This window comes from Panicum virgatum, chromosome 8K, assembly GCF_016808335.1.
Source record: "Panicum virgatum strain AP13 chromosome 8K, P.virgatum_v5, whole genome shotgun sequence".
NCBI classification, from domain to species: Eukaryota; Viridiplantae; Streptophyta; class Magnoliopsida; order Poales; family Poaceae; genus Panicum; species Panicum virgatum.
In genome coordinates, this window is record NC_053143.1 from 38,905,167 (window position 1) to 38,977,255 (window position 72,089).

The following is a 72,089-nucleotide window of genomic DNA, read 5'->3' on the forward strand; positions in this document are numbered from 1 at the left end:
ACTCCGCTTATATTCTTTTTCTTCAACAAATCTATCTCCCCGAGGAGATAGTTCACCTGATCTACATTCCCTCCCCTGGAATTCCAACTATCCCTCAGAACAGGCGCTCCGGAAGACCTAGGGGGGAGAACTGGTGCTTGGTTCTCAATGTAGAACCAAAGCTCCTTCTAGTCGATCACTTTGGAAGTCATATTATAAGAGATGTACTTCGCACCTACACCTTGCCCCAATTGCAAGCCCGCACCACCAACTACATCTATTTCAGTGGAATTGGGCTGGGTTTTCAAATTGAAAAGATGCTGAAAAAAGTTGAAGTGGGGCTCGATCCCCAGATAGGCTTCACAAAGATGGACAAAAATCGAAATGTGAAGGATGGAATTCGGGGTCAAGTGATGCACTTGAATCTCCCAATGATGCAAGAGGCCTTGGAAGAAATCTGAGGTAGGGATTCTAAGGCCGCGCAAAATATGAGAATGGAAAACAATGATCTCATTCGTCCCTTCATGAGGAAGCACATCTCCTACAGCTTTCTGCCAGTGAACTAACTCACGCGGCTGTAGAAGGTTTTCCTCCACAAGACCTAGAAGGTGGAAGTCGGAGCACTTACTTGCCCTCCACCCATCTTTCTCCACTGGTTGCGTGGCTCCGCTTGCCTTCCCCTTGCTCAAGATCTTCTTGGGGGGCATCTGAGCTTGTGGAAGAATTCCCTCTCGCTTCACTCTCGGGGGCTAGTGGTGACTAGTTTCTCATAGCAAAGGAAGCGAGAGAGGAAGCAAAAGGCGGCGGCGGATTGAACTAAGTGAGTTCGAGAGCGTGCTAAACCTAGGTTTTACCGAAAGCTTAAATAACCTAAGCGGTGGAAATTTCGTGAATACCTAAAAACTGAAAGGCACGCGCCAGCTTTTCCAGGCGCTAATTCAGGGATTTTGTGAAAACCCAATAAAACATCCCCTCTGAGAATTTAGGACTTTCTTATTAGCATTTTTTCTGGGATTACATTCCAAAAAAAAGCAAATACACAGATCTAAGTGCCTAAACTACTCGATTTTTTACCGAGATAGATTACATAGGATACATCAGCCATTGGCTGTTAAAAAACTTCAAATCTTGTTATTCCCAGATGTGAATAAACATAATACATCCAGGAAGAGGAGATTTTCAAAGCTAGAAAGACATGCAATAGTAAGAACATCGCAAGTCCTCTTCTTGCATCTTGAAAAGGAATTTCTTCTCTCCCCTGGACACTTTTGTAATAAAAAATACTACCATGACCGGAGGTGCCATTTCTTGGGAAATCTCGCAAAGAATACCCAAGAGTATGACACCACCAGTCCGCCGCAACCTCTGAAACTCCTCCTACCCTTAGCCACTCAGGGACAAGATGCCTAGGATGGATAAGGTGGATGAAGCAAGGGTGGCGGCTTAACTGGCAGCAAGTATCCTTGTTGCTCGCAAGTACTCTTCTAGCACCAGTCGCCGGATAAAAACTACTTCTATCAGGAGGTTGAGAGCCTTCCAGAGAGGAACTCCATCTCAGAGTCATGATCTCTATGGTGGGATGCCTCTGTAACAAGCTCCAACCCTTCATTTATAGAGGGAGCATCCCACTCAAAAACCCAACCCGTGACACTACAAGGAGTTCACAGGTGGAGCTGGACAGATCCCTTCTACAGTTCACGACACGTGAGTACACAGGACAGTGATAACATCCTCTACTTTTTCTGAAGGACATGTTCAGATATTTTCGGCGCAAAGATAAAATAGATGCCACGACTTTGGATCCTTAACTCCAAATCATGGGATTTCGATTCAAGGCTCGGGGGCTACTAGATATGTGTCATAAATGGGCATATTTTTTCAAGAAAGATTTGAATTTCAACTGAAGATTAGGAAATTCTTTTGAAGACTGATTTGACCCTCAGTCTGATTCTGTGATTCAACCTAAGGCTTGGGGGCTACTCCATATGGAGCATGAGTTCATTGCACACCATATAAAAGAAGAAGATTCGGGGCTTGAGCGTCTCATAGCCTCGATGCAGCCAAAAAAGTACTCGAAAGACTACTCGAAGCACTCGATGGACTTCAGGACTGGATGATGAACTCCAAAAGCAGTCGAAGCACTCGAAAACGCCTTCAGAAGTACTCGATGCCTGCAGGACTCACTACGAAGAGCTCGGGGGCTTGTTAGACTCGGGGCAGCGGGACTGCTCACAGGCGTGGAATATTCTAGAGTAAAGGGTACCGCATGGATACATCTTACCTCTCTTGTAACTAATTGTATAGTAGTAGGACTAGTTGATGTACAAGAAAACTACCCGACCTCATTGGAGTAGGACTCTAATAGTACTCGGCTAGGACTCTCCATGTAACCCTGTCTCCCCGGATTATATAAGGGCGGGCAGGGACCCCTCCAAAAAATATCTTGACACCTAACTAAGGCAATACAAATCACCACACAGGACGTAGGGTAGTACGCTCCGGCGGCCTGAACCTGTCTAAATCTTTGTGTTCCTTGCACCATCGCGTTCTGATCTTGGCGAGTCCCTGTCTACAATCAATCTCCTCGGGGTATACCTCGGAGAGCTTGGCGGTTAAACACGGCTCCTGGATTTGCATCGCTAGTGGCTCACGTGGTTTTGATAGCCACCTGAGCAACCCCAGGGAGTCGGAGGCCCTTTCAGCGAAGAACAGCGGCATTGTCAACGATGACGCTGACACCTCCATCGAGATGCTACTGCTTGATCTCGCCAGGGAGATCGAGGAAAAACTCATTTTTGACGCGAATTCAACTCGCTCTCTATCCAATCTTATATCGAAATCAATTCGGTCCAAGATTCTGTGCACCCAACCTACGTTTGGGTTGCGCAACGCGACTTCCATCTACCAGGAGGCCATCAAGTCTAACCTCCCTTCCCTATAGAAGGAAAGTTCAGATCATCTACTCTCCTTCAAAGGCAAGGATGCCACCGCACGTTGGGAGGCGCCTGTTTTCGGCAGATACTCAGTCTCAGATGAAGAAATTGATGACTAGGAAAAAAACATCTGGATCTGGCGATAACTTCTACACCATAAGGCCAGATCGTGTCCTGGAGAGGCTTTCAGCCCACAAAACCACTCGATGTCGAGAGAGAGAGAGAGAGAGAGAGAGAGAGAGAGAGAGAGAGAGAGAGAGAGAGAGAGAGAGAGAAAGAGAGAGAGAGAGAGAAGACCAGCCAAACTTTCTCATGCATCCTCTTCTCCGAATCTCGCTCGCTCGCTTCGCCGACCTCACTCGGTCCATGCAGAATCATCTTGATCCAATGGTTGGTGAAGCTCCACTACTTGCTTGTAGTCTAGTAGCTCCGTAGCACGCTGCGTGCCCGAGCAGGCACGGATCAATGGTGATCAAGTGATCTTCTTCCGTCTTTAGGGATTCGCCGCCGACTGGCCGACATCCACGGCGTGGATGGCACCGTTGCGGCGGCCGGAGTCGATCCTATGACCGGTTTGGTCACCGCCGCCCGCACACACTCGTCTTGTTGATCCATGCCTGATAGTAGACGGCTCCATGCCCGTGGCAGTGAACTGTTGACCAAATAAACTTACCGTGCTCGTTGGTCCAAGACTCGAATAGTGTTCTGTGAGAGGGAATAAAAAATAGAGAAGCCGAACAGAGTGGAAGAGAATTCCTTTCCGGGTTGGTGGTGAACGAAAGATTGAATCAACCATGTTTTTGGGTGATTCAAATCGTTGAGTATTCTTGCAATATATAAATACTGGTTCTGTCTCTTTTCCCTAATACTTCTTAATTATAGCCACTACAAGTAATGTGACACAAAACAGAGGGTTGGACTATGACTAATACTAGGTGAATTCCCCGCGCGTTGCTGTGGGATATTTTGTGTTATTTATAATTACTATTATTGGATGAAGTTGGGGGAAAGTTTAGGTTTGATTCATTTGTTTACACAAAGTTGAATTATTGTGTAAATTTGATTCAGTTTTATTGAATAGAGAGGTGCCGATGATACATTTGGAGATGGTAACAAAATAAAGCAATTTGTCAAAACTGCCAGAATGAGGACAAAATAAAGCAATTGCCAAAACTACCAGAATGAGAACAATTGGAGATTTAGGAATAAAAACAAAGATGGATCATAGTTGTTACCTAAATTTGTCAAGAAGGCCAATGTTGCTGCTACATCTAGAAGTGAAAGAAATTTATGCTAACCTATAGGGAGAAATTCCAGATTAGTTTATGCAAGAGTTCACAAGAGGAAATAGGTCGAACAGATTATGTGCATCAAACCATGGGCAAGGTTACTCACTTTTTGCTTTGATCAGGAAGCCGTCCCCTCCCTCTATACGAACTCCATGAATTTGGTGCAACAGCAGCAGGGAGATCTAAGCCAAAGCAACAATGAAGTGCCAACCAATTGAGGAAAGAAAAAGACAAAAAAACCAACCTTTGGACCTTCGCGATATAGGATTGGGGATGCAGGCAGCCGTAAGTAGTACTGGCTAATGGGGGTGGAGCTTACCTGAATGCTGCAAATGAATGCTAAGAACGGCTCCACCATGGCAAGAATAGCTGACGACATAGCATTCATTGGCAAAGGCAGCCGAGGAGGCATCCAATGAGGTGCCAAGGTGCGGTGGTTGAGTGGGCCCGTCGAGCAGCATGATTTGCGGGAGGCTCTACGTCGGCAAGCGTGGTGGGACGGGAGCAGCGGACGTTGGCGGGAGACAGAGCGGCGGGCGTGGCGGGAGGCGCTTGGCCGAGGTGCGGTGATTCAACGCTCTGGCTGGGCGGCAAGACTGCATGGATGCGAGGTTGCAAGGCGAACAGGGGAGTAGCATGGCTAGTACGCGAAGCTGGCCTTGCACGCGTGGGCCGGCAAGTGTACTTGGCCAGCCCACCAGCGAGCCTTTGTGGGCAGAGGTCCACGGGAGTTTCTTAAAAAAAAAAGGGGTCCACGGGAGGCTGCCTGGCCAGGCGGACGGATGTGTGCTGGGAAGGACCGGAGGAACAGAGATGTGCTGGGAGATACTGTGCCGTTGGATCACAGATCGGTTAGTCAAAAATTATTAAGATGATGTGGCTGCATCACATGCTAGAGAAATAGCAATTAATGAGTTGTAGTGGGGAGTTTTTTTTATAAAAGTTATAGATGTGCAGAGTACAGTTCCCCTACTTTGACCCAATGTCTAGTGTTGTCCGGAACCATCACTATAGTCATGCAAACCAACAGGATGCCGAAAAGCTTCTACATCAATGCTTTCTCCATGATGAATCCACCAAGTATAAGTACTGTCCATGCCATTCATCAAGATGTGCTTCTTCACAATAGGCTGACAAAGGTACTTCTGATTAAGGCATCTACCACAAGGCCACAAAATTTCAACATTCTCGCTGAATTTTTCTTCAATGAAGCTCATGAATTGTTTGACACCATCAACGTGTTCAGTGGAAAACAATCTGCCATGAACCCAATTACGATCCATCTGATCAAGCATTGTAGACAAACCCAAATGAATAAGTCTATACCAACTCCAAGCCATACATCTGTTGATGTTTCGTAGCGTCATGAGTCAAAATCCGCAAGCGCACGGATATCGTTGTAGGTTTTCACCCAAGAGTATTCCAGGGTATCGTATCCATAGGGGAATGTGAGTATACTATCTAAGGCTCTAACTCGTCCAAGGACACCACACTACTAAAAAGATAAGGGGTTGAGAGGATTTCCTAAGGCTCAGAACCCAGCATAAGACAAGATCTAGAGTCGTCGTTTACTTCGGGCTACTGAGTTCCCCTAGCTAAAAGCCAGACGCTCCAGTAATTGCGCACTATTTTCTGTAACCGAACGTGGAGGATTACTGGGCAACGGACAGGGCTGTCACCATCTGTCGGCTACCTCTACAAACCGTGGGTATACTAAACAATCAAGTGGTAAAAGCTAGCCTAGACACCACGTCTATGCTACCTCATACTAACTCTAGAGGCGATCAGGATTATCCGTCTCTATCAGGAGTCCAACTCTAGAGTCATTCACTATTCACTAGTGAACACTCGATCCAGTAAACGATAGAAACTAGTACTTGAACTTAAACTCTATTTCTAAGGAACATAAGGATCCGTCGAGGTACAAACGAAGAAAGGTGCCGACAGACCCGGCACCTCCCTAACTCTTCCTCACTCTTATAGAGGTACAAATTGGAGAAGAGTGCTGTGACCGGCGCCCCTCCTGAGTACCTCTACCCCTATTCTCCTACACTCCTAGGCTACCTAAAGCACCTAGGATGAGCTCTCAAGCTCCAAAAGTGAGAAGAGAGTTGATGTGTGAGATGTGTTGTGTGTTCCATTTCTCACCCCCTCCTCTACTATTTATAGGAGGGAGCCACTGGTTTGTATGGGTGCCTTTTGCAGTTAAGCCTCCTTAAAACGACGTTTCGGACCAATCACAGAATGCCACGTCAAAGGGGGAGAGACGGTGGTGCCTAACCATGGTCGGCCGACCATGGGTCAGGCCCAACCGGCCTCCGCTTTGGTGGTTGGGTTGCCCTGATATCCCACGCGTCATATCTTGGTGATAAGCCCTGTCCTAAGTCGGTTTCTTGTTGCATGTGGGCCCATGGATCCTCACGTTTGCGTCTGATTGGTTAAGAGGAGATTGTCTTGGATTGATGACGTGTCATGCGCATGGGCTGCGTCTCCTTCTCTTGTGTGGCTGCCAAGTGGGCCCTTTTTGCCCTTGTGCTTGCTTGTGCTTGGCCAGGACTTTATGCTTTGGATAATACTTGATAGTGTTATGCATTTTTGGCCCAAATTCTACTTCACACATTTTTAGACCAGCATCTGTGGAATTCGTTAAATAATCATCCTATGCTAACATTTATTCCTTTTGATGCTCAACTTTTGCGCGATAGTTGACGGTCAAAATGGGTCATAATAGACCGTCAACAAGATCCCCCACACTTAGACCATCCTATATTTTCCTTTCTTTTTTATATTATTCATCCATGAGTTTTATTTTTTCTATTTTCTGATTCTTCTCTTTCTTTTCTTTTCTTTTCTTTTCTAACCGGGTTTTAGTTTTTTCTGATTAAATTCATTTCATTATTCACAACTACCAGCACTTGATAGTCTTTATCAAGATTTGTAATTAATCTTTTTTTCATAATTTATATCATCCATCTTTATTTTTTATAATTAAAACTTAACAAATCTATATACTTGATTCATCGCCATATTACTAATCTGTTCGTATTGTAGACTCAATAGTTGCTGATGTAAATTTTTTAATCTACTTTCCACATCAATAGGTTTTGCTGTTCCTATTACAAACTTGTACCCTTTTCATTACTTCATTATAACTATAGAAATGATTGCTCATTTCTGTATTTGTTTGGGTCATCACATTCCAGAACATTTGAGATTTCCTAAATTATAGAAATAATGTGTACATTTGTGACGTGCCTTATGCTTATGCATTTGTTTAGGTCACATATGAAAGGTCCAAATTGGCTTTTTTTTGGGGGGGGGGGGGGGGAGGGGCGTGGCGGGGCGTGAATAGCCTATTAAAAAAATGTTGCTCTAGCTCTACTTGTTAGGCAAGCTACCTATCACAATTCTAGACGAGTATGATCACTATAGCACAATTCTATCTAGGTTGCTCTACCTCTACTGTAGTGAGCTAGCAAGAACTAGTTTAACAACTACAACTACTTGCTGTGTGTGATGGTCTCTCGGCACCTCATGGCGCCTTCTAGTTCTAGTTCACTGTGGTTACGTAACTGTACAGATTGCATAGCTGTCAGAAGAAACGCAAACAGACGTGAACATACAAGATTTGTACAGCTCCCTAGATTTGCCCACAAAGTGACACACTGTCGTGAATTATTGGACAAAAAAACCATGAGTGAAGAATGGCATCAATAATCATGCAATCGAATCTGATGAAAATTCATGCGTATATTGCACAGGCCATTACACTTTGTACATGAAAGATAAGGCATGATGGTTGTCAGTCCATGGTGATCCTGCCCGGACCTCCCTTGAGTGAGCTGTACAGCGGCCTCGATCGTTTGAAGCCGGATATGTCTGTAATTCTGTACATTTTGGGCGGATCGGCTTTGTTAATCGCCTTCTTGAACTCTGCCGAATGGTTGCCACCGAAGACTTGCACGCTTAATGTCCTCCTTTGAGGCGTGCCCACTTTTATGTACTGATCAAAGAACTCGATGAATTCTTCTTTCTTGAGCTCCCTTAGTGCAGCCACCTGTTACATTTGTTAGTGAAGGTTAACATCTTGACAATTACTGGCACAATCTTCTTATTTCTGTTTCCTCTGAATATAATAATATAAAGTGGTGACAATTATAAATTTCGTGAAAATTTTCTAATGTTACAGTATTATCTGTTTACTCGAAAGGCTACAGCCAGCCTGTTAGCTTTATACTGATAATACAATTTCCTTTACACGCATTGTTGCTGAAAGGAGAACACTTACCTCAGACGTGGCCCTATTAAACTTCAGAGTTCCTGCCTTAATCTCTCCCCAGTAGAAATAAGATAGATCCCATAAGTTGTTACACTTCTCCAGTTTAGAATCAATTAGTGATCTCACATTTCTCTGAAATAGCAAAGCCAATGTCAATGCTTCAAGCGCAAAAAGATCTAGTCCAGTGATATGAAGTAATGTCCTTTGGTTATGAGCATACAAATAGTCCAATGTGCAGTAAAATAAAAAAAATGAGGATAAACTTAGACTATCAAGTCATATTTCTGATCTGTTAACCCATAGTTTCACATCCTTATCTTGTTCCATGTTCTCACCAATAGTGAGTCCTGTGTGAATGTGGCTTCTTTCTATCCAATGGTGGAGATGTTAAAGAGCGTTGCAAGGTGCACTTACAAAAGTTACAGCAATTTGACATTGCAAAGCACATGGTTTACTAGAAAGATACATTAAGTGTGAATGGAAAACCAAAGGTACTAACCTTGAAATCCTGGTCAGAGAGTTCATAGATTTTGCTTTCAAACATCTTAAAGAATTCATCAACTCTAACATCAAGGCATGAAGGATCCTAGGCATCCAACAAAATATCAGCATTAGCAACTACTGTAGGTTGTTTTTTTTTAAAAAAACTGGAAATAGGCACACGTGTACCTTTACTGTGGACTGGATAACAACCTGCAGTGCGAAGACGCCATAGACATTTATGTAGAATGTGGCAATCACTGTGAGCTAAAATCTAACTGATATGTTTCAATTTTCAAATGTGAACTAAACTTCATGTTATTCCTAAAAGGAGAAATTGACAAGCAGTAAATGTAAAAAAACCTGAAGCATGTACCTCAGATAAAGACTTGTCCAATACCCAAGTTGTTCAACAGTTCGCAGCTGGTGGAAGGCTGGCAGGCTCGCTATTAGAGCGAACAACTGAAGTTTGATATTCAAAATGGCATCATCCTGATGCACCTGAATATATTAAAGATACTTAGTATCATGGAATGCTTACAGTTAGTTTGAATGTCCCCTAGTAAGGTTCATTCCATATATAATAAGAAAATCAGATATACCGAACCAGGGTGTGTTTAATTTTTATATTGACTATGGGTCAAAGAAGACTCCTTTTAAGTCATTCTGACTTATCAATAAGGAAAAAGTCTACTTTCCCTCCCCCAACTATCGCAAAAGTCTGATTTTCCTCCCTCAACTCCAAAATCGGGTATCCAGCCTCCCCCAACTATCAAAACCGTTTGATTTACCTCCCTCAGTGGTTTTACAAGCAGTTTTTACATTTTTTTTTATAGATTTTTCCTTCTTTCTCTCTTTTTTCACTCAATTGAGGTAGCAAATGTGGGTAAAAAATATAAAAATTGGCATAGTGGTAGAGGAGAGTATAAAGAACCCAATTTTGCAACTTTTTGAACTTAAAACTCAAACAAAATTGAAATTTAAAATTTTGAAGAGAAACAGAATTCAAACTTCATTGAATTTTTAAAGCACCAAGATAAGCTCCATCTTTGACAAAATTTTGAATTTGTGTGATATATATTAGATGTGTATCATTAGGAATATTTTTGAGTATAGGTTCTATAACAAAATTTTAAGTTTCTTAGAAAGAGTCAAATTTGATCTAAATTTGATCCTTTTTATTTATTTTCATAGAATTTAAAATCTACTCAATCATTTGCATATCTAATTTATACATATGAAATTCTTGGGTATATTTAAGTTATGTGAAAATAAATAAAAAAGGATCAATTTCAATAAATTTTGAATTCTTTCTTTCTTTAAATTCTAAATTTCAAAATTTTTTAGGTTTAAACTTTGCAAAATTGATTTTTTTGTACTCTCCTCTACCATTATGCCAATTTTCATGATTATTGAACCACATTTACTGCCTTGATTGAGTGAAAAAGAGATAAGGGTGGAAAAATCTATGAAAAAAAATGTAAAACCGCTTGTAAAACTGTTGAGGGAGGTAAATCAAACGGTTTTGATAGTTGGGGGAGGTTGGATACCCGGTTTTGGAGTTGAGGGAGGAAAATCAGACTTTTGCGATAGTTGAGGTAGGGAAAGTAGACTTTTTCCAATAAATAAATTCTTGTTGAGTTTGAGTATTTGATAATAGTTTGCATGTAAGAAGAATATTGTATCACAGAGCTTTAAAAATGTTTAAATAAATGGGGTAAAACTTGCTTAAGGTACACAACTCAGTGATAACCAGTGCACCACCAATAATCCTCTCCACAATATTTGAAGGTACAAAGTACAAACCACCAATCACTTGTTTTGGTTAATTCTCCCTCTGTTTTTAAATATATGACTCTTAGGAGAAGCTATTTAGTTTATATTTTAACTAAATAGTATAGTTTGTCCATAAACATCATATATTTAAAAATGGAGATATGATTGCACTTTGGGGCTGTTTTGTTGGGAACCTGGCTGGGCAGCACCAACTAGGCAGCTTCATCCAGCCCCAGGCAGGTTCAGTCCACAAAGCAAACAGCCCTTACAGCATGAAAGGACATAAGATACCTAAATATATTGGATAACTGATGAATTCTCATTCTTCTAGTTTAATCCCTCAGTTTGGTAGTAGCATTTCAACTCATTTTCAAGCATGATGACCCTTTTAGTCAGATATTCGGATGGTGACATGGATTTGAACAAAGAATTGGGGGCATTAAATATAGTGTTTTCGATCTCTTGTATAACAGATTTTGCTTCACTTGGTTCAATGTTCCCTACAAGGAGAAATGTAAACGTGCAATTAGAAATATTTTCCACTCAAGACTCACATAAATAAAACTAACACTATAATTGGTACAAATGCCAAACCTTGAACATAACATTCCAAAAATGTTTTCGACAGTATGTGTGGTACAAACTTTGCAAAAAAATCCGATTCAAGCCTAGAAAGAGCTTCAAGTTTCTCAGCTGCAGCCCATTCTTTATCTTTCAATATCAAAGAGACATAGTATGAAGCTTGAGAATAAGGTTGTTAGAAATTGAAATTCTGGTAGTCCTTGACAGAAGTTTCCTGAGATTTAAGATATTGGTCAGTAATTACTCATACATACAAGCTATTAGTATTTTCCTAGTATAGGGCCACATTTTGTGTTTCGCACCAGGTATGGGCTTGATTAATAGGATATATTTTTTTCCTGCACAAATTGTTGTGTCTTTTTGTTAGCTAGTCCCTCTGTCATAAATTATAAATTATAGGTTGTTTTGCCTTGTCTAGATGCATAGCTTTTGCTATGCGCTTAGATATACTGTCTAGAATCTAGATACATAGTAAAAATTATAGATCTAGAAAAGCCAAAACAACCTATAATTTGGAAAGGTCTCATTTGTTGGCATCTCTAATAGGTATTGGCTAAGACTGTAATACAGGATGGTTAGGTTCATTAGACACCAAAATAAAGACAATTTTTTTCTAGAAGAAATATTTTAGATCGCTTCATTTGTATAAACTAAATTTAAGTACAAAAAACCTGTTATTTAGCTAGATGATTATTGGAAGCCTGTAATAACTTCCATATAACTTGTAAGCCCAAAAAATATATTTCAATCATGAATAAGAATAACACAAATGCACAGCACAAGGTCTATGGAACCTTGGGTACGTTTCTCAGGACTTCAAAATATCATGTTACCCAAATTAAATCAGCTGTAAGGTTAAATGTGGCTTAGAAATATTATGAAAGGGAACAATAACTAAAGTAATAAGATCCACGTATTACCTTCAGCGCAGAAAATCTGTTTGGCTTAACTTCAAAATTCGCAATTTGCAATAGTATGGCATTTAAGAGAACTCTCATCTTGTCATTGTAACCACCTAAAGAAATCTTTAATAGACATTTAAAGTTAAATGGGAGAGTTCTAACAAAATTAGCATAATAACAGTAACTTCTCATTGCATCAGAATTGCAACAGTCAGCATGATAATTATAAATGTGCAGCGTATAGCTGGAATCATCGTAACTAAAAATACCTGGAATCCAGCCGAAGTAACATATATTGAATAGAATAAACCAGCAATTTGAGCATCATAAGCTGCAAAAAATGCATATAGTATACATTTGAACTTAAAGTTGGCAGTACTCTCTAAATTGATTGTTATGCATGTGAAAAATAAAAAAGTACACCAAATTTGTAGATTTGTGCTTACCATACGGATTCAAATAATCTACTAACAAATCAACAAAAAGTTCAGTAGCAACGACTGCTTCAGGGGAGTGACTGGATAATGGACAGTGGAAATCAATGATAATGTGAACCTTTGGTGTGGAGAACAACATATCAGGCTTATACCATAACTGTGAAAGTGGGCTCTTCCTTAACACAGTTGGAAAAGTAACCTGTTAAAGCATTAAAGCATTGTCCTATTCGTTAGAGTTATTTACTACGCAAGGTCCCAACAATTGATATGAATATGATTACGCAGATAATTCTCCTGCATGTTCGAGTAAAAAAAGAACAATGATGTTAGCATTGAGCTACTGCAAAACTGACCTTTTCATGCACTTCTTTAAGAGATAAATCCTTTGGTATGAATATATTAGGTTTTGGGAGATGGAGTTTCCCAGTAGGAGCTTTTTTAGTCCATTGCTGTCGAGTAGAGAAAATCAACAGGTTAGGTGAAATAAGATGGAATACAAGAAAATGGGACTTTTGAAAAGGTGGACCTGTATCACAGGAGTGACATTTTCAACTGAATATGGTGTGTTATACCAGGGCTCAGCAGAACTCATAGATCCTTCAAATTTTTTGGACCTCCAGAATATTCTAAATAAACAGAAAGAAGTATTTATTGCATAAAAGAAAGAACAAATGCATATGGCACAATGGGCAAAGTACATGGAAAATGAATTCGATTATGAAAGTGAAGCGGAAATAATCAGCTACTGGGTGTTAACATTTTAACTACCACCTTGAAAGAGTTACCCAAATTGTCGTTTTGGACTATAAGAGTCAGTTGACTGAGGTGTCCTCCTCGAGGCAAAGGTCAAGGCCTCGTTGAGGCAAATTTGAGTGCCCTATTTTCTTAAAGCCACCAAATTATTCCTTGATCGTCTTTTTTTGGGGTGGATATGGACTATAAGATAGCTAGGCCAAACATGTGCTTACATTAAGCATGTGGAACATCCCAGATCATGATTTTTCCAAAATTAAACAAGGTGCATCCAGCCACAGTTCCATCAACTCCCAACACTTCCAATACATATGCATATGTGAATGGACAAAATCATAAACCTAGATTATCAAAGAGCAGCTATATTTGAGAAGAGCGAATAGGCTTTTGTATTTGCCTCCCAGTGACAGGAAGGGATATTTCACAAGATTAGCCAGAGTTACTATTGTCACTTCTACTGCTACCTGAACTATAAGATTGAAGGTACACTAGTTGACAAGGTTTATTACAGCTTTGCTGCTCTTGTCTTTTGATCTGCATACTCATCAGTAACTGAAGTGGCAAAAGGGACGACAATTTTGATTCTATTGTTTGATTTACAAACTCTCCCCATTTTATATCTTAGATAGAAAAGAACATTTCATGTATGTGTTTACAAGGATAATGATATAGATGGCAGATTGCAGAGCGTACCTTACTGTTTCAGGTGATAGTTGATCAAGTATCATATTTATTCTTGAGAAAATTCTCTGCAAGGCCCTGAAACAAATCACACTTCCTTCTATGGCCCTGAAAAGTTCAAACTCCCTTCTTTGACCCTGTTTTTATCTTGCATCCTCTGTATGGGCTTGCCGTGACCTCCGTGAGCTCTGCTAGCTTGCTCCGTTAGGCAGCTGGCCAACACCGTCCTTCCAGCGCGCCTACAGGGCTCTCGGAGCCCACTTGGCAGGTGGGGCCCGCCCTCCCCAACCTCCCGCCAGGGGAGCCCCGGCCCCGTGCCACGCGCCGGCCCCGGCGTTGTCCCGGCGAGCTCGCTCCCGCTCCCGCTTGGCTCGCGCGCGCCTGCGCCCTCAGCCCTGCGCACGCCGTGGCCGGCGCCGAGCCCCGCCCTTGCCAATCTTTGCTGCCGTAGCGGCTATCGAGGAGCTCGACTCGCGTGGCGGGTGGGTGGCACGGCGAGCCGGAGAAGGGAGGGCAGCACGGCGAGCCGGAGGAGCGCAAGTTGCGCGGCGGGCGGGCGGCGCGCTGGGGAGGAGCTGAGGAGGGTGGGCGGCGCCATCCCCTTTCCCCTTCTCGGCTGAGGCCCGGATCCGCTGTGCGTGGCGCGGACCGGCCCCTCACGTGGCTCCTCCCGGCGGCGAGCTCCCCTGGGGTGAATCCGCCCTGGCAGCTCCTTCCCAGCACGGCACGCGACAGCTCCTTCCCTGCGGCATGCAGCAGCTCCTTCCCGGCGCACCTCGACACTGGCGACGCAGCCGCTGCGTGCTCCCGCGACGCTCGACCTGCCTTCCGCGCCGCCGGCATCCACTGTGAGAAGCCACAGTTGCCGGTGCGATCACAGGGTCCGCCGTCCGCTCGCCCATGGGCTGCCCCTTCCCCCTCTCCTCCACGGCTCCACCTCCTGCTTCATCGCTTTGCTTCCCCTCCCGCCATGGCTCCGTCTACTACCTCGTGCTATGTGCTCGCCACGCCGCCGGTCTGATTCATGGAGGGGGAGGTGGAAGAACAAGAGGGTGGCGGCGGCGTGGATGCTCCTGCTGGGCGAGCCAAGCGGGAGTGGGAATGAGCTCGCCGGGACGACACCGGCGCGCAGCATGGCTCCCTTGGCGGGAGGTTGGGGAAAGGGCGGACCCCACCTGCCAGGTGGGCGCCGAGAGCCCTGTAGGCGCGCTGGAAGGACGACGTTGGCCTGCCGCCTAACAGAGTAGGCTAGCAGAGCTCATGGAGGTCATGGCAAGGCCATAGGATGCAAGATAAAAACAGGATCAAAGAAGAGAGTTTGAACTTTTCAGGGCCATAGAAGGAAGTGTGATTTGTTCCAGGGCCTTGCAGGGAATTTTCTCTTTATTCTTTGTGGTGTATACTTTGATGGTAATGCTGCTCCAACCAGCCATTCTTCTGGTGGGAACAACTGCAATACATCTTACAAGTATTTGGAACTGAAGTCTAAGGAAAAATAATGAACAGATGAAGTTACAGTTCAACAGATTTCTGACACTATAAAAAAATTGTAGAATGTTTGCTGATTAGTGTTAGTGTGGTAAATGAAACAGAATATCACAAGGCAATATATTACATATAAAGATAGACTTATATTAGAAAAATAACTGCAAAAGCTGTACCATGTTATAGGTTGTAGCGAAGTATACCCGCATAGTTGAGACAGTATCAATCACATAGCTGATTGGTTTGACTTTGTCTTTATAATGGAACTCCATTTCTTTTATCGCCACAAGCTAGAAAATGACAGTATAGCAATTTAGCATTTAGTTTTTGTGTAACTGAATGTAAATCATTTCATTTGTTCCACAAGATGCTAACCACATGCAGAAGAGTTGATATTATGACTTATCAACCCGTATTGGCAACAAATAGCCTCTAAATATTTTGTGAAACGAGAATAAAAAATAAGTAATTCATTGAATATAATATTACTAAATATATAAGCCATGAACCTCTCATTACCTCATTAAATATCCACTCATGGACTCCGTCTTCTTTTAACAGATGAAGATAATTAAAGATCAACCCAACAATATCCTCCATGTGTTCTACAAATGTACAATCATTGCAGCATAAAAGGCTTAAGTAATATCATAGTGCTTCAAATTAAAATAGTTATGCTAGTCCAAGTAAGCAAATATGGATGAAAACTGACCATGACCTGCATCAGTGAGACTGATGCCTACTGAGAAAAAGGAATAAGCATTACTGTCACTGTCAGTGGTCTCTCCAGCTTCTAAGTCCATGGCCCATCCTAAAGTAGCCAGATTAGATATGTTACAGGTTGACAGGTAAAGGATGACATGACTATATCTCAGTAGATAAGGTCAGCAAAAGTATAAGTACAACAACCAACTGTGGAAGTAAACTTACCTAGTTCCTTAATATTATGGAAGATGGACCCCTCGCCTTCATGCTCAATGAGGTGACTCAGATAATGGTTAGGACCTTCTTTGTAAAACTGGATGCTGGGTGTAATTGGCCATGAAATTCGTAGATGGTCGCCTTCTTCTATTGGCACTGTTTTGACAAGAATCTGTATAACAAGTATATGAGAAATCACCCACATTTGCCATCATTAAACCAATATTCTCTAACAAATAGAACTGTCAAATGCGCTGACAGATAGAACTGTCAAGCATTCCATCTTCTACCTGCAAATGTTCCTCTGAAAAAGGATGACTTGGACATTTGAAGCTTCTCTGATCAGTGTTTTTTATGTCACTAAACATACGCTCAACCAAGCCCTGAATGCAATCGAGGCTCTCTACAAAATCTTTTTATCAGTAACAAATAGGCTTATGTACTCCAATGTTCTAATTTGCAATACTTACCCTTTCCATAAACAACAAGGTGCATAAGGTTTGCTGAATAATTCTCGTAAAATTTTAGAAGTTCAAGCCTGATGTCCAGACCCCTTGCTTTTGGTTTAGTTTCTAGTGTTTCCAAACTTCCTGATATAAATGGAAAATCCAAAAAATCAAAATGACAAATCCAAAACTTATATTACATATTTGCAATTAAAAATTCCAATGCATACACAATATTTTATCTCAAATACGCAGGAGAGCGGCGTATCATTGCACTAAGAAAGAACAAAGGCTAAAATAGCCGTACAAGCGCGCACACACACAACCCACACACTGGGTTCAAAAAACATGCACCCGTGACAAACATGAGACAACCACAGCTACCACCACACGCTGCTAACCACCAGGTCGAGCAGCGACCAGACCAGACAAACCTTTGGCGCCTGCTAGCATCCAGAGATCGGCCTCATTCTGTGCCAGAAGAAGTGCCTGATCAATCCTCAGCGAGGTGCCATTAAACACTACTCCCTCCGTCCCAAAATACTAGTCATTCTGGGATTCAAAATTTGTCCCAAAACCAAGTTACCCTGCTCTATTTAGAAAGTCCATGTGCATGCAAGAATCAATTAGTGCCAAATATGAATAATATATAGGGGCAAATATGGTCATTTTACCTTGTTAATTTGTCTTAGAATTCCTAGGATGACTAGTATTTTGGGACGGAGGGAGTATATCATTCTTCAGCTTCCAAAGGACCCAAGTTCCTAGAATGACCAATGAATTAAAACCTCATCGGGTTTCTTTGTTGAGAGTGCCTCCGGATTGCTGCAACCACTCAAACAGACTAACCCAGACTGACTAGCGTGCCAGGTCAGGAAAGACGAACCGGCGCAGCAGTTGTTGCCAAAACTGCCTGGAGAAAACACAGCTACACAACAAATCGTGGATCGTCTCCTCCTGATCGCAAAAAGGGCAGCGGTCAGGATGAGGAAGGCCGCGGTCAGGGAGCTTGTCCGCAGTCCAGCAGCAGTTATGCGCGACCAGCCAGAGAAAGAATTTGCAGTTCCTGGGGGGCCCAAGACATCCAAATCAGCTTGCTCGGTTCAAAGGTGCATGGCCAGAAGATATCCCTGGATTGCTAGTTTGAACCGAGTTCTAACAGTCTGATATCTATGCTTCTATTAATGCAATAACGCGCAGCTCTGTGCGTGCTAGAGAGATAAAAAAAAGGTACTGACAGAAAGTTGGTTACCGTAGCTATGTTGTTTACTAAAGCAGCCAGATTTAAATGCCTATATAAGGAGGGTACTATAACTCCATGTATGAGTAACCTTTGTAAGAGATTGATAAGACTACTAGCTCCTTTGGCTCTTCTCCTTTGCAAAATTTTGCTTCCCTCACGAGTACTTGAGCTGCTAAGTACACTAGGGCGGTTCAGCTTGGATTGTAATTCCTCTCAACCCCCTAGGGCACTTTACAAGTGCGTCGTTGTAACCACAAACTTCTTCTACCTTAAATGCAAAGATGTGCAAACCTTTTGCTCATTCAAGAAAAAAAATTCTTGCTTCCCAAACAAGTTGGTTCCAAAAACTAACATGGTTCCAAAAACTAACAAACATAATAAATAAGCTGCCAAAATGAGCACTGACTGCAACTATCTGGACATAGAGCATTCTTACCTGTACTGAATTTGTGGCAAGGGTGATCCTTTGAAGACAAATGCTTATTAAGCTGTGAGAGGGGAAAAAAAGAAGGAAACTGAGGCCACAATGTAGCATGGCTATTGGATCAAAACTTAAAAGTGAAATGGTAAGTTTGAAAAGTGGAAGATATTTTGAGGATAAGCAAGACCTAGATTATGCAAAGTATGGTTAATTCTTGTTCCAAAGTGAGTATGATCGCTACAAAAATTTACAATGGTGTTCCTATAATAAGGAAGCATAACTTGTAAAATTAAAATTTGATAAACTAGGATATTTAAGAGAACCAAAACTTTGATAATGCAATAACACAATTATGACTGTCTTAAAGATTTAAACTTATTATAATATATTAAAGCACACCTTGCAAATAAGAAAATTGTGTACTCAAAATGCCTTTATGCACTACTGACTGCTGTTTCTGATAGAGAGATGACACAGAATGCAGAATGCAAAATGCAAAATTATTATCTGATGTATCTTTAACTGACAATGCTAAACTTCCAAGTACCTGATATATTCTGCTGCCATCAGACAACAAATTTTTCTTGTGTTCTGTAAGGTCAATAAAATAGAAAATTAGACAGGATGTGGATCTCTTATCTCTTAACTTTAAAACATTTGCAAATTACAGAGTTATTATGGTTGTTAGCTCAGACTAGGTAAAAAATAATCAGCCATCAAAAGCTATAAGGTTATTTTAATTTTGCACTATGTCAAACTTAACTTTGAGCAAGTTAATAGAAAAATACACCAACATCTGAAACAACAAATTAGTTTTGTTAAATCCACCATGGAATTTGGTTATTATGGTTATTTTAATTTTTAGCAAGTTAACTATCAGGATGAGGGCTGATCATATTTGGTTACAAATTAAATACAAAAATGTAAACTTAATATGCAACATTCACAACCTATACTTTTAATCGAGCCATAGCTGCCACTGGCAACAAAGAAATTGATTATACTGCTACAGTTTTAAGGAAGAACCTAATGGACAGAATTCACCGGTAAACATTGAATAATATCATGACTAAGCCATCCATATTTATCATGGAGAAAAAATATGTTACCATAAGCATGGCATCTCAATCTCATAAATCATCAATCATCAACTACTAAAAAGAGGCTAAGGGCGACGTTTTCTTCGTCTACAGTCTTGGTGCGACCCTTGGTCACCCCGTTTAGTTAAGCCTCTGACGGTCGCAGATCGCCCGTTCGACGGGCGTCCTTGTCCGATCTCGATTGGCCCGACTATCCTCTGTCTGCCGATCGGATCCTAGAAACCCTCGCCTCCCATCCCGCATGCCTGCCGCCGCCCTCCCCCTCGCCCCTTCCTCGCGCCGCCGCAGCTCACGAGCTGGTCTGCCGCGGCCGCCCTCCCCTTGCAATGCCGCAGTCCACAAGCCGGTCCGCGACGCCGCCATCGCGTCGTCCAGCAATCCCCACCCTGCCGCGCCGTCGTCCCGCCGCCGTGAGGTGCCCTTTTTGCCGTCGCATCGACCCGTCGTGGGAAGGGGGAAGAGAACAGCGTCGCGCAACCTCGCGGCATACAGATGACAGATCCGCCAAGGGTGCCCGGGACGCTCGAGGGTCTGGGCCTACGCCTCACCCAGGCCTTCTTCGCAGTGGCTGCGCTCGCCGTCATGACTCATGGCGTCCAACAACGAGTTCCCATCAGTCTTCGTGTTCAGGTCTGTCAGTCTCAAGGATCCCATTTGCTCTCAAATCTGAATCAACTTCGTTGAATTGTTTGAAGCGCTGGATGGGAAAGGGTAGTAATCATTACTAGCATGTTTCTCGGCTTGGAGATTTCTCAAGGCTTGCTATTCAACTTTGGCATATTAGTCATTTGTTTTTTTTGCAGCATGTTAAATATGTCTTTTTTAGTATAATAAAACCAAATAGGAATGTCACCGGGGCTTCATGGAGATAATTGTTTAGTATAATACAACCAATGCAGATTGATTTGAATGATTACAATTTTTCATTCTGACATATAGGACGTGTGCATGCGCGTGTGAACTGTAAGGAGTGTCAAGGGAGAAGTAAGGTTGCTCCATGATACAAGATTATTTCTAGGAATTAAAGGGATCCTAGAATTGATGGGATTTGGCAGTAAAAGGTTTGACCTCTCCTTATGTTTTCCCTATGCACTGAATGTCTAAATATTTTTGTCAATTGATGACAAGCAAAGAATTATGTCAATGCCTGACAAATGATTGCCTTCCCGACTTCAGCCATTATCATGCTCTGAAGACCTGAAGCTGTCATCCTTGTATACCTATCAGTCATGATCTCAGAGGAGAGATAAATTGTACTGACATATAAAGATAAAACATGCTGGCCACATGGTGAATATCTGACTGCATTATTCTAGACATCAAAATAAAATTGTTGTAATTGCAGTCCTAGAGTTATGGATCACTTGGACAGTACTAAATTCTTACAGCCAATAATTCAGAAGGTGATGCAAAATAAATTCTTACTTGCTAGCCTTTTTATCCATGCATTGCGAATTTCTACAATGGAAATTATGCAAACTTCGCTGGATATCCCTCCAGAACCCAAATTATCTTTTTGTCATTACCTCCTTGACCACAACCCACAAATTGAGTATGGATGATTTTCCTATTTAGTAGATGGAGATTTTTCCTTTAGCAGTGATCCAAACCCCGCTGATTGAGCTCGAGGACGAGCTATCATCTAAGCATGGAGGGGAGGAATTATCATTTTGCTGCTAAAGTGAGTGATATATTTTTGTTTTAGAAAGTCTAAAGAGCTAGAAAAAATAAAAAAGAGAGAAAATGAGAAAAGAATAAAAAAAGAAAAGGCCAAGTCGGCCAAATAAAGAATGAAAAAAAGGAAGAAAAAGAAAAATGAGAAAAATAAAGAAATAAATAAATAAACTCTCCATAAAAGCTCCTTAGTTCTTTCTAGTTATTTCATTTTGGTCCAAGATGCATAGAAATCCATACTCAATTTTTCCAACCATGTGCAGTCCAATAACGAGGACTTCATTTGTGCCTCGGGATCACCGCTTGCCATTTGCAGATGTCCACTTTCTAAAGGTGTGAGTTCATTTTCTCCCCCACCATATGACATTTTATTTCCATGGTCTTTTTGACTAGTCCTCGGTAAATCCATTAGAACTTTTTATTGTTTTGGTAATATCTTAATTATAATTTCTTCGCTAGGATTTTTACCTTTCCTATTAAGCTCCAGATAAAGCCTTACACACATATATACAAATTTTGAAGGGAAAGGATGAGAGTTTTTAGTAGTAGGTTTTGAGAGACAAGATGAGTTGAGAGCTTTTCCATGAGTAAGGTGCAATGATGTTTAAATTCTGATCTTGGCTAGAACTTTATTGAAAAATTTCTGAAGTCCATTTGAGATTGAGAGCATATGAACAAATTGTATAGTGGGGTTATCTTAATTCATATCTACCCTCCATATTAGAAAGAGCTGATTACAACTTGAACTTTAATTGATAAATCTTTTGAGAGCACTTTGTTTTCTTGTGTGTGATCAAGTGTATAAGTTAGATAATAAAGGGCAATGCCGATTTCTATTTTAATTCTAAATAATGCTTACTCGAGGACGAGCAAGGTTTAAGCATGGGGGATTGTTGGCGCTCATTATTGCACCACTTTTAGTACCATTTACATTCATAATTTGGATTTATATTGATACTAATGGCCAACATGATTTCCACACATATGTCTATTTTTGGGAGATGTGCGTTTATGTAGGATTTTGGGCCTTAATTGGACCTATTTTGGAGCGAGCTACAAGCCCGTCCATGAAGAGCATTGAAGCCCATGGGCTTAAGAGGAGTCTTGGGCCTGTCCAATATGGAAGAAATAGAGTCCCAAGGGAGTCCCATCCACGTCCATACAAGAAAAGGCAGGAATATCAAGAAAGCAGGGCAGCCAGGCAAAGATTGGAAAGTGTTCAGATGAGGCGCCCCCAAAAACCGTCATTCCACGAGGTTCCAGAAGCACCAGAGGACTTGGGAAGACTCGGGAGAGGCGAAGCGGAGGCCAAGAAGCGGAGGAGCTCGGGAGAAGCCAGCGGCGGAGCCAGTGGAGGAGCGAGTTGTCTAGGCTTCGGCCTAGCCAATGTGGGAGTCCTGCGAGGAAGACCACGTCGGAGTCGTCTAGATTAAAGTATGGCATCGGTTGTGATCTAGCGGTTGTATTACATTCTTGGTGATGCAATCATGTTTCCGATTGTTCTAGCGATCAGAGTACCTCCTTTTATGATCTTGTTCTCGTTGGTTTTACTTCATTCTTAATCTATGAGTGCTATAGATTATATAGGGTGTTCTTGTAGTCATGGTGATTAGAAGTAGTTCATACCCGACCTATCAACGTTTGCAACACGTTCCTTGTGGGCGTGCCCTTAGACTTCCCGGACTGAAGGAGAGTGCCGTGACAGGGCGTGATCTCTGTGTAAGACGGTGGTTTTCGGGGGTTAGACCGGAGGTGACGATTTAAAGATGCTTTACAATGAGATTCATAATGTTTGCTTCATCGATTCATGCTTAGAACTACAACAATATGTTTAATTGTTCATGCTCTGCTAAGTTATCTCAATGCTCGATAACTGTTGTCTTGTGCCATGTTTAGAATAGGCTAAGGTAATCAAATTAGACAATTAAACCAAGTTAAACCCATCCTTTTGCTCTATGCCTTGTTAGATTAGATCTTAATTATCTAGTTCCACGGATTGATAAACCTTGGGGGAGTACTTCTAAGGGAAAGGCTACAAAATAGCTCGTGCGCTTGCGATTAAATTGGTGTACTTAAGAGTCGTCAACAAACACCCAAATTCCATCACTAAAATTAATGTAAGCAACTTGGTGCAATTTTAGAATTTCTAAGGACTTAAAAGAATTTTTAATTAAATTTTGTCCTTTAAATATTTAAACAACACTTGCAAATAATTTTAGAAAATAACAAGTGAATGATGCATTCATGTTGATTGCATGGCTTCTTTTGTTTGAGTGTATTTTTTTTAAAAAAATATTTCAAATCAAAAGTTTAAACAAAAGTTCAAAAAAGATTTCAAAAGGATTTTGTTTTTCCCTCCCTCTTTCTAGCCAACCCTCAGTCCAGCACAGTGAGCCCAACCGGTTGTTCTTCCCCCGCCTTGGGCCGTCGTCACCGGGCCGGCCTACCAGGCCTTGGTTGCGCACAACCAGCTGAAAACACCTCCCGCCCAGTGCGCCTTCCCCTCTCTCCATGACAGGTGGGGCCCCCGAGGTTGCCTTCAACCTCCAGCCGAGCGGATCCTCTTTCTCCCGAGCTCAATCCATGGCAGCCCGATCTGCTTCTCCCCTCGCCTCCTCGCAACGCTCGGCCTTTCTCCACTTTATTTGCACTCGTCTTCAATTCTCAGTGGAGCATTTGCATAGCCGCCTCATTGATTCTCCTCCCCACGAACACCATTATCACCATGGCCTTCAATGTCAGCCGTTACTTTGATTCCCTCCCCTGGGCGCCGATTCGCCTCACCCAGAACCCCTATAAATAGACCGCGCCTCGGCCAAGAGCTCCTCGCCCCTCAACGCTCGTTTTCCCCCACCTGAGCTGCTGCCCGCGCTCGCCCATCTCCGACGAGCACAGCCGCCTACCACCGGCCCCTTTTCGTCCACCTCCTGACGCCAAAGACACCTCTAGTGAGCTCGCCGTCTCTCCCTCTATCACCTGGTGCTATCCCCACTGTCCTCCGTGCCCTGCAGCGCTGAGCAGAGCTCATGCTGGTGAGCCTCGCCGCGAAACACGGCGGCGGCGCCGCTTCGCCTAGCCGCCGGAGGAGCCCCATCCGTCCATTTTCAAACCGACGCCCCAGATTAAAAGCCAAATGTCGGTCAACTAGGTCAAACTAGCCAACCTTGGAAATTTTGTTAAAGACCCCCTCGGTTTCCTATAAAATAACCCACGCTCTATTCCCTTTGAGAAATATTTATAACCAAGCCCTTCCTTTTTTTGATTTAAACCCTAGCCCTAGGATATTTACATTTTACCCCTTGAACCTTAGAAATAGCGTATCTTTGTCATTTTAAGTCCGTTTTGAGCGATTCTCCTGCTCACGCGATTGTGTCTGCAAAACCTATAGTTCTAGGAGCTTGTTTTAAGCTTTTGAAATTGTTTGATGTACTGATTTTATTTTGTTTCTTGTCTTGTATGTGTGATCGTTAGACGACAAGCAGTTCGTGGAAGTACAAGAGCAATAGTTTGAAGAGCCCCAGCAGTTTGAGCAAGAAGGCAAGTGGCATCCCCTTCATATTCTTCTTTGTTCCAGTAATTGCATGCTAAATGTTACCTTTACTTTATTGTATTGCATAAATTGATGGGAATACCTATTAAGGACATGCCTAGTTTATTCCATTAATCTTGATTACCGGTTTAAAAATGTTTTGGGTAGAAATGCTTAGCTTCTTACCTTGGGTGGTGATACAAAAACCTTTGATAATGATAATCATGCCTTTATTTATTGCTATACATGATTAATTACAAGATCATCTTGTTTAATCAGAACATGGAGAACCACCCAAGAAAACAATACAACCACATCGTCAGTTCGTCACATGGCTCTGATCTTAGCTGATTAATTAGACATGTGGGTAACTAGTGGACTTACCGAAAGGGCAAGGAGGGGGAAGGTGTTGGGGTATAGCCCGGTCCTCTTGGAGTAGCAGCCTTTGCTAAGGTGCTTGCTCATTAGGGAGGGTTATGGTCCGCATCTCTACTGAAACTCTAGCAGACCATTAGTTATCTTTGTATCTTTGTAAAGGCTTCGTAGTGAACCCTCGCTACTCACCAAAGTGTTTAAGGGCTTTGCAAACCTGGGCAAACAAGGGAACACGAGCTGTGGGACCTCTGCAGAGTGTAAACTGTTATAACAGCCATGCTCACGGTTACGAATGGCTTGGATCCTCACATGGTAATCAAACTTGAAGATGATAAATAAATTGTGGTTTCTTTGGTTTGGACAAAATGATGGTTCTTTGTTTCTATAAGTGGGTTGGTATGAACTTATACCTAGTAATTAGGTGCTTGCTAATAAAATATTACCAACTAAAAATGCTAACTGCTATAAGCCTATCAACCTTTCCTTGATAGCCTTGCATTTCCCCTACTTGTTGAGTACCTACCACTTGCTAAATCATGGTTCAGAAGATAATGCTAAAGTGGGGTACTTCAACGACTACGATGAGTTCTAGGTGAGTGTCAACCAGTCAAGTTCATGTGGGAGAAGAGTTGCTGCAGTGCTCGTGTTAAGTTATCGGTGAATGATTAAGACCTTCTTGTCTAAACCGCTGAGTGTAATAAAGTTATGTAATCTCTTTTGAACATTGTCTTTTGGTATATATTCACTGGTGATGTCAACATATGTGTGAAAACGGATCATGGCACACATATGCGATGCATTCGATTTTGTCCTAAAAATCGGGTGTGACACCAGCTCGAGGAAGAGCTACTCCTCACGGGGGGAGAGATGTCATGGGGGGACCTGCTGCCAGGAGAGCAGCAGTAGAAGTGCATGCAGCTGGGATCAATAGCAGTTAATAGATGGTTGGGAATTAATAGTTATGGCTGCATGAGCCGAGGAAGAGATGAGAGTTAATAAGAAATTAGAATTGATGTGGGAGAGAATCAAGGAGCCAGAGGCTGGGAGCCTAGAGGCTAGGCTGCTCTATTTTTACCATGTAATCAGATTGAGATCGGCAAGCAATGAACAAACTTATTCCTAATCTACCTGTTCTCTCTTAATCTCATCCCCTTCATCTCAATCTCATCTCCTGCTGCGGTAGTCAGGCAAAAACCCTGTCACCTCCATTACCTTCATCAAACTATGAGTTGAGAAGCCAAGGGCCACCATCCCTGGACGCCCAGGCCCTTGACATGGAGTCCCTAGGTTTGGTAAATCCTAAAATAGTTTATACATGTTGGGATTTTGTATATTTCTCGTTGCGTCCGCAGCCTCTCGACAAGTATGAGAGTAGGTCTATGGAAACTCGCCCTCGCCATTGTGTTTTTGCATCGAGAGGACAGAGAGGATGGACAATTGCGTTCTTGAAGAGAGGACAATTCCCTTCCTGCATCGAGATAGGACATGCGCCGACGGCCGCTATGATCGATCGCCGCAAGTACGTATAACATGAACCCATCTCTTTTATTTAATCATGTTCATCAACATAAACCCATTCTCTTATTTAATCATGTTTATTGAGTCATAACTAATGTAACTAATTAATATTATACCATACGGATGCTGCATGAAGACATGCTGTACATATTCAGAGATCGTAAAGCCACGGACATAAGGGGAAATCAAAACCGATACGTGGTATCCAAATGCCCACCCCCAAATCCATGAGCATGGAATTTCTTGAGTCGCAAAACCAATGGCTCATATTTATGTCAAGGATGACTCATCATTTACAAGGATGTATAATGTATTGGACCATACGTGACGATGATCCAGAGGAAATCAACACATAGATGTCCAAATCCATGAGCATTGGAACAACCATATGCCCCATATATGCTCGAAAGCACAATCACTCACATTTACTCAAGATACACAAGCATGTTGCATACAGACATGCTGTGCATACCCCGGAGATCGGAAAGCCACACACACAAGCAAGGGAAATCCAAACCGATACATGAGCATATAGGCTCAACTGCTATGCTCAAGCATGCATGCGTGCACTCAGATGGCACACATGGATGCAGGCAGGGTAAACACACTTCACACGCACACAGTCACTTTGCACATTTGCAGGCTCACACCACACCATGAGTAGTGAACTGAAGGAGATGCACACGCAACAGGCAGCACAAACACACAAGCACCATACATACACACAAAAGCTAGAATTGGTGACGAATGGATGGAGTTAAGAAGGGTGGAGAATGGAAACCTTGGAACCTTTCCCTCAGCCAGCTAGTGCCACTTCTTGATCTTCGAGAAGCAGGACAGTGAAGACCCTCCCTCATCGTTATCTTCTGCATTTCCTTTTTCTTTGTCTTGCTGCTCTGGCTTCTTGTATATAAGAACTGGCTGCCCTTTATGTGCTATGATGTCTTCTCACCTGACGAGGGACACTTTCACCATGGAACTCAAGCTCCTGCAATTTTGGGAGGTAATTGATGCCAGAGAGAGACTTCATCTCGGTTGATCTCTCCAGCTCTCTATATGCTCACCATTTGGATGAAAAAAAAAGTTAGAACCAGATACAGGAACATTTCCAATGCCCCGTTGGTTTGAAGTTTGCTTGTCCTATAAAATGGGCCTCATGGATGAGCTTCCACGCTTATTTGGGCCATATAATATGCGCACGTCTTTGTTGTATGATCTATTCTTTGAGAAGTTCGTAGAATGTGTTTCTGAAAAATTTATGAAAATTTTCCTAAGAAGTTTCCCAAAGAAACAAGAATCATTACACACACTAGTCCTCCTGTGCTCTCTCTCATAAGTCATAACCGTTACTTTATACCCCCCCACCCCCCACACACACACGCACACACCCACCCACACAACACACCCATGGTTAAAACATGTTTTCTTGCTCCCTTCGATGTTTTCATTATCTTTCTTTGGTAAGCAATCATATATGTGAAGGATAATTAAAAAGGATGAGGACCATAAGTTCCTGGTGGAGGCAGCAGAAGCTCTCGAGAAAACGGCCGTTGGCTTTTCATCCTAGGGGACCGCCGGCAGAGGACACTGGGATGGTTCTTCTTTACTGAAGATGCACAGATTCTACAGAGGATGCAGTTCCAACATCGTGCTCGCCACTAGCTGGGAAAAACTTGTGGTGGTTTTTTTGTTTGGGTGTTTAACACCTTCTGAAAATGTTATAGGTCCTAGAAACTTTGCTAGTAACCTATGGTTATCCCCAGTGGCAAAGCTATAGCAAATTGAAGAGGGGTGTGCTTACCTGTGCATAAGATTGAGTTATTGGGATGCAAATATGGTGAAAATTTAACCATAATCACTGCTTTTCTAATTGTTTAGGGGGTGCTGCTAATGCACCCCCTAGTCACTATGTAGCTTCGCCCCTGGTTATAGTATCCCCCCCCCTCCCCCCCCCGAGTTGCAGCCCTGTGTGATGGCTACCAGGGGGTGGGAAGACTGCGTGCTGCGGTACAAACCAAAACCAAAAACAAGCCCAGGATGGAAAAAAATCATATACGTGAAGTGGTTCCATATCATAAACATGACTACATGTTGACACTAATAAGCTTATATATAACAAGTTAACAACTGTAAATAAGGAAACGAAAACTTTGATCATCCGACTTGAATAATGGTGATTAAAAGTTAGTTGTGTCAAGTAAAATCGGAAGGCGATTGGAAAAAGGAAATTTTGTTTCTGAAAATTAAAAAATAGCGGAAGCAATTTTTGTATGAGTAAAAATAGAGCACCTAGCAATGAGCAGGGTATGAGTCAAGCATCCTGAGGGAGTGAGGGAAACAAATACTACCTCGATCTCAAAATATAAGAACTCTTTAACTTTCCAAAAATCAATTTTTTTCATCTTTGACTGTAGATGGTAAAAAAAATATATAAAGATTGACAACATAAAAGTGATATTAGTTTGTTCATAATGAAACTAACTATCGTAAAACATAATCTTTTCTATTTAAAAGTTATTATTTTTGAGATATTATTGGTTAAAGATGAAAATGTTCGACTTTGAAAGTAAAAAATTGTTATATTTTGGGATGGTGGTAGTAACTTACCGGAGGGGTGCCATTGCATGCAACAAATAAGATCCTCTGCAGAACGACTAGAGGTATTTGGTTTTCCATCGCGATCATGTCGTTCTTCATTATTGACCACAAATTAAGAAAGCTGCTCCTGCTGAAGACGGGGTCGTTGTCCGCGTAATTAGTATTCTTGAACTCTGGACTTTGATCAATCTTTATCAGCTCGATCAGGAAGCATCCATCCATGACCATCATCTGCACGAAGCTTCCCCTATTCACTCCACGCCACCTATCATCAAGGTCATCGTAGGCGGCCTCGAGCTCATCCGCCACTTCCTCCATTGCTGCGACGTACTCCGTTAGATGCTTCCCAGTCCAGTTAACCATGTGCAGCACCGCCCGCCTCTTGTGCTCCTCCATAGGCAGGAGATGGGGCTCGCCGTGGTGCAAGGGGCCCAGCGATACGAACAGTGGCTGGAAGGCATCTCGATTGGTCATCTTCTTCATGAACTCCGGCACCCGGTAGATGGAGCGCTGCTTCCACCGCGCCATCTCCACTGATGGCCTGCTGTCCTCGAGCAGCTTCTCCATCTCCACCACCCAACTGCTGCAGTTGCCCTTCTCCTCGGACACATCCATGAGCTCCTCGTTTGCTCCTTGCTTCGCCATATTCTCCGCCTCTTGTGTCTCCACGACCGAGCCGCTGCTAACGGCCCCCTCTCCCCTCAGCATCTCTCCTCCTCGCAAAGCTGCCTTGCAGCGAGCCCAGGCGTCCGATTTTGATGGGCTAGAGCCCCGCCAAACAAGCTCCGAGTGCACAAGCATCTTGTCCATCTCGATCCCCGCCACTAAGCTGCTGCTGCTACTACTGGCCTTCTCCTCGGCTTCCTTCTCTATCAGATCCTAGCTCATCTGCTCCGCAGACCACCACCCCTCGATTTGAGTCGTGGTTGTGTGCTGTCGCAGCACTTGCAGGTGGGAGGAACCTCTATCTCTAGATGAGCAAAACGTCGTCATTTGTTTGAGCTTGTGGGTTAGGTCCTGCCACTGCTGCTTTTGAATTAATAGAATAGTAGCCTGCTCCCTGTCACGTAGAGCCAAACAGCGGCCAATAGGCATCTCCATCTCGTGCATCCCATGTGTCTCGTTGGCCCCAATAAGTTTTCCGAGAAACCGTATGGAAACTTGAGTGACCACGTGCCCTGCATTTTTCGGACGGGTTGCATGTTGCATGTGCCCATATGGACGGGTAAAGATGGGCGTGGTTCATCCATGGAGCGAACTGGATGCGACCCATCGATCCATTAGTCGTGAATAGGGGCACCGCTTAAACCATTTGATACTAATTGCTTGACCCATTTGAACCGGTGGATATGGTGGGTCGATCCAAATCCTTGCGGCAAGTTGCTTCCACGAGCAGGGACCATAGGCTTGCTTCCTACCCACTGCTTAAGCTCCTGTAATCCAACGTTGGGCTTCAAGTAGTATACAGCCGCAAGACCCCGACGGCCAGTATGGAAGATCGCAAGACTTGAAGTAGCTGCTTTGATACTACCTGCATGAAGATGCAGTCCATGGCTTAACAATACTGCTGCTAGTAAAGTCGCCAACAATGGCCAGACGGCAAGGATGATGAGCCAAGCAGCTGCAGATGGGGCCCATGAGCTTGACACTGGCATGGTGGCGGACATGCTCCCGCCCGACGCGACCTCGAAGAAGATCATCGTGGACGCCATGTGCCGCATGGTGGTGCCGCACAGGCGCATCGACACATTGGTGAGCAGGTCGAGATCAGGTGCGGGCTTGCTAGTGTAGGACCACCATGCGGCACATGGCGTCACATGGTAGTGTCAGGCTCATGGTGGTGCATGGTGGTGCTTGGCTCATGGTGGCACATGGCGTCACATGGCAGTGTCAGGGCTTGCTAGTGTAGCACCACCATGCGGCACATGGCGTCCACGATGATCTTCTTCGAGGTCGCGTCTGGCGGGAGCATGTCCGCCACCATGCCAGTGTCAGGCTCATGGGCCCCATCTGCAGCTGCTTGGCTCATCATCCTTGCCGTCGGGCCATTGTTGGCGACTTTACTAGCAGCAGTATTGTTAAGCCATGGACTGCATCTTCATGCAGGTAGTATCAAAGCAGCTACTTCAAGTCTTGCGATCTTCCATACTGGCCGTCGGGGTCTTGCGGCTGTATACTACTTGAAGCCCAACGTTGGATTACAGGAGCTTAAGCAGTGGGTAGGAAGCAAGCCTATGGTCCCTGCTCGTGGAAGCAACTTGCCGCAAGGATTTGGATCGACCCACCATATCCACCGGATCAAATGGGTCAAGCAATTAGTATCAAATGGTTTAAGCGGTGCCCCTATTCACGACTAATGGATCGATGGGTCGCATCCGGTTCGCTCCATGGATGAACCACGCCCATCTTTAGATCGATTCGACGATCCGCTGGAGCGAACCGCACCACGCCCATCTTTATGGACGGGCCTGAACTCCCCGTAGCACCAATGGCCCCCTCTTCTTGTATTTGCTGCTGCTACTACTGGCCTTCTCCTCTGCTGCCTTCTCCATCAGATCCTTGCTTCTCGGCAGACCTCCACCCCTCGATTTGAGTCGGGGTTGTGTGCTGCATCACTTCCCGAGTAATGCCTTTGCATTCGCAGCACTTGCAGGTGGGAAGAACCTCTATCTCTAGATGAGCAAAACGTCGTCATTTACTTTAGCTTTGTGGGTTAGGTCCAGACGTCCCGGCCAAATCAGGGCCCGGTGCCAAATATTAAGATGAGTTCCTAATGGCCTAGTAAAATTAAACAATAGTAACAAGAACCGAGTCCACTCCACCTCCGCGAGATTGAGGCACGAGTGTCACTACATGATATATAGGAGAGGAAGCGGTGTCGGTTTTGCCTTCGGTGTCAGTGATCAAGTCGAGTGCCGCCGCGACTGCCGAGCAAAAGGCTGGGAGTCGATCCGCAATCTGGAATATGATGTGTGATTTTTTAGTGCAATTTGGACTAAGTTTTGCTACAGATTATGCTGCAAATTAATAAAATTGAAGTCTCTTATATTACTGTATCAAGATATACTTTATATTTTTGAGCCCGGGCATTGTGCCGGGCCGTCGCACAGGATGCACGAGCCCATGGACGCCCTGGTCCACCCGGACCCCTGTCACATGGATCTAGGGATGCAAGTCCCACTATTTTCGGGTCAGTGGGTCGACCTAAAATTTGATAAAATGAACCAGAATGGTATACTACGTAATTAATTTGGGAGAAAAAATGAATTAAGATGAGAAACCCAAAAATACCAATAAGTACCCATTTGCATCCCTACATGGATGGCCAATCGGAAAAAAAATAGTGGAGGACCGCAAATCGAACTCTGTGCAGCCATCCTCCGATGCTGTCCACATGGAGATCGGAGGGTTGGCTCCGCGTGCCCTGCATTTTTGGAACCCTGCGCCAGTGCACAGGTTGCACGTCCCAGGGAGGCAGGGACAGGCCTGCACAGCACAGTACTATACTCCCGGAGCATCCATGCCCCTCTTCTATAACATATCTATATCTAGTGCAAATTATAACTTCGTGAAAACCCGTACAATCATTACAAAAAAGTCGATTAAATTCACCAAAAAATCACACATGTAAATGATATGATGATACACAACTTTGTAAAATATCCTGTCCAAACTCAACTTGGTTTGTAAGATATAAAAATAACAAATTTCTAACAAATCATCTGAACAACTTTCTGGCTTGAAATTTGTTCTTTTTATATCTCACAGATAAAGTCGAGTTTGGACAAGATATTTTACAAAGTTGTGTATCATCATGTCATCTGATGTGTGATTTTTTTGACGAATTTAGACGACTTTTTTGCCATATTTTATACGAGTTTTCATAAAATTGTAGTTTGCATTAGATATACTCCCTTCTTTTATTCGGCAGGGGATGGGCGCAATGCCAATATGCAATGGCGTGGACGCACGGGCCTGCATGCCGTATGATTTCAAAGCGTACGCACCGCGCACCTGTGCACCTGGTCCAGTGCACCGCTGAGAGCCTGCGATCCATGGAGTACGTACTGTGTATGTGCACCGAGGGCACGAGGGGACGACCGTGTTCGGCTGGTTATTGGCGCCGTGCATCAAGACATTGATTGAATCGCTGGGAACGTGATCGTGGGAACAGACAAGGGGAGAACAGTGGATGGTTGCCCAAACGACCTTGACCTGGATCAGCTATGTGTCGACACTCGGCTTCATCACAATGCCACCCATTGTGTGACACAGCGTGCATACGCAGTTGCGAACCATCGTAATCCCTTGCTACGAGTAAAATTCATCACCAGTTCCTAAACTTATTCATTCCAATCCCTAAACTTGAAAATTGACCGTTTAGGTTCTCAAACTTGTTCGGTTGTGACAAGAGGGTGCCACAAAAGCTAAAAGATAAGTTCTATAGGACAGCAATTCGTCCGGCGATGTTATACGGTGCTGAATGTTGGTCTACAAAAAGGCGACATGTCTAGCAACTGAGTGTAGCAGAGATGCAGATGTTGCGGTGGTTTTACGGGTACACAAGGAGAGATAGAGTCCGGAACGAAGTTATTCGGAATAGGGTCGAGGTGTCACCAATTGAGGAGAAACTTACCCAGCATCAGCTGAGATGGTTTGGACATGTCCAACGAAAGTCTCTTGAGGCGCCGGTGCGTAGTGGGGTTGTTGAGCGGGTCGATAATGTAAAGAGGGGTAGAGGTAGACCTAAACTGACGTGAGATGAGTCGGTTAAGAGAGACCTTGAGAATTGAAATATCTCTAAAGAGATAGGTTTGGATAGGAGCGCTTGGAGACTAGCTATCGATGTGCCTGAACATTGATCTTATTTTTTTCGGGTTTTATCTCTAGCTTACCCCAATTTGCTTGAGAAAAAAGGCTATGTTGTTATTGTTGTATATATTTGGTCAAATTTAAAAGTGTTTGACTTCTCGAAGTACGAAATAAGTAGTTATTTTGGGACAGAGGGAGTACAATGTTGGGACGGAGGGAGTACCATGCTAGCACGCGGGCAGCACCTCCGGGAATTTTTTTTATTTTTAACTTTTTTAATAATATTTTAAGTTTAACCCGTATTGGTTTTTATTTGCAGGGCGTAGCCCGTTTGGTCGCGCCAGCCCTGTCGCGCCAGTGCATGTGGCGCGACAGTGTGGCCACGCTGGCGGCCCGAGCCAGCGCTGCGCCGCGACGGCGATGACGTGGTCCTCCCTGTCACGCCACATGCACTGGCGCGACAAGGCCAATGTCTTGGGCCCGCGCCGGCCTCCTCTCCCCCACCCTCCCTTTCTTTCCCTCACTCCTCCCCGACCAGAGCTCGTCCAGGGTCGCCGCCGGCCTTCGCCACCCCCCAGATCCCCCCCAAAATCAGATTTTTTTGAGGGGAAAAAGTACGGGGAATCATTCCCCACCCTTCCCCGAAGGTTTTGTCCCTAATATCTCATCGTTTAACCGTGTGCATTAGTAGTTATTGGTGGTTATTTTGATTAGGGTTAGGTTCTTGATATGAGAAATGGTGGTGTTGTTGATAGTTTTCTCATGATTAGGATTTTAGATGATACTTAGATGGTACTCTGCTCTCGATTTTGACGTGAGGTAGTACGTGCATGCATTGATTATTATGATTTCTAGGATTGAGTGGTGGGGATGTTAATATGAGTTACATGTAATTTTATATCATAGTTTTAGGAATATACATATTATATTTTGAGCGCTGGTATATTGTGCTTAATTAGTATATACTTTATTTCCATAAGTTTTTTTTAGTTCACATGGCAAATGGCAATGAGCGATGCCCGGTACAAACTGCTTGGTGGTGGACAGTACCCATCCGAGTGTGATGAGGATGCCCCAGTCTCTCCTGCCCTTCCAGGTCCATTATGTCGTTGTGAACCGGGCAATCAGCTGGCAGAGGTGAAGCAATCGAGGCATCCCAAGACGGCCGGTAGAGAATTCTACATATGCAAGTGGAATGATTAATTGAATCCTTGCCACTGCTTTTTCTTTCAGTGGATCGATGGTCCGGATAAGTTCGATCCTAGAATTTGGCTGTTCCCTTATTATGGGTCAGAGTCGTGGGCGTACAATGAGTTTAGACGATGGGTCCCTCCCCCACCAAATCCACCACCTATGACAGAGGAAGAGAAGCAAGAAGCTGCTATATATCGTGTGAACAATCCTCCCAAATGTCATTGTGGTGTTCGTGCCAAACTTCAAAGGCCTAATATTGGTGTCCCTCCAAAGTTCACTCCCTTTTTTAGATGCTCGCTAAAGACTAGAGTAAGTGTCATGTACCGTAGCATTGATTCTTTAATTTTGCTGTAATTATGTGGCTAATGTTATGTGTCATGCAGGATGGATGGCCGGCATGTGACTTCAATGAGTATATTTATGGTCCTAGAACTCATTGGCCGACATAAGAGGAAGTGCGAGAATTTGAGAGTGGGAAGAAGCCATGGCCATGTACAACTACTCCTAGTCTTCGATGCAAGTGTGGTATTCTGGCCACAAAAGGCGTAGTTCCTTCTGAGCTTGGCTACGGATATTACTGTGGCAATAGCTACGGAGAGTATTGGGTTCGTATATTAACCACAAAGTTGAAACTCCGTATGATTTTGTCATTGTGCTAGTACTTGGTATATTAACATTTCTGAATGTTTGGCTGTCAATAATTTTTCAGGAGGGAAGGACATGTGATTACGAGTGGTTCCAAGGCCGGTATGAGCTAATGTTGCACTTGGGCAGAACAAAAGAGCCTTGGAAATCTCGAGACACTTTAAATAGAAAACTGAAGATAAGGAAGGATTACCAAGTTACTTTGCCCATTGAGTCATTTCTGTCAGGGCCTGTACTCCAAGACCTACGGCGTGAGTATGGAAAGAAGGCAGCAGAAAAGGCGACTCTTGAGGATTGCATTGTTTATTTGAGGAAGAACCGAAGCAAGTACCCACGGCCCCTCACAGATAGGGAGATTTTGGCAAATTATGAGAAGAAGGAGAAGGAGGATGAGATGGAGAGGCAGAGGTTAAGGGAGGAAAGAGCAAAGAAAGGTTTTACTGTTGATCCGGAAGCTAAATACCGAAAGGGTTCATGGGAAGAATATTTTCAGAAATTGGAGGCTAACAAGAGGATGGAAGAAATGGAAAAGATGGAGGATTTAGCTCAAGAGGCTCAGATGGAGGCAATGCAGGCCCCTGTTGCCGATCTGCCACACAAGGTGCCCAACATTGAGAACGATGTGTCATCCGCGAGCACGTAGGTTTTGGTTGTTAGAGCTACTCAAATGGAGGCAATGAAGGCATTTGTAGGTGACCTACCTGCCCAGGATCACCCGTCTGACAGGAAAGGAAAAGCAGTGGACACACCTGTAGTCGATAACCAAGGGAATAGTGCAGTGCAGGACAAAGGGAAGAGTGCTTATGAGCATGACCACGTTCCTGATGATGGAGATGATGACGAGTGGTGGTCAATGAATGCAGATGAAATAGAAGTCATAGTGTCCCAAATTGAGGTAAGAAAGGGGAAAGCTGTAGTCCAAGATGATGGAGACGATGATGATGATGGTTGGGGAGAGCTTTTGATTGAAGGCGACTCTGATTAACTTGTTTTATTTATAATTGTATGGACTCTATATATGATTGGACTATGTGTGTGACAGACTTTTTTTATTGCTGGACTATTTATGTGCTTTACCTATTCATGTGGTTGTCGTATGTGTATGAGACTTTATTTGTAGTTTCGAACATTGTATGGTTATGAAATTAGGAATTTATTTAGTTTGTATTGTGTGCAATTTAATGATGGGTCATCTCTATTATTGAACAACTGTTTTAGATTACAATCGCAACTGCAGATGCAAAAATTGTTGTGGCATGACCCGCGTGTAAACTTAACAATTGTGCACCGTAATCTTATAAATATTTTTTTTTAAAATGAATGCCAAAGCACGTTGAAGTATATATTCTGTTCAAATTTGGAAAATTATGCAAGAGAAATAGAAAATAGCATTGAATTGTGTTAGCTGTGTATGAAAGTTATAGATTTCAGAATTTAATATTTGTTGGTTTTGAAGTTTTGAGCGACGTCCATGCTCAATGTTTTTTAATTAGAATATGTTTCGGTGTCCGAATCATTGGTGCAGCAGATTTTGATAAGTATTTATGCGAACAAATTATGAAACTACTTTGAATTTGAAATCTTGTTGTAAAGAGCATGCAGCGAGATGGAGCAGCAAGACAAAGCAGCAAGATTGTTAGATGGCCGAATTCTGTGCTTGTCGCGCCACTCCGGGTGGCGCGACAAAGCTACTCTGTCGCGCCATTGGGAGTGGCGCGACCAAAGCAACCTGCCACGCCACCAAGTGAGAAAATATAATGCTTACTGGGCTTGGGCACACAATGGTGCGACAGCGGGCATCTGTCGCGCCAGTGGTGTTGGCGCGACAAGCCTACTCTTTAGAATTTTAGGATTGGCCTTTAGAATTATTACTTCAGAGGTTCTTTTAGGATTTTAAAAGGAGGAAATCCTTGGAATTTAAAAAATGCAACTCAAGTTTGAAATTAAAATAATTGTGAGACAGCGTATTTATTTTTAATACAAAATGTGTAGTATGAATGATTTAATTTGACACTCTATGATGTACATCAAAGAATAAACAAAGCCACCACGTGGATGGCCAGCCTCACTCTATTTGTTTAGAGTTAGAACCGTACCGTAGAAGTGATGGCACTCAGCAACCAGATTTGCCGAGTGTTTTGGCCAAAGCACTCGGCAAAGGGCCTGTTTGCCGAGTGTTTTAGCCAAATAACTCGGCAAAGCTGTCTAAAATTCAATTTTATTTTTGTTTTTAGTTTCAGCCCCTGCAAATCAAACACCTCACATATCACACATATCGCTCAAATATCACATATATCACACAAATGTCTCAAATATCACATATATCACCAAATAAGTCCACATATCACACATATAGTACACAGATATCATCACAGCTCCACAAATCAAACCAAGTCCACCACCAAGCTCATAAGTTTGACCAAACAAATCCATAACAAATCACATACTCTGTAGCATGCAAACCGATACTCTAGATATACATGTATACAGATCAGGCAATAGAAATCCATCTCACAAGACCTTTGCAGCAATTACATCGATATAAGATCCGGCAAAGCATCTTGCTGGCTACCGCGACCTTGGCTTCCTCCTTCCAGGTGGCTACCTTGACCACTACTTTCTCCTTCCCTTGGAGTATTGCCATAGTAGTAGATGGTGACGACGGGGTTGTCGTGGTTGGTGCTGGAGAAGCAGCTGACATGGGTCACACAGTTGTTACAGGGCAGACACCCACCTAACTAGCTAATCATCTTGGAGAACTTCTTCCGTAATGTCATAGGACTTGTTGAGAACTTTGATATTTGAATGGCTCCACCAAAGCAAACACAGACAAATTTCACCTGTCTATCTGGGTTTGCTGATGTTGTTGTAGGTAGAATGCGATGATTAGAAATGCATGTACAGATCTGGGGTACCGGATTCGCCCGATGTGGAGGAGGTGGTGGAGGTGGCCTCCCCGCGATCTTGGATTTGGAGGAGGCGCCTGGGAGGGGGGATAGCTGAGGCCGCATACCAGAATAACTGAGTAGTCAGACAAGGATAACTGAGTCCAAAGAGCAAAATAACTGAGTTGGGAGAATAACTAGCACAAATTAATTATTGGAGTTGTGTATAATGCAACTGCAGGACAGTTTTAAAAGAAATGGAACTGCATTTTTCCAAGTTGTGTGTGTCCCTTTTGCGAATGTTGAAACATGTTGAACATATTTATAAACATGTCTTGCACACGACAGCATAGACTCGATCACCTAAGGCTAAAGAAAAAATTAGTTGACAAGAAAAAGGGCATGCTACAATTTCCATATGAAGCATTTGTGGATGAAAAAACAAATTTAAGACAACACAAGCCGGCAAAACTTTTATCATTAATCATGGAATATATATATATAATGACGGTTTCGAATACATAATGTACCAGCCTACTTGGGCACAAAGGATTGATGGCTTAAGACGTGTTAAATCCTTTGCACACAGATTATGTGTTCCAAGGATCTGAACCACAGATTACCGAAACTCTCTAATCTATGAACAAGCATATTCAATGTTATTTTCAAACCCCTATTCACTCTCTCTTCAAGCATATTCAATGTTGTTTTCACAGCGCAACCTAATCCCTCTGCATGCATATTCAATGTTGCTTTGACAGCCCAACCTACTCCACTCCAACATATGTAAAAGAGACTGGACTAAAAATAAAATATTTTAACTTGAAATGAAACCACAGTTCCAAAATCTGTGGTTTAAACACAAAATATTTTCTAAATTATGCTTCTATCTTCAACGTAACGAAGGTGTATCATTTCTGTACTTATCAACAACATAAATGTGCACAGTTAAAGGAGGAAAAAATCAAGAATCCCTAATATCTACAAATGTGCACGGTTAAAGGAGGAAAAAATGGGAGCAATACCTTCGGGGAAGCGTGGGGAACGTTTCCCCAAACTTTCCCCCACCCAAAAGGCCGGATTTGGAGGGATCTGGGGGGTGGGGCGGCCGGCGGCGACGACCTGCTGTTCCTCTGGTCGGGGACGAGTGAGGGAAAGAAAGGGAGGGTGGGGGAGAGGAGGCCGGCGCGGGCCCAGGACATTGGCCATGTCGCGCCAGCCCGCATGGCGCGACAGGCTTGTCGCGCCAGTGCATGTGGCGCGATAGGGAGGGCCACGTCATCGCCGGCCTGGGCCTCTGTCGTGCCAGTGGTGTTGGCGCGACAAGCCCACTCTGTCACGCCGTTGTGTGCCCAAGCCCAGTAAGGACTGCATTTTTCACTTGGTGGCGCGACAAGCACAGAATTCTGCTGCTCTGCCTTGCTTCTGGTGCTGCTCCTTGCTTCTGCTGCTATCTCGCTGCTGCTTGCTTCTACTGCTGGTGCTCAAGCTGCTAATGGTTCAATAACCGAACCAAAACTGCCCCACCCCATAAAAATAAAACTTGTTGTAGCAAGAGGGGCCTGTACTAACATAAATTCAAACGAACCAATAAAGAGATATAGACCCGTCAACACACAAGCACATAGTCCATTACAACCTATAGTAGTCCATTACAAGGATCTTGTCCATCTCAACCTAAAGTGGTCCATGACAAGCACAAATAGTTCATGACAAGCACAAATAGGTTCTAGTTAGCATTTTTACAATACATCTAGGAACAAAGTGTCGGTGCTCCTTCATCTACGGCGCCGTCCATGCTCGGCAGGGCTGAAAGGGTTGGTGGGCCGCTGTTGCCTTCCAGGAACTGTTGCGAGCACTTTCGCGCTACCAACGTCGGCGTGGTCACGAGAACGCCTTTGTCGGCGACGCGGAGGAGAAGCGGGTGCATCCTCAGGTACCTGCACAAAAATATATAATATGGAGGCATGTTGAAGACCAAAAATGTGTACAATATCACGTTTCCTTTATAATGATGCAGTATCACCTCTAAGTTAGAACATTTCAATTGCACATGCTTACCTGACTCGATTCACCCTGAGTCTGCGTTCCTAGGGGAGCATCAAACATCTGCGACATCCTAAGCACCTGAAAGCTTGGATCCTCATCTTCTTAGTTGCCTTGGCGGTCAGACTCTTCACTGCCTTCGGATGACTGGATAGCTTTGCCCCTTGACAAGGCACGTGAACCAGTCCTGGAAGTGGTCCTTGAACGGCTTCTCGAACCGGAATGCCCAGGAGTTGTAGCGGTTGCGGCACCGTAGTGAATCGGTGTCCGTATGCTGGAAGTGGGGCCATGTGCACTTGAAGTTCGCGCACCAGAGGCCTCTGGACCAAACGCCTCGTCTGGCTGAGCCATGCAATTGAGCCTACCGGCCATCCGCCTGCAGCTCCGACGGACTCTCTGTATCAAAGAGCAATATGTGAGTCATTACCCGTTCAACTATATTTGAGATAACCAGTTACATTCGGATTCAAGGAAAGATAGTAACCTCGACAAATGCCCTAAAGTGCCCCCTGGCATTGTCTCCTTCGTTTGCATGAGCCATTGCCACGCCAGCCTCCTTAGCGAGGCGTCCGAGTTGTTTTGCCTATTTCAATTCAGTTAGTCCAAAAATAATTGAAAATGTGCAAACGTAAGGAAATGTCAAACAAATAGCGTGATGTACCATGTAGTTCTGCAAAGAGCCCCGTTCGGGCTGAACTCCTCCTCGAGTGATGTCATCGTACGCATCGATGATGTCATCATCATCGTCGGTGTCCGCGTGGTCTTCTATAGGTTCAATGGATTGTGGTGGCTTGACTAAAACTCTAGCCACTGAATGAAGCCACCGAAGGTACTCCTTGTAATGGTTGTGCCTATGTTCCGGTCCACTTTCCGGATGCATCCTTTGTCTTTGTTCCCACTACCAATGGATGTGCGTGTTTGACACGCCAATCATTCTTAGTGTACCGTTTCTTCCTGTCAATACTGACATAAGAGCGGTGTATTAGTGAAATAATATTGGTAAAGATAAATGAATTTGAATGCATAAAATGTACCTATGCAAAGCTTGGGACGTCGAAATTCCCTCCGGAGGGAAGTCTTGCAATCTGCCGAACTGTCTCTTGACACGGTGCGGCAAGTGCATCTCGACTACAAAGAAAAAAATCAAAGGCACGCAAGTCCTCCACAGTTCGGCATCGCGTGTGCAAATATCACTCAGTTCCATCTCGTCCAGCTCGGCTCTACTGTACGGTGTCCAGAATATCTACATACCACGTACGCATTAGAAATCATGTAGACAGAAGCATTTATTTAACGAATGGTATGAAGGTTATAACCTGATTTTGAGTGAGGCAGTCTAGGTCGTCCATGTAACGCATGTAGCGGCATGCAGGATCCCCTCTTACAGCTCCCACGTTCTTCCAACAGTAAGCAACGGTGGGCCTGGAGTCCTCATCATGGTGTGGCCACGGCTGCAAAAGAAGGAAAACTATGGTTATCCAAAAATCATTTAATGTCCCGCAAACGAAAAGTGAGATTGCAATGCTAATTAATACCTCTAGTTCGCCTCGGTACGGCCGGCCTACTGGAAAGCGCTCCCAAATCCAGATTTGCAGGAGGTATGCACAACCTCCTAGGTTTGAATCATTAGCAATCCGCCGACATGTGTCACAAAGCTGCCGGTACATCCAAGCTAAAGTTGCGGACCCCAACTATACTGAGCAATGTTCTCCCACTGCTGGCCCACAATTGGAAGTATCATCCATGAAATCGTGTTTCCCGAACCATCAGGAAACAGAAAACCTCCAAACAGGTGCCACAACCATACGCGAGCATACCGCTCTACAACCCCCTGCGGTGCTCCTTGAGGACAATGGTTAAAATTCTGCCTCAACCAAGCCGAGCTAACCCCTGAGGTCTTCCTGTCCTTGACCCCCTCAGGTGGTTCTGGAGGCCGAATCCCAATCAGTGCTTCTACCATATCTCTCCAGCCATCAGTCTGTATAATGCCGGTCACTGCAATTCCCTCTAAAGGCAGCCCAAGAATCATCGCCACATCTTACAAAGTGATGCTGACCTCCCCGCAAGGTAAATGAAAAGAATGTGTCTCCGGCCTCCAACGGTCCACAAAAGTAGTTAGCAGAGGCGCATCCATCGCTGGGAGGCCCGCACACACCACTCGAGCAAGAGAGAGCATCCCAGCCCGCCGAAGGTACGGCACATACCGTTCATCCCACCGAAGTGGGGAGTGGGTACGTGCGCGGAGGGGCGCCAACACCTAATATGTGAACAAATGAGTCGTTACAGGCAGCTAAAAAATTAAATTGAAGTATTGAGAAACAGTAACACTAACCTCGGCACGGTCAACTAGAATGTGTGCTCGGTGCTTGGAGTCGTACAACGTCTCCAGTAGGGGGAACGTGGGGTGCACCATCCTGCAATGATGAATCAAAACTTCATGAGTATAAGACAAAAATAAAGACCAAGACAAACCCAACTAATAATGAAAAGCAAAACACTGTATGCATATATTAATATTTTTGCTAAGCACAAACTACTGTACCTCTCTCCGTGTGATATGCCTAGTCCTCTTTCTAACGCTTGTTGTGGACGTTCTTTTTCGTTTAGATTTTTTTCTTCTTATACTTGCACTGAGAACAAAATCTATGGCACCTGGAGCAACGGTTCTGGCTCCTGTCCTCATCGAAATCACCGGTGCCATAGTCCGCACTAGCCCGACCTTGCTACTCGTCCATGTCACCTTTGAGCTTTTTCTTCCGTCTCCTTCCTTTTTTAGGTTTCAATAGCGACGCATCCGGCACGTACTCTAGTCCCTTGTACTCGGGCCATTGGGACGGATCGAGATAAGGCTCAAAACTGGACTCCCATATGTTGATTGTGTTCGACCGAGCGTAGCACGGGCTCAAATAAGTGGGGCTTTTGAAACAAAGTCCTCGAGCTCTACATGCCATTATTAGGTGCGAGCATGGAAGGTGTAATAGCTGTGGTGTCATGCAAGTGCACTCGCCAGATCTGAGGTCCACTTTGTAATGGCGTCCTCCATGACTCTCTCCTCCTATATTTGTACCACCTGCACCTCTAACACTATAAATCATTCTTTCACAGCCGTAAGGCGATGCAAGTTGGTTCACCGATCTATCCTCAGCATCCTTCAGGTGTTCCTCCGCTATGAGTCCCCATTGTCCACCCTTATCCAACAAACTCCTGCCTTTACCCCATCTATCGACGAAGTACTTGTTCAACTTCTCGAAGGAGTACTCTACAATGCCTGCAACAGGTCTTGACCGAATACCCCTAAAAATATTATTTAATGACTCAGCATTGTTCGTGATCATGATACCATACCGCTTCCCCCTTTATAATAAGCAAGAGCCCATTTATCCTTGTCCACCATCTCGCCTTTCAGCCACTCCTTGGCTGTGTCATTCATTTCCTTTTCTAAATCAACAAGTTTTTCTTCAAAAGCTTTCTCCGTGCGCACTGAACACAATAACTTTAGTTTCCCAATTAGTTCCTTCTTTTTCTAACGCCTCCACATGTTTGTTGCAAAATGTCGCATGCACCACCTATGCACAAGAGGGGGAAATCCATCCATGTGCTCTTTAACACAGTTTAAGAGGCCATGGTGCCGGTCAAAGATCATACAAACTTGTCTGGAGGGACCCAAGACATACTGCCGCACTAGCTTCATGTACCAGGACCAGCTGTCGTTGTTTCCTCCTTCGGTCAAAGCAAATGCTAACGGAACTAGTTGCCTCTCCGGATCCACGGCAACTGCCATCATTAGTGTCCCCTTGTATTTACCCGTCAAGAATGTGGCATCCACGAGGATCACAGGTCGACAATGCTAGAATGATTTAGCACACTGGGGAAAGCACCAGAACACCCTTTGTAAAACATGTTTGTACACTCCATTGTGAGGAAGCATCATGTTTCCCGTGTGTACGAACCATGTAATCCCTGGATTATATAGGGACATGCTCGTCAAGACTCTGGGCACCCTTGCATATGATTCAAGCCAATCTCCCCAGCAAAGAGCTATAGCATGCTATTTTGCACGCCAAGCTTTCGAGTACTTCAGCCTATAAGAACACATGCCGAAAATTGACTCCATAAGCGAAGGAACGGATGTGTCGCTGTCCTTCCGAACAATACCAAGAATGCGATGTGCTAGGTAACGTGCCGTGCACTGTGTGTGAACTTGCTTCGGCCTGGAGGATGCACATATGTGAGGCTGTCTGACTTTGGTGATTTTCCACTGACCCGTGCCCCTAACAATCCATGCCCATACACCCCATAGGCACCCCTGCTTGCATAGAACATCGTACCGTACGGTCTTGTCCGAATGAACCACATTAAATGTACGATTATGATGCACTGCATAATCAGCTAACAAAAACTGCAACTCTGGAAGTGAATTGAACTTCATGCCCTTACGAATCTCTGGACTGTCACTATCAATTACAGACTCGCTTTCAAAGACATATGAGTCACAAATTGGTCTATGCATCCTACTAAGATCCTTATCATTTGAAACCGCCGGGACTTCAACGTGGGCTAGCTTCATCATGCGCAACTCTTCAGCGGTATAACTAAATCGTGCCTCAGCATTATTAACAGCTCGACCCATTGCCCCATCCCTACACTCCTCATCACCACTTATTTCCTCATGACTAGGGCTGGATCCGTCGCCCTCATCATTTTCCTGCTCTGCTTGGGGCGCCCTAGCATTACCCTCCGGTTCTTCTTCCCCAGTGCCTTCATCATCGTCCTAATCATCACTACTATCGTATTCATTGTCCTCTGAACCTAAAGAAACATCATCATCCTCTCCAGCACCCCTCTCATCCTCCTCCTCGAAGGAACCACTGTCGAAATGATCGCAAGCGACGGCCATATCATAATCCGCAACAAATTCACTAGGACGAGTGAGATTTGGGACATCTTCTACAACAGTTGACTCTTGAGTTATATTCTCAAAACAAAATGGAACTTCTTCTACTATCCCAACTGGTTCTTCTAATCTTGTTCTTCTAATCTTATTCTCAAAGTTCATGGCATACATTAAGGGGGAGCTCTTATATGCTAGATGTTTATCGCTTTATGATTATCAAATGAGTTACATGTGGGTTGTCATCAATCATCAAAAAGGGGGAGATTGAAAGTGATCTAGGCCTCTAAGTGGGTTTTGGTGTTAATGACAAAACACATGTGCATTTAATTGTGTAATTGAGCGTGTGTGCAGGTGGTGAGTTTGTATAGGTGAATCAAGTGACAATGTACGACCCCTCAAAAAGGAAATGAAAAAGCGGAGTTCAAAGGATTCTCATGGAATTAGATTTTATATTTGAATTTTGAGTATAGGAACACCGTACTATCAAGAGGGACTTGATTCAAGGGCTTTGATTTGAAACTAGTGCTCAAGAGAACCTAGACAAACACTTGTGAGCCACAAAACAACTCAAATGGGGCCGGATACTCCGGACCCCGTTACCCGGAGTTTCCGGGCTCTGTTCAAAGTTTGAAAACCTAGGGTTGCCCGGAGTCTCCGGGCATATACCCGGAGTCTCCGGGTACCCCTTCGCCCAACGGCTCTTTTGAGGCTGAAGAGTATTTATACCCCCTCCTACCCCTTCAGCCTCTTCCTCTTGCCACTTTGACGAGCTGAACTCAAACCTATGCCAAAAAGAGCTCTCTCACTCTCCTTTCTCCATTCTTGAGTGATTCCCTTGAGGGATTTGAGTGAGAAGCAAGCAAGAGCAAGGATTAGTGCTAGTGAGCCTCATTTCCATCTCTTGAGCACTTGGTTTTGGTCAAACCCGCAGATTCAAGTTTGTTACTCTTGGAGCCTTGTGCTCCTAGACGGCTAGGCGTGCTTGTGATTGCTCAATCAAGATTGTGAGCTGCACAAGAAGTTTGTAATCACCATTCCTCGCCGAGGAATCCTTAGTAAGTAACCTTGGGCTTGAGAGGTGATCTCGCCCTTGGAAGAGGAGCATAGGGGTTCTTGAGCACCGTCTCTCGAATCCTTCCTCAACGAAGACGTAGCACCTTCGGGTGTGAACTTCGGGAAACAAATACTTGTCTCCTTCGTGTTAGTTTACTTGATTTCATTGCCCTTTGCTTGTGAGACTTCATTTCTAGGGTTTGAGCTCGATCTACTCACTCACGAGTTTCTAGTGAACTTTGTTTGTTGGATGTCAACCTTAAGGAACCCCTGGTACTCATTCTCTAGCTCGATCTACTTTTCTTACAGAGTTTCTTGCAGTTTCGTTTCAGGTCGTTCAAACCCGGAGACTCCGAATATAGCTCCGGATACTCCAGACCACCAAACCCGGAGTATCCGGGCATATACCCGGAGTATCCGGGATAGTCTGCGTCTGACATTTTTGTTAAGTGTTTTAAATTGCAGATTGCCTATTCACCTCTCCTCTAGGCATCTTAAGATCCTTTCAATTGGTATCAGAGCCCGGCTCTCCATTCAAAGGGCTTAACCATCCGGAGAGGTCAAGATGTCGGATGATGAAAAGAACCCGGTGAATCCGGTTGATGAAGGTGAAAAGGGCGATACCGGTGATAAAAGAGATAAGAAGGCAGAGCCATCCAACAACAAGAAGAAAGATAAGAAAAAGAATGGTGGAGATGAAAGTGAAGAAGAGACATCCGATGATGAGATGTCTTATGAGGAGTGGAAGGCATGGAGGAAAAAGAAGAAGGAGCAAAGGAAGAAAAAGACTAGCTCCCGAGTTATCATTGACTCTAGTGATGACTCCGACACCGATTCCAAGAGAAGAGTCTCACGCTCTTCAAACTAGGGCAGCTCATCAAAGTCAAAAGGCAAAGGTGATTATCGAAGAGTTACTCATGATTATACTTTTTCTCTACCTAGTGAGCACAATGCATCAATTCATATGGGCAAGCCACCTTTCTTTGATGGTACCGGATATAATCAATGGAAGACTAAGATGTTCGGTTATATGAATGCAATCCACAAGGATCTTTGGAAAGTTGTGGAAGTTGGGTGTGAAATTCCGGATGAAGATGAAACTCCAACACCGATTAAAGCATATGTGCTACAAAGGAATTTCCAAGCATTGAACATCCTACACACATCCGTGAGTCCAGAAGAGTTTGACAAGATAGAGGATCCACCAACCGGCAAAGATACTTGGGACACTCTTGTAGTGAACCATCAAGGGTCAAGGAAAGTACGTGAATCAAGAATCAAAACTTTGGAAGATGAATTGAGCTTATTCTCCATGAAGAAGGATGAAAGTGTGAAAGAAATGTATAACCGCATGAAGAAGATCACAAACCAAATCAAATCTCTTGGTGGTGACAAGTGGGGTGACCGTGAGATTGTGGACAAGCTCTTGACCGTGTATATGGCTAGGGATGTTACTCTACCTAGCTTGATTAGAGCCGAAAGAGGATTCAAACACTTCACCGCCGAGAATGTCCTTGGAAGAATTGAAGCTCACCATGATCAATTGAAGAGAGTCAAGATCAACCAAGATCTAGCCGAGCTTCAAGAACAAGTGGCCAAGAATAGTGGGTTGGCACTTCAAGCTAAGTCAAAAGGCAAAGAAAAGGCAAACCAATCCTCAAAAAATGAAGGCACTAGTAGTGATGATGATGAAGAGCTTAATGATGAGCAAATGGCTTTTTTTATCAAGAACTTCACAAGAGTATTGAAGAAAGGCAACTTTAGAAACTTTGGGAAGAACAAGAAGTATGAGCCAAGAAGAAGATCTAATAGGCCATGTTTTGGGTGTAACAAAGTTGGGCATTTCAGTGCCGATTGCCCGGAAAAAAGAAGAAGAACAAAGACACCAAAGAAAGCACATCCAAGAGAGATAGATCAAGATATAAGAAGCAAGCCAGAGAAGCTCATCTTGGTCAAGAATGGGATTCACAACAAGAAAGAGTCCGAGAAAGAAGATGTTGCAACCATGGCTTTCAAGGCATCATCTCCACATCCTCCAAGTTTGTTTGAAGATCTCACCGACGATGAGGATCAAGATCCCATCATGTGCCTCATGGCTAAAAACTCCAAGGTAACATCTCCAATCTCATCGGACGATGAAATGAATAATGAAGTAGAAGTTGCTAAACTAGTTAAGAAATATGGTAAAGGGGCCGCAACTAAATTGATGAAATTAGTTATGAAACTAGATGAAGCGGATGAGACTCTTGAGACACAAGAAGAATTGCTTAGACTTGAGAGAGAAAAATTCAAGGCTCTTGAAAAGGACCTCGCCTATGAAAGGGAGGAAAACAAGATGCTTGTGAACTCAATCAAAGTCAAGGATGGCACTCTTCTTGAGTTGAAAGAGTCACTCTCTAGTGAAAAAGAACAAGTGAATGATTTGACTAGAAAATTTTCTTTTGTCAATGACACTAACACTTTTCTAAAGAAAGATAATGAGAAACTTCAAGAGAGCATAACAAGCTTACAAGCTAATAAGACGGCACTTGAAGTTCAATTTAATATTCTTTGGAAAAGTGCTCCTAAGACTAGAGAAACATCTAATTCATCTAGTCCCTCTACTAGTAATGGTTGTGCACGGTGCTATAACATCGATATTCAAACTTGTGCTACTAACCATGTTGAGATGAATGCAATGAAGAAAGAAATCTCTAGACTCACTCATTTGTTGCAAGAAGAGGCTCCATCACATACTCAAGTCCCAAAGAAAATTCCCTTTACAAGGGTAGGTGAGTTTGAGAAACACACCAAGGGATTTGGGTCAAGATACATGAGCAAGTTTGGGTTTGAAGTGGGTAAGGGACTTGGTAGGAATGGGCAAGGTACCCCACAAGCCATTCCATTTACCAAGAACAAGAACAAGACCACCTTGGGTGCTCAAGGAGGTCTAGTGAACATGACCACTCCCATTCACAAGACAAATGATGTGATTCAAGAAAGTGGTCATGTCAACTTCATCAAGATAGGTACAACATGTGATGAGGATGCTAAGATTGTTGCATCCTCATTCAAAGAAGATAAGTTCAAGGCCTCTAACCCAACTAAGATCAAGGCACAAGAATCATCTCATGTATCCTTTTATGCCGATTATGTATTGACAAGGAACCACCGTGGTAAAGTGGTTGCCAAGTTTGTAGGACACCGTACATGGAACACAAAAGTGAAAAAGCATGTATGGGTGCCCAAAGTTCTTGTGACTAACATTAAAGGACCCAAGTATTGTTGGGTACCTAAAAGAAAAGAGTAACTTTATTTTGAAGGGATACTCCTCCAGTGGATCAACTTGGGTGATTGATAGTGGATGCACAAATCATATGACCGGAGAAAGAGTATGTTTGAAACAATAACCGCATCAAGTGGAGATCATTTCATTACTTTTGCGGGAAATCAAAAGGGAAGAGTGCTTGGTACTGGTAACATTAATATAAACTCAAAGTTCACTCTCTCAAAAGTTCTTTTAGTTGAGTCACTTGGTTACAATTTGTTGTCCATCTCACAACTTTGTGATTCGGGCTTCAATTGTTTGTTCACTAACGAGGGTGTAACCGTCATTAGAAGAAGCGATGACTCCGTTGCTTTGAAGGGGGTGCTCAAGAGAAAGCTCTATCTTGTAGATTTTTCTCAAGAGAGGGCTCAACTTGATGCTCGCTTGATAGCAAAGTCTAGCTTGGGTTGGTTATGGCATCGCCGACTAGCTCATGTTGGGATGAGAAATCTCAACAAGCTTCTAAAGGGGGATCACATCCTAGGACTAACAAATATTTCTTTTGAGAAAGATCATGTATGTAGTGCATGCCAAGTCAGGAAGCAAGTTGGTGTTCCACATCCATCAAAGAGCATCGTCACCACCGTCAAGCCATTTGAACTTCTACATATGGATCTCTTTGGTCCGGTGGCGTACATTAGCATTGGTGGTAACAAATATGGTCTTTGTTATTGTTGATGATTATTCTCGTTTCACTTGGGTATTCTTTTTGCATGACAAAAGTGTAGTGCAAGAGACTTTCAAGAAGTTTGCAAAAAGAGCTCAAAATGAATTTGAGACTAAGATCAAGAAAGTGAGAAGTGACAATGGCACCGAATTCAAGAACACTAACGTAGAAGAGTTTCTAGATGAAGAGGGCATTGGTCATGAGTTCTCGGTTCCATACACTCCTCAACAAAATGGAATTGTTGAGAGGAAAAATAGAACTCTCATCGAGGCTGCAAGAACAATGCTTGATGAGTACAAGATCTCGGATCAATTTTGGGCGGAAGCTATCAACACGGCATGTCATGCAATCAACCGCCTATATCTTCACAAGATCTTGAATAAGATGGCATACGAGCTCCTACTTGGTAAAAAGCCAAATGTGTCTTACTTTAGAGTTTTTGGAAGTAAGTGCTTCATTCTTAACAAGAAGCCCAAAAACTCTAAGTTTGCACCTAAAGTTGATGAAGGTTTTCTTCTTGGTTATGCCTCAAATGCTCATGGGTATCGTGTTTTCAACAAAACCTCCGGTTGTGTTGAAATAGCGTGTGACGTGACATTTGATGAATCTAATGGCTCTCAAGGGGAGCAAGTTGATAATGTTGTAGGAATGGAAGAATCATCAAGTCAAGCTATCAAGAAGTTGGCGATTGGTGAAATAAAGCCTCAAGAACAAGTGGACAATGACGATGATGATGTGTTGATGTTTCAAGGGCCATCTACCTCTACATCCGCTGCAAAACCCGAAAACTCCGGATATGAAGCCGGAGACTCCGGACATCTTGACCGGAGTATCCAGACTCCAGATCGGAGTATCCGGGCTACTCAAGCCGAGGCATCAACCCAACATCAAGATCAGTCTCAAGATGGTAGAGATGCTGAACCAATCCAACATCAATCCTCCATTCCACATCCAAGAGTTCATCACATAATTCAAAAAGATCATCCCGTGGATAATATCCTTGGAAGTATAAGTAAAGGGGTAACCACTCGATCTCGTTTGGCTATTTTTTGTGAACATTACTCGTTTGTTTCTTCCTTGGAACCTCTTAAGGTGGAAGAAGTGTTGGATGATCCGGATTGGGTGATGGCTATGCAAGAGGAATTGAACAACTTCACTCGGAATGAAGTCTGGTCCTTAGTAGAAAGACCCAAGCAAAATATCATTGGAACCAAATGGGTCTTTCAAAACAAACAAGATGAACATGGCGTGGTAACAAGAAACAAAGCAAGGTTGGTTGCTCAAGGCTATACACAAATCGAAGATTTGGATTTTGGTGAGACTTATGCTCCCGTAGCGAGGCTTGAGTCAATTTGTATCTTGCTTGCCTTTGCTACTCACCATGATTTCAAGCTATATCAAATGGACGTGAAGAGTGCTTTCCTTAATGGACCAATCTCCGAATTGGTATATGTTGAGCAATCACCGGGTTTTGAAGATCCAAAATTCCCAAACCACGTCTACTTGCTCCATAAGGCGCTCTATGGGCTCAAGCAAGCCCCTAGAGCATGGTATGAATGCCTTAAGGACTTTCTCTTAAGAAAAGGCTTTGAAATAGGCAAAGCCGATCCTACTCTTTTCACTTGCACAGTTGATAAAGATATCTTTGTGTGCCAAATATATGTCGATGACATTATATTTGGCTCTACTAACAAAACTTGGTGCGATGATTTTAGTAGGATTATGACAAAGAGATTTGAGATGTCTATGATGGGTGAGTTGACCTTCTTCCTCGGATTTCAAATCAAGCAACTCAAGGATGGCACTTTCGTTAGTCAAACCAAGTACACCAAGGATATGCTCAAGAAGTTTGACATGGAAAATGCCAAGCCCATCAAAACTCCCATGCCAACCAATGGGCATCTTGATCTCAATGAAGATGGCAAGGTCGTGGATCAAAAGGTATATCGATCCATGATTGGATCCCTTCTTTACCTTTATGCATCTAGGCCCGATATTATGCTTAGTGTGTGCATGTGTGCAAGATTGCAAGCTAATCCGAAAGAATGTCATTTGATGGCGGTTAAGAGAATCCTAAAATATTTGGTCTTCACTCCTAACCTTGGTTTATGGTATCCCAAGGGCTCATCTTTCGATTTACTTGGCTATTCCGATTCGGATTATGCCGGTTGCAAAGTGGATCGAAAGAGCACTACGGGGACTTGTCAATTCCTTGGCCGGTCCTTGGTAGCTTGGAGCTCTAAGAAGCAGAACTCGGTTGCCTTGTCCACGGCGGAGGCCGAATATGTCGCCGCCGGTGCGTGTTGTGCACAACTTTTGTGGATGAGACAAACGTTGAGTGACTTTGGTTGTCATTTTGATGCAATTCCTCTATTTTGTGATAATGAGAGTGCAATCAAGTTAGCAAACAACCCCGTACAACACTCCCGAACAAAGCACATAGATATTCGTCATCATTTCTTAAGGGATCATGAGGCTAAGGGAGATATTGCTTTACAACATGTAAGCACCGACGGGCAACTTGCCGATATCTTCACTAAGCCTTTAGATGAGTCAAGGTTTTGTGCTTTGAGAAGTGAACTAAACATCTTGGATTCTCGTAAGCTAGCTTGAATTACTGCATACACTTGAGTGATCATAGATTAAGTGGTTCTCAAAACAAAAAGATCTTGAAAACTTTCAAATTGTGTGACCTTTGTTTTATGAAAAAAAATTTGGTTATTCACTTTGCTCACTTGAGATCATTGTTCTTCTTGATTGAATGTTGGCAGATCTCAAGTTGAGTAATTTCTCTCACACCATTAGATCCTCAAAATCTATCTATATCAAATCCATCTAGATCAAGTTCGTTGGAGTTCTTTTCTGCTCAGTCTCAAGGGGAGCCGGAGTCTCCGGCCTAGGGCCCGGAAACTCCGGACTATACGGATACTCCGGCCCTGAGGCCGGATACTCCGGATATTTGGAATTTACTATATATACCGCGGGGAGGGTCGGGGTAAACGGTTCCCTTCAGTCTTTTTAGCACAGCCGCCGCCCCCCCTTCTCTCTACTCTCCCAGTCACGTCCTAGGGGCGATTTCTACCTTCCAAGCATCACAAACTCGTCAATCTTTGAAGGAAGGCTCTTCTCCCCTCTGGAAACTCCGAGGAGGCCTTGGATTTGAAGTTCCCGCGCTCTCAATGGTCTCAAAGGTTTTTTTGAACTTCGGATCGCCCGATTTCCCAATGTCGTAGGTTTCTTTGAAAAATCTTTAGGGCATCTCTTCCTAGCATGTGTAGGAACCTTTGGCTCAAGTTTCATTCAAATCCCATGGTCAAATCCTTAGATTTTTGAAACTTAGGGTTTCAGGTGCTCATGTCCGGATACTCCGGATATACACCCGGATACTCCGGACCCTCTGGGCCGGAGTCTCCGGGGATATACCCGGAGTCTCTGGACTTGATCACCACCAGCACATCTTTTATTCCCAATTCTATCCAGCTTGGTCTTGATCTTTCTTATCCATCCTTAGGCATGGTGAGGCCACGTGCTTGTGATTCCTTGGAGGATGCGGAACAAAGAAGGCAAAAGCGCCGTCATGATCCTCACACTCAAAGGGAAGATGCTCCTCGAAATCCTCCAAGGGAGTTGCGTCCATGTCATCGTGCGGGCAAGGAACCCGCTGGGAGCAGTTCAGTAAAGGAACCAGGAAAGCTCCTTACATTATGCAAAGCTGAGCCGCAGCTCCTCCATCCCGTCCAACTCCAACAAGCAAGGGTATTACGCATAACATTTGTCCTAAAACCCCTCCTCGCTTGAGAGTTGAATACACATCTGAGCAACGCAACTATCCAAACATTCCAAGGCTTCATCGACCTGGAATTGTCCCTGGCTTTGCTGTTGAAATGGAAAGAAATTACTACAAGCAAGATGTGGAACTTAGGGAGGCACGCAAGGAAGAAATCTACAAATATGACAAGTGTGAAGGTCTTGAGAGGCGCTTTTGGTGCAAGCTTCATGAAGACTTCTATTCTTCAGTTGTGATGCGTAAGTCTCGTGCTCCCATTGTTCATTGCAAGTACGTGGATTGGAAATATTATGAGAATACGAAGGATCCATTCTTTAATGAGGCTATGAAAAAGTGCAAGGAGATGGGTCTCTATGATATTATGGGTTTTCGCTATGATTGGAATGAGGAGATCCTTGCTCAATTTCATTCTTCTTTATATTATGATGAAAATGAGATTTCATTTTATTGGACCACCGAAGGAGCGAAATATGGAGTGGATTACATGACCTTCTCTAGGTTACTTGGACTTGGCACTGAGGATGAGAAGAGAGATCCCATTCATGTTGAGGAACAACTCAAGTCATATCAAGTACCCACCTTGTTCTACAATCCTATTTGTGCTCAAGAAGGAAAGGCAAACCATCTCTCGCCGGTTTACTATGCAATGAATCAATTCTTTAGAGCAACCATTGATGCAAAGGATGGTGATCCCGTGGCACTTAGATACTATGCAGTGAATCTTCTAGCCCGGACTTTGCCAAGTGGTCGACCTTTTTGCATTATGGACTTCATTTGGAATGAGCTAAGAAGAACTATGATTGAGGCCAAGAAGTCCCTTCCTGCTGCACCATACATCATGTATATGATAGAGAGGGTGACCAAGGTCACATTTCCAAAGACAGTTAAGCATGAACCTCTTCACTTGCGTGCCCACTCAGGTGATGCACCACCTCCTCCTCCAGCTCATGCCGGTGCAACAAGGAACCCAAGACATGATCCTGCTCCATCTTCTGTGGGTGCCTCTTCATCGTCTCGTCACCGTCATCATGACTCCTTTGTGAAGAGGGCCCTCCGCAGCTTATTTGGGATGTGTAGGAATATTGCAAATGATGTGCATGAGAACACAAGGACCATCAATGAGATTCGGGGTCATTTGGGACTTCCTTTGGATCCTCACCGCGAGCTCCCGGACTTTGATGATCCATTTGCTGAGTGGGATGCCTCCGATGAGGCTTCTATTGCCGCTACTCATGCTCCACTTCCACTTGCTCGTCGTCATCCCCATTCTCCTCGTCGCCGTGTTTCTTCTTCCTCCCGCCGTGCTCCTCCAAGTGGCCAAGAGATCTTTGATGAGGAAGAGGAGACCGAAGAAGATGAGCCCATAGGCTATCGTGAGCACCCCGACTCCGATGAAGATGAGGATACCTCCGAGGATGCCGCTCAAGATGAAGATGATGAGTAGGTGAACTTCATGCTTCTTTTCATTCCCTTTTTGGCACTTGATGACAAAGGGGGAGTGAAAGGCCATTTATGTACTCATTTGGGCATGTGTTGCCCTTGTAACCCTTTGTTTCGAACTCATGTCGTTTTATTTACGTTTTGAACTTCCTTAATCCTTTGTAAGGACTATATGGTGTGAGAACCTTGTAATGTGTGCTACTCTGTGTTTAGCTATCGAACTTGGGTTTATTCTAAGAAATTTCTGCTAGTATGTGTCTTGTTTGAGCTCACTGACTGCTGTTTTTCTGTTTTTCTGTGTTCTGGCTCAGAAGGGCCGGATACTCCGGGCTACAGGCCGGATTCTCCGAATTCCTTATCCGGAATCTCCGGACCTATACCCGGAGTCTCCGGGTCCAGCTGACAGATACACATTTTATTGAGTGGATAACATGTCATATGCATCACACTTGTCTTTACACTCACTTGTTCACCCCACTATAAAACATATAAGAGTTTTTGTAGTTCTCTTGATATATATGCCAACATTGTTGACATGACAAGTCAAATTTAAAATTCAAAGTTCATGGCATATATTAAGGGGGAGCTCTTATATGCTAGATGTTTATCGCTTTATGATTATCAAATGAGTTACATGTGGGTTGTCATCAATCACCAAAAAGAGGGAGATTGAAAGTGATCTAGGCCTCTAAGTGGGTTTTGGTGTTAATGACAAAACACATATGCATTTAATTGTGTAATTGAGCGTGTGTGCAGGTGGTGAGTTTGTATAGGTGAATCAAGTGACAATGTACGACCCCTCAAAAAGGAAATGAAAAAGCGGAGTTCAAAGGATACTCATGGAATTAGATTTTATATTTGAATTTTGAGTATAGGAACGCCGTACTATCAAGAGGGACTTGATTCAAGGGCTTTGATTTGAAACTAGTGCTCAAGAGAACCTAGACAAACACTTGTGAGTCACAAAACAACTCAAAGGAGCAAAAACCGGAGTTTTTCCCTGCCATACCCGGATACTCCGGGTATAGGGCCGGATACTCCGGACCCCGCTGCCCGGAGTTTCCGGGCTCTGTTCAAAATCTGAAAACCTAGGGTTGCCCGGAGTATCCGGGCCTATACCTGGAGTCTCTGGGTACCCCTTCGCCCAACAGCTCTTTTGAGGCTGAAGAGTATTTATACCCCCTCCTACCCCTTCAGCCTCTTCCTCTTGCCACTTTGACGAGCTGAACTCAAACCTAAGTCAAAAAGAGCTCTCTCACTCTCCTTTCTCCATTCTTGAGGGATTCCCTTGAGGGATTTGAGTGAGAAGCAAGCAAGAGCAAGGATTAGTGCTAGTGAGCCTCATTTCCATCTCTTGAGCACTTGGTTTTGGTCAAACCCGCGGATTCAAGTTTGTTACTCTTGGAGCCTTGTGCTCCTAGACGGCTAGGCGTGCTTGTGATTGCTCAATCCAGATTGTGAGCTGCACAAGAAGTTTGTAATCTCCATTCCTCGCCGAGGAATCCATAGTAAGTAACCTTAGGCTTGAGAGGTGATCTCGCCCTTGGAAGAGGAGCATAGGGGTTCTTGAGCACCGTCTCTCGAATCCTTCCTCAACGGAGACGTAGCACCTTCGGGTGTGAACTTCGGGAAACAAATACTTGTCTCCTTCGTGTTAGTTTACTTGATTTCATTGCCCTTTGCTTGTGAGACTTCATTTGTAGAGTTTGAGCTCGATCTACTCACTCACGAGTTTCTAGTGAACTTTGTTTGTTGGATATCAACCTTAAGGAACCCCTGGTACTCATTCTCTAGCTCGATCTACTTTTCTTACAGAGTTTCTTGCAGTTTCGTTTCAGGTCGTTCAAACCCGGAGACTCCGGATATAGCTCCAGATACTCCGGACCACCAAACCCGGAGTATCCGGGGATATACCCGGAGTATCCGGGATAGTCTGCGTCTGACATTTTTGTTAAGTGTTTTAAATTGCAGATTGCCTATTCACCCCCCCTCTAGGCATCTTAAGATCCTTTCAATATGATGTGTAAAAAAATGGAGGGAGGATAAGTAAACAACCATCCATTATTAGCTAAGACTTTTGTAGATGTTACAATCTAATAACCATACTTTTGCCTAGCAACCCTTGGATCTTGAAACAATATTACGAGTATTACATCACATGAGCTTGTACCTTATCCTAAGAACAACTACATGGATCTTGAACCAACCATGACAAGATGATCAGATTTTTACGAACCTGACTGCAAATTTAATAAGCTCAACTCCAACGGAGTACAAGTAATTGTTTCTCTCTCAAAACTCTACTTGTCCTCATACTAGGATTTGGACCAGGTAGCAATGCTAATATATGGCTGAGGTAACACCAATCTAGATGAACTAGAAAAACAATTCTTCACGGTGCCTAATATCTATGAGTGAAAGCCATATTAACATCCCCACCACTCAATTCTAGAAATCATATTAATCGATGCATGCACGTACTACCTCACGTCCAAATCGAGAGTAGAGTATCATCTACGCATCATCTAAAGCCCTAATCATGAGAAAACTATCAACTACGACATGATTTCTCAAATCAACAACCAAACCCTAATCACCAAGAATCCCTAATATCTACAAATGTGCACGGTTAAAGGAGGAAAAAATGGGAGCAATACCTTCGGGGAAGGGTGGGGAACATTTCCCCCAACTTTTCTCCCCCCAAAAGGCCGGATTTTGGGGGATCGAGGGGGGGGGTGCGGCGGCCGGCGGCGACCCCTGAACGAGCTCTGGTCGGGGAGGAGTGAGGGAAAGAAAGGGAGGGTGGGGGAGAGGAGGCCGGCGCTGGCCCAGGACATTGGCCTTGTCGCGCCAGGCGGGCTGGCGCGACAGGCTTGTCGCGCCAGTGCATGTGGCGCGACAGGGAGGGCCACGTCATCTTCGTCGCGGCGCAACACTGGCTCGGGCCGCCAGCGTGGCCACACTGTCACGCCACATGCACTGGCGCGACAGAGGCTATCTGTCGCGCCATGCGGGCTGGCGCGACCAAACGGGCTACGCCCTGCAAATAAAAACCAATACGGGTTAAACTTAAAATATTATTAAAAAAAGATTAAAAATATAAAAAAATTCCACCTCCGGCGGGGCGGCTTGAGCTCGCGGTGGCGGCGGGCACCGAGCAGCAGCATCAGTAGCAATGGTGGCGGCGGCGGGTGGGATTGGATGATGGATGTAACGCATCAAACGGAGCTAATTATTTTCAAGAATAATTTTGTCGGGCCAAAAAATCTTCTACAAGATATATAGGATCTGTCGGGCCATGCGGCGGGACAATCAAGGACCTGCAGGTGCACGAGGCCCAAGGGCAACCAGCCCACGCTGTTGGTGGCAGTCCAGCACAGTGAAACAAGCAATGCCCTGTTCGGCTTGCTGTTTTCCGCTGGCTGGATTGTAGCTACAGTACTTGCACATTATGCCTCCCGCGTGCAATCGGGCTATACCACGTGGAGTTGCTACAGTAACCAGCCGCTACAGTACATATCCTTTCACAAAAACCAGCTGCTACAGTATTCAGCCATGGCAAAACAGCCATCCGAACAGGCTGCAAAGCACGGTGAGCAGTTTTTTTACTTGTTATATTTTCCTCTAACATTTGCTTAATTTACTTGCTCACTTGTTCAAGTAATTAATTAGTGCTTGCCTAGTTGATTAATTAGTTCTTGTAGCTAGTCTTTGTCAAGTAAGCTGTGTTATTCTAAACGCTAAACGGTAAACAGTCGGTCACCTACCGTTTAGCCTATTATTCGGGGCAAAACGGGTGTTTAAACGAGAAAAATGACCGTTTAAACGGTGAAAACAACCAATTAAACGGAAACGGTGTGCCACTGTGTAGCATTTAAATGGTGTTTAAACAGGCTAAACGACTGTTTAGGCGAACAATGCAAGTAAGCTTAAATTGTTTTTGCAGAAATTAGCTCTTATTTTTTCAGTGAGACTCTTGATCAGTCTTTTGGACTAGCTTGCTTCCACTTGTTTTTGAGATGTGCTAATCATTATTGATCATCGCATGCTTGGTCAAGTAAAGTTGTGGAGATAGCTTTGCACATGTAAATTGCTTTTCTTTAGCTTCCACTTTGTGTCGTACTTTCGGCATTCTGATTAATTATTGCTTCCGCTTTGCGTCGAGGTTTTTCTAACCGTTCCTGTTGATTTGTGTCACCTTGGCGGTTGGATGAGAGACGTGACGGATTAAATTTGGGACATAAGTATTGTTCTTTTTTGAAGAGAATTTTTTTAGGGCCCCCATTCACTCCTCGCTCTCTGGTGGCCCATCCCGATCCTTCAATGCAGGAAGTGGCGGACCAGTTTCTTCATGCCTTCGTCAAAGGGTGGGCCATCCAGAAGACTTCGGACCATATCACCATATTGTTGATCGCTCTAGGGCTGTGTGCTCGTCATTTTGATGAAACAAAAAAGCAGAGGTAGTTAGAGCCAGATACTGGAACATTTCCAATGCCCCGTTGGTTTGCAGGTGGCTCTTGTCATAAAAAATGGGCCTCATGAATGAGCACAATTCCACCATATAATATGCCCACGTCTTATTATATATCATCTATTCTTTGAGAAGTTTGTAGAATGTGTTTCTGAAAAATTAATGGACAATTTTCTAAGAATTTTCCCAAAGAAACAAGAATTACCCACACTATTCCTCCTGTGCTAACCGTCACTTTATACCATGCTTTTCTATTCCCATTAATAGTCCCCCTCCCCCAACGTTAAAACATGCATGTTTGTTTGCTCCATTCAACAGTTTCGTTATCTTTCTTTGGTAAGCATTCGTATACGTGAAGTGCTTCCATATATATCACAAACACGACCACATGTTGACACTAAGCTTATATAACAACTCATAAATAAGAAAAAGAAGACGGACTTGAATAATGGTGATTAAAAGTTAGTTGTATACAGTAAAATCAGACATTGTGATTGGAAAAAAGAAATTTAATTTCAAAAAATTTAGAAATAGCGGAAGCAATTTTGTATGAGTACAAAGTGCCACTCATTGCTATTCGTGTCGTACAACAAAAAACAGTGACATATGTATGTTTGAACTAAAACAGAGCACCTAGCAACGAGCAGGGCAGGGGCGGAGCTAGGAATTTATTTTTTTCATTATTAGGGGGGGCAACCATGCTAATTTATATAAAAATTTAATCAAAATTCAAATGTTCAATGTAAATTTAGGAACCATAGGGGGGGCCAGGCCCCTGCCCGCCCCCCTGTCTCCGCCCCTGGAGCAGGGTATGAGTCAAGCATCATGAAGGAAACAAATAACATACCGGGGGTGTGCCACTCCAACCAACAGATAAGATCCTCTACAGAACGACTAGAGGTATTTGGTTTTCCATCGATCGTGATCATGTCCTTCTTCATTATTGACCACATATTAAGAAAGCTGCTCCTGCTGATGTTAGTGTAACATTTTGGTTTATGTTCACTTCATCAATTCTGTTCATGAATTTGTTTCTCTAAAATGCAGGATAAGCAGGCTAACATACTTTGGAAGAAGAAGCTAGGAGGTGCCAGTGGATGGTGCTATGGCTTGATTGCGATAGAGAGGGTGAGAACATATCATATGAAGTGATCGGAGTTTGTACAAGTTTGTGGACGCGCATTAGTTAATTGTTCAAGCTACCTTAATGATTTTAGTATTAGACTAATTTTAACGAATTTGACTGAATTGGAGATCCTATCAAGTTGCATTCTTCATAAACCTTGTGGGCTAAGCGACAGTATCACCATGCTCATCCCGCTCATGACATATATTATCTTTTGATTGGTTAATTTGTGTTTCTAGATGCCATCGTAGCGTTTGCACCAGCACGGTCTATATAATTATCATGTCGGTAACAACATCAATTGTTTTAAGCTTTGGCACTATGCTATTGTGAATTTTTGGTTTATATAAGAAAGTAATGTATTTATATGTAAAACACAGTGTATGTGTTTAGTGTCGAGGTTTCTCATGCTGATTTTGCCCATTTTCTTACCAGCTAGGAGCAAGGTTGCTTCTCCAACTTCAGCTATGAAGTTAGTGTTTTGGCAAGAGGTTCAACAGAAGGATGAGGTAAGCTTTCTATTTCTATGGAATAATGCATTATTCCAGAGAAATAGAAAGCTTACCTTTCCCATTTGAATTGAAAAAAATGTTTTACTAACATACTTTTGCTTAATAGAGGGGGAACCAGAAAAGGCCAATGTTGGTGAGACATTGCTCGATGCTGTCACGGCTGGTGACCATTTCAATATAGACATTCAAATGGAGGAAGAAAATTTTACTCTGTGGATGTGTTTGTGTAATCAACATAATAACCCTGTCTTTTGTGTGAAATATATTTCTCAGTTTATACTAGGATCATGTGTTGTTTGGTGGCCGTCCAAAATTTACCCGTAGCATTAGCACATGCATCTTACTAGTACCAGACAGAACCACAAACAATGGTGTTGCGCAACGGAAAGGTGGGTGGCTCTTATCCTGAGGACCTGTGTTTGAACCCCTCTCCATTCTCTTTTTTTTTTTCATTTGATACACGAGGCTCCCTCCACGGCTCCACGCACGTGAGTGACCACAGGTGGGCCTGCTCACCAGTGATGCAAGCAGTGTGGCCACCAAGGTGCTCAAATTTAGTGCAAAGAAGTAGTAAAACTTTTGCATCGTTAAGGGAGTTAGAGGTTCAATTTCGGCACCTCATAGTTTTGTACAACAATATTCTTATGCAAAAACTTTATTGTGATTTGAGCAAGATATTAAATTCGTGACGATTTCTACTTTCATTTTGAAATGTTTTTAGATGTTTGCCATAGAAACTGGGCCTAAACTAGAGTCCATATGGATTATTTGCAAATATGTAATGAAAATTTATAAATTATCATAGATCCTGTCTATTTATGGCAGTTTTCGTAAATTTCACCAAAAATCTATCATACATTTAAGGATTTCTTGTAGCAGTAGGAATAAGTTATTTTTTGATCCGCTCCTTAAAATAAAAGGGTGTTCCTACAAATTATTTTTGTAGTAGTGATAAAAGGGTACACTAATAAGTCTTTAGATAGATGAAGTTTGAACAGGGGTGAAAAGACATATACTTAGGGTTCCACAAATTACTACAGAATATCAACAACGGTATTATGTCAAAAAATGAATAAATTAAAAGAGAGAAACAGTAAAGATATCAGCAGAAGCAGTGATTTGACGACTAAAGTACTAATTAACCCAGTAACGGAGACTAAAGAAATACAATTATTTTGTTGCAATTGGGTTCTCCAACGGAGAGTTAAAGAAGATGATTCCTTATGTCAATTAATAAAGCAAATAGCCTCAATCGATCTTGAGGGGAATTTCGAAATGGCATTCGTACGAGATCAATACAAACACAGGTACAGCATAAACTGGCCCAGCCCACCTGGCACATGCATGACTCTTCAACAAACGCGCACACAAGCAAACAATTCTTGTTTAGGCCCAGAGATTTGCTACGGCCCAATTACGGCAGCAATGGCCAATAATGGACGATAGAAAATATCACGAGTCAGAGTCCTGTCACTTGCTACTAGTTGCAGTTTGCATTCCTGCGCCATGTCCAGATATCATCCAACTGATAGGGGAAAAGAAAACTTGTTAAACCGTAAGAAGTCATGAGCAGGATATGTACGAACAAGCGTGGCAACATTACAAAGTAAACATTATGGCGTCCGGAGGAATATGCGGAATTGTTGATGTTGTTGACACACACTCTGTTCGGCAGCCAGCTCCAGCTCCAGCCCAACAGTATTTTCCTCTCACACCACTCCAGCCACCAGCTCCAGCTCTAGCCAGCCCAACAATATTTTTCTCTCACACCATTCCAGCTCCAGCCTGCCAAACGCAGTAACATTCGGTTGCAGTAGGAGCAACACAGGGTAAAATTAACTTCCCCAGGCAGAAAATAGAAACCGGGCACCTCAATAATACAAACCTGCCCCCGGTGCGCACTGCAGCGCAATTGACATTGTACATCTATGAAAAAATAATCCAGCGATCAACATTCCTTCTTGACTAGAATTAGCAGCTCAAAGAAATACGGCCCAGATTAGCATTCTATTGGATGCCATCTCCAGTGAAGAAATAACGCGTCAACCGATTGATATTTGACTATCTATCAATCACCACCCTCGGACGTTAGATCATCATCCAGCGGCTCAGCTATTGCCCAATTTAATTTCTGTCCTCTATCTGTTAACAGGCCCACAATTACTGTTGCGCGCCCGTTAAGTGTGCGATGGTGGTTTGCAGACCCGTCAGTATGTTGGAGCTCTTTTTTTTTTCTTTTGATTTAGAGGCCTATCGGAAGGTTGCAGGTGTTGGCAACTCAGTACATGACATGGAGCCCACTAGTTGTTTATTTTTTTAGCTTTGTTCTCAACTAGCAAAAATGATCATCAGGGGGAAATAATAAATAAAAATTACATGTAATTTTTTGGGCGCATAATAAAAGTTAATTTACAATTCAATGAACATTAGGGGAAAAATAATAAATAAAAATTACATGTAGTTTTTTTGAGCTCATAATAAAAGTTAAAATGACAATTTTCCAGGCTCATTGTTCCGTGCTTTGTTTCATGTAGAGGCCGTTGAAGGTAGTTCATTCGCGTTGTAGAGGCCTGATGCCATTGAAGAACAAAAAAAAAGTTGTCAATATCAAAGAATAGTTTACAGATACAACTTTATGTTTAGGGAAAAAAAAGAAATATAATTTTACTTGACCCCGTCAAACCAAACCCATCCGTGCCCCCAACACCCACATGTTCCATGGTGGAAAACATGTAACGAGCATAGTAAGAAAAATACTAACTTTATTGAAATGAGGATGATAGGATAATACATAACATAATCATATGTTACAGTACTCATAGATTAAACCGTACAAAAAATTATTCTTTAGATTTCATACTGTAATGCTTTTAAAAAAAAACACAATATAGCTACAGTCCTACACAAAAATGCATATATCATGCTATTAGTAGAAAAAAAATAGAACCTCATGCCAGAACACATGTTAAGAGTAAAAAAATGATTGCACATTGAGGGAAGATATCGAAGTGGCTACAGTCCTAAACAAAAATGCATATATCATGCTATTAGTAGAAAAAAATAGAACTAGTGCCAGAACACATGTAAAGAGTAGAAAAATGATTGCACGGAAGAGAAGTGGCATAGGTGTTGTGTAGAGATAAGGAAACACATTTTGACTAGTGAATGGATGACCTGTTCGAGTCACATGAAAAAAACATGACGTTAAGGAAAAAATAATTTAGCATCAATAAAAAAACTATAGAAAATAAAACTTTACTAAATGCATAATAAATACAATTAGCTACCATTCTTAGAAATTATTGTTCGAAAAAAATAACTAAAAGAAAACCCAAATTCCTAGTAATGAAATCAATATAGACAAATTTATGACCGAAGCAACCTGTGAAAAAAAACATGAGTTAAATACACCAGCGGCCCTCAAACTTGTCCTAAGTGTCACTTAGGTCCACGAACTCGTAAAATCTAAATCTGGCACCCTGAACTTGTCAAGTTGTGCCACTTAGGTCCATAACCCTTCAAGGGGCATAAATATATGCAAAAAAAACCCTTAAATTTTATCGTCTTCTGTATCTACATCCTCCTCATCTCTTTCACCTCTCTATCTCACCGCCGGCATCGGGAGGAGCGCGCGGGGGCTCTGGGCGCTGCCGCTCATTGCGCTGGCGGCGGCAGCGCCCGAGGTGCCGCGCATGTCGCCATGCTCACGCTCTTGGTCGGTGTCCTCGGCTGGGGCTGTGCGGGGCCCCCGCGGCGTACGACGTCACGTCCTGGGCCATCGCCGTCGCGCAGCCGCTCTACGTCACACGCTGCAGCAGGTGCGTCGGGGGACTCTGGGCCTTCGCCCAGCTCTCGCTCGCGTCCGCCATCATGCTCTGCCTCGGCCGGCTCCTCCTCTCACGGCGGTCTCAACACCCTGGCTCGCCGCTCCCTCCGCTCGGTCTCGAGACGGCGGCACGGCGGAGCAGGGGCCGCCACGCACCATTCATCCAGATGCCATCGCCGCCGCGCGCCGCACGGCCCAGCCGCGGAGCGCCGTCGCCCGCCATGCTCTGCTCTGGAACCAAGTCGCCCCCGCAGACAAATCCGTCGCAGGCACGGCTTGCCGCGCCGATTCCTCACGCGTGAGGCCTTGTCGAGACCCCGCCAAGCTTCCTCGGCCGTCGCCCAGGTTCTCTCGCGCCAGAGTCACCTCCCTGCTGCCCGATAGCGTCGCCGCCCGCGAAATAGAGGAGCTGGCTGCCGGGCAAATCCGCCACCACCACCGCGACTCTGGTTGATTCCTCTGGCATCGGGCTCCATTGCGACCTCGCCGAGCCACCCCACCAGTCGTACCGGCTTGTCAACCCTGGAGCAGCTCGCCGCCAGAGCTGCCGCGGGTACCACCGCTGGCGCACGGGGCCAGGCCGCTACGGCAGGCCCCTGGACGCGGCCACCCTCCACGCGGCGGCCTGGCCCCCTGCGCGGCGTGAGCGGGTGTGGGCTGCCGCGGCAGCTCCCATCTCCGGACGGCGGCAGCACCAAGGCTAGATCTGGGCGGCCGTTGGCTAGGCGGCGGCGGCAATGCGAGGCCGCACGGTGGCCTTGACACAGAGGATCTGCTCCACGGCACTCGTCTCCGACCTCCTCGACTCAACCCCACCGGCCTGCGGTCGTGCCTCGGCGCCACGCACAGCTCCACCGGCCTTGTTGCGCTGCACCGGCCGCGGTCCGGCCCTGCTGTCGCCCACAAATCCACCGGCCGCGGCGCGCCCCGCCGCGCGCGCAACCCCGCAAGCCGCGGCCGCTCGCAGGTCCACCCAGCCACGGCCATCCAGCAACGCCGCCGTGCGCAGCTCCGCCAGCTGCGGCACACGCGGCTGGGCCGCCCGAATCCGCGCTTCCATGTCGACGAGCTGTAGAACCTCACTCAGCTAGAGGTTCACTCTCCATGGGGCGGCGGCATCCACGGTGGCCGCGAGCTCCAGTGGAAGGCGAGGAGGCAGGGGGCTACGGCGGCTCCACGCACTGCGGAGGAAGCAGGGGAGGCGTGGGGAGAGAGAGAGAATGGGAGGGAGGGTGTGAAGGTAGAAGATAGCACTTTTGGAGGGTATTTTTGCATATATCCATGCCACATAGCGCCATCTCAAGGGGTATGGATCTAAGTGGCACAACTTAATAAGTTCAGGGTGCCAGATTTCGATTTTGCGAGTTCGTGGACCTAAGTGACAACTCAGGACAAGTTCAAGGGCCGCTGGTGTATTTAACTCAAAAAACATTATAGAAATTACCTTGTCTTAGGGGGTGGTGAAAAGCAGGTTAACAAAAAATATTTATCTGCGGACAAATGAACACATTTTAGATGATGACAACAACAACAAACTAGGATAAATGAAAAGTGATTTAAAAAATTTATTAGTTTCACTTAATTGCACAGTCCTAAAATATACTGGTAAATCTAAAGATAAAATATACTAGGACTACGTAGTAATAAATCTAAAGATGGAAGAACATTAAATAAAATAAAAAATACTTCTGAAAGTTAACATACTGGTAAAGAATTACGAACCTTATTATGCAACATTGATTAGGATGCTATAATAAAACATTAAAATTCAATCTCATTAAGAAGAAAATGGCATTATCACAAACACAAAACGAATCAATAGGTATGTACTGGTTCTTAAGACTATGCATTGACTCCTTACTGCCGATGTGCAGTGTTTGTGTTAGACAAAGTAAGTGCATCTGAGAATAGAAAACACTAGCAGAAAAAAAACACTAACACACGCAGTTTAAGTGGTGATATTTTTGGAGCAATGAAGGCAAAGCATCTGATGATAACTAAACCAAACCAGAAATACTGCTACAGAACAGGTACTACAGATATGCTTTTCTACTAGATAGTGATTCAAAAAACAAAAGAACATGTTCCATGGGAAGAATGCAGAATCGCTAGGAGGATGCGAACTGAGAGGAACACACATATATAAATCTGACAACATGCAAATTATTAAAAAAAATTAGTTATGCCGTTCTTGCTGGTCAGTAAACTAAGATTAATTGAAGTCTTTAACACACTCAATACTAAGAGCATTTCTACAATTTTCTGAGTTAATATCCTAGTGATGGACATGTTAAGTGTCTCACTCAACCCTTCTTCCTCCTATTTCACAAAATACCTTCGGTGATGGTATACAAATAGTAGTATATATGGGTCAAATTAAATAAACTGTAGTTCATGTCAAGTGAAATTACAGAAATACTTTGTAAATTTGTGGTAACAATTGAACAAGGAACAAGCACTACGACATGCAAATCACAAGGAACCAACAAAACATATTCTGGTATATATTGATCAGTTTACATTAAATAAGCATTAAGATATGCAAAATCAACAAATAACACTATAAACAATTCAGATGAAGTATTTATGGCATCTAACACTATAAACAATTCAGATGGCATGTTGAATAAAAAAAGAAGCTACTGCTACTGCCAAGCAGACAACTGTGCTGCTGTGTAGTGAAGAAATGGGGAAGAATTATGATAGAAATTTTTTTAGCAGAGGCTAGCTGATATGCCACAAATACATGCTACACCAAGTGAACTGTAACTAAAGCAGATCAACAATTGAACAGAAAAACCCAAGTTATAATTGTCAAATTGTGTAATAAAAGTGACTCAAAAAATGAACAGGAAAGTTACAACATAAATAATTGATGAAAAAGAAGAATACATCATATTCCATTCCTACATTGGTGATAGCAACTACACCATCAAAAGAATGCAACTAGCAGCGCGGTTTGGTGGGGAATGCTCCTTGGAAGAAAAAAAACACATGAATAAGAATATGAATTCATCCCCCCCATAAAAAGGATTTCGCTACATCACCAACAGCTCGATCGCTATACAAATCACACAAATGGAAATACAGAGCTGAAAAGGGAAAACAAACAAAATGGATATTGTTCCCATAGTTTTGCCCGAAGGACCACCAGGATCACAGGGCCACGCTGGAGGAAATGAATGTGATTACCAATAACCATTTCTAAGCGTGTTGATTAATTAAAGCTACATGAAAATTCAAATAGATTTTCAATGAGAGCGTAAAAGCAACACACACAAATTCAACCCAAACAGATTGATGGCATAACCCATGCATCCCCCGATCTGCTCACCTCCAGATCATAACAAAAAAATCAGAAAGAAAAGGGGGTGCCTGCTAGCACTAGGTGGCACCCTGATAAAAGCTAAAGCAGAAGCCATATATATCCACTTGCTACATTTACAGAGGACCTCTACTTTCAGGTGATCAGATCATATGAGAACCAGCTACACTTGACACAAAGTACCCATGCATCCCCTGATCTGCTCACCTCAAAAAATAAAAAAATAGAAAATAATCAGAAAAGGGTGCCTGCTAATTAGGAGCCAAGCTGGGAAGCTGAACTAGAAGCTGTTCAAGGGTGTGGGCTGGTGGGACGAGTCCAACAAAGCACTGCTGCTGCAGAAATCCTTCTCCAACATGAACAGGCACATACAACAAAAAATGAAAAACAATGGGTAAGAGATCATCAAACAAAAATGAAAGGAAAAAGTAAGAATAAATATAATATGTCAATCATTACATATGAAAAAGGACAAATCTAAAATAATTTATAAGTCTCATGAATACATATACGATCTTCAATCCAAAAAGAAAAAAAAGATTAGCTCTGGTTCAAGTGCATGGCCTGCTCTTGCTGTTGCTCGATGTCATCTCAGCGAACCAGGAAGGCAGGAATGGACTTGGGGGGCCGCAGCCTTGCAGGTGTAGAGAAAAAAAAAAGGACAGGGAGGTGCACGGCCTGCTGCGCCCTCAAGAGAAGTGGTAAATCGAAAACAAGGAGTTTTTTCCAACTACAAAAGCAATACTTGATTTGAATCGAACAAAAAATCAACTAATCCTAAGACCTGTACAACACAGTAGATCCACCTGCTCCTACCCACGTCCCCAGGAGCAAACGGAACAGGGAAAAGATTGGGGGAGGGGGATTCAGCATGCGTGGCGTACGACAAAGCACAAAAAGGAAAACACGAAACGGATCCGATAAACAACCTCGATGCTGACCTCCCAAATCGAGACCTCGTACTCATCCACACAACCCAAACCCCTCCTCCCACAACAAGCCGTGAATCGAGATCAAACCCCTAACCCTAACAGATTAGAGAGAGAGAGCGCGCGAGCGGGCAATATTAGAAAAACTGTACTGGCAAAACGTCGCTGCCGCAGCCTCGAACTGGTTGGTGTCGCCGATGGAGACTCCAGTGGAGAAATGACACTGAGAATCACCGAGCTCGGTGCACCCTGCCATCGCCGCCCGCTTCGCCTTCTGTTGCTCGCTCGAGTGGGTGGGTAGGAAAGAGGAAAAAGAAGGAAATGAATACTCCTATGGCTTAAGCGCACGGGCGCTAGCATGAAAACATCAGCAGAACCTCGATCAAAAAGAAAACTAAGATGCTTGCTAGCTAGTTACAATTCATGACCGATGATGCAAGCAAACACTGTTGAATGTTCTTCCCTCAGAGCCAAATTAAAGGCAATGTAATCTCCGAAAAATGCACAGAGCGAACCCCAGATGCAGAGCCAGAACACTCACAGTAACACAATCTCACTACAAATAAATGGTACAACAACGTTAATGGAGAAAGCCACAAAATACAGAATAATCATGGAACATTAACAGCCAAATAAATGGTACACCAACGTCCAACGTTAATGGAGAGAAATAATAATGATCCACACGTACAACCCAAATATAGAAAGGCAGATATCACTACCATAGAAAGCCACATTGCACACAATAATAATGGAGAGAAAACAATAATAGTTGTCCACATGTACTGAGATAGTATAAGCAGAGCACTAGAGCCACATGTTGCAACAGAATTCTGATCCCGCTAGTCCTTTCTGGTGTAGAACGGCACGACGGTGTAGATGGTCTGCATGATGGTGGCGATGAGCAGGATGACGGCGGCCCCGAGGGAGATGAACACCCAGGGGTTGCTTAAGTAGTTGTTCATGAACATGGCGCGCCATTTGTTCCGGCGCTTCCTGCAGTGGTCGTTCACCTTCCATTGCACGTGGCCTAGCCTGCTGCCTCGGGGCGGCGTCCGTACTAACTTGGTGAGGGTGTTGAACATCTCCACCACCACCTTGTCGCTGCCTACCATGTTTATCAAGAGCCCTTTGGACCTGAGAAGTGCCACATCTCTTTCTGACTCGGTAAGTTTGTCCACGAAGCAGACGTAGAACCTCACATCGTGTTTGGCGTCAGGATGTAGCCACTCAAATGCCATCAGGTTGAGGAGCTCCCCCTCCGTTTGATCATAGAACGTTAACAGCGGCATGCTCAGCACGCCGTTTACGAAGTCAACGTCGTGAATGTTTTCCGTATTTGTTTTTTCGAACTGGATCCCTGCCTCGCTCAACTCAACTGCACAGGGCGTGCGAGGCTCATACTCATCGTCCGACGCTTGCCAATGTGGAGTGGTGCCACAATAGCTTTTGCGAAGAATGTCCAGGAAATGGAGGCCTAGGTTGTCCAAGCCTTCCTCAAATCGTGGGCCACAACGAAGAAGTAGTTGCGCCATATCGTTGATCTCTCGAGCACTCTGTGCCACCATTTTGATGAAACAGAAAAACAGCAGTTAGAGCGTTACTTTGAAAAATTCTAAGAAGCTTAAAGTTCTATACTCTGAAAAGTTCTAAGAAGCATGAAGTATGTGTTTCAACTTTCAACTTTCTAAGAAGTTTCCCAAACAAACAAGAATTACCCACAGTCCCACGCTAGTCCTCCTGTGTTTTCTCTCATATAATAACCGCGT

General features: G+C 43.7%; 2 protein-coding genes, 3 long non-coding RNA genes and 1 pseudogene across 7 annotated transcripts in view; 2 read left to right on the top strand and 4 right to left on the bottom strand.

The window, feature by feature from the left end:
* Positions 1 to 7,995: 7,995 nt before the first annotated feature.
* LOC120645697 lies at positions 7,996 to 20,070 on the bottom strand (annotated as a pseudogene).
* Positions 20,071 to 20,094: 24 nt separating this feature from the next.
* LOC120644599 lies at positions 20,095 to 22,963 on the top strand. Its single transcript, XR_005663843.1, has 3 exons — positions 20,095 to 20,337; positions 20,647 to 20,768; positions 21,645 to 22,963. It is a non-coding gene; the product is annotated as an uncharacterized LOC120644599 (long non-coding RNA).
* Positions 22,964 to 27,092: 4,129 nt separating this feature from the next.
* Positions 27,093 to 30,416, bottom strand: LOC120644600 (UPF0481 protein At3g47200-like). 3 transcript variants are annotated; one of them, XM_039921252.1, is made up of 2 exons: positions 29,411 to 30,416; positions 27,093 to 27,791 (listed from the first exon to the last, which is right to left on the bottom strand). In XM_039921252.1, the coding sequence occupies exons 1-2, from the start codon at positions 30,209 to 30,211 to the stop codon at positions 27,732 to 27,734; spliced, it is 861 nt and encodes a 286-aa protein (XP_039777186.1). In that variant the 5' UTR covers positions 30,212 to 30,416; the 3' UTR covers positions 27,093 to 27,731. The 3 variants fall into 3 exon arrangements, with proteins under 3 accessions (XP_039777186.1, XP_039777185.1, XP_039777184.1); XM_039921251.1 differs by having other exon boundaries at positions 27,093 to 27,855; XM_039921250.1 differs by having other exon boundaries at positions 27,093 to 28,050.
* A 5,068-nt stretch (positions 30,417 to 35,484) lies between these two features.
* LOC120646302 lies at positions 35,485 to 36,624 on the top strand. Its single transcript, XR_005664368.1, has 3 exons — positions 35,485 to 35,716; positions 35,791 to 36,012; positions 36,117 to 36,624. It is a non-coding gene; the product is annotated as an uncharacterized LOC120646302 (long non-coding RNA).
* Positions 36,625 to 64,595: 27,971 nt separating this feature from the next.
* Positions 64,596 to 70,646, bottom strand: LOC120644602. The gene is made up of 3 exons (XR_005663844.1): positions 70,473 to 70,646; positions 67,511 to 69,737; positions 64,596 to 64,810 (listed from the first exon to the last, which is right to left on the bottom strand). It is a non-coding gene; the product is annotated as an uncharacterized LOC120644602 (long non-coding RNA).
* A 516-nt stretch (positions 70,647 to 71,162) lies between these two features.
* The window catches only part of LOC120645698 (UPF0481 protein At3g47200-like), a 2,828-nt gene continuing 1,901 nt past the window's right edge, over positions 71,163 to 72,089 (bottom strand). The window contains exon 2 of the mRNA XM_039922458.1: positions 71,163 to 71,876. Coding sequence (XP_039778392.1) covers positions 71,163 to 71,876 — 714 coding nt within the window. The remainder of the gene's footprint in view (positions 71,877 to 72,089) is intronic.

Bases quoted from the DNA above. Each gene is read 5' to 3' on its own strand.
- LOC120644600 (XM_039921250.1), bottom strand. From the start codon at position 30,211: ATGGACAAGATGCTTGTGCACTCGGAGCTTGTTTGGCGGGGCTCTAGC. The intron at 28,051-29,410 runs GTAAGTTACTAC...TAAATTTTTCAG, and splicing joins CATGCAATGGCACCCCTCCG to AAACACATTCTACGAACTTC.